The 72,089-nt window shown below is 35.4% G+C and overlaps 5 protein-coding genes, 2 non-coding genes and 1 pseudogene across 8 annotated transcripts in view; 6 read left to right on the forward strand and 2 right to left on the reverse strand.

The window, feature by feature from the left end:
• LOC105951171 (protein INVOLVED IN DE NOVO 2) overlaps nucleotides 1–2,207 on the reverse strand; it is a 6,202-nt gene extending 3,995 nt beyond the window's left edge. For both annotated transcript variants that reach the window (XR_016031838.1, XM_012974562.2), the window contains exon 1: nucleotides 18–2,207. Coding sequence is in view for 1 of the 2 variants with exons in the window: in XM_012974562.2 (XP_012830016.1) it covers nucleotides 18–1,596 (1,579 nt within the window). In the remaining variant the exon portion in view is untranslated. The remainder of the gene's footprint in view (nucleotides 1–17) is intronic.
• Nucleotides 2,208–20,788: 18,581 nt separating this feature from the next.
• TRNAK-UUU (transfer RNA lysine (anticodon UUU)) lies at nucleotides 20,789–20,861 on the forward strand. Its single transcript has one exon. It is a non-coding gene; the product is annotated as a tRNA-Lys (tRNA).
• Nucleotides 20,862–26,046: 5,185 nt separating this feature from the next.
• Nucleotides 26,047–26,116, forward strand: TRNAK-UUU (transfer RNA lysine (anticodon UUU)). The gene has a single exon. It is a non-coding gene; the product is annotated as a tRNA-Lys (tRNA).
• Nucleotides 26,117–31,400: 5,284 nt separating this feature from the next.
• LOC105951206 (serpin-ZX-like) lies at nucleotides 31,401–43,900 on the forward strand (annotated as a pseudogene).
• Nucleotides 36,205–38,512, reverse strand: LOC148770175 (uncharacterized). The gene is made up of 5 exons (XM_088819864.1): nucleotides 38,382–38,512; nucleotides 37,455–37,888; nucleotides 37,244–37,349; nucleotides 36,993–37,140; nucleotides 36,205–36,436 (listed from the first exon to the last, which is right to left on the reverse strand). The coding sequence occupies exons 2-5, from the start codon at nucleotides 37,525–37,527 to the stop codon at nucleotides 36,434–36,436; spliced, it is 330 nt and encodes a 109-aa protein (XP_088675990.1). The 5' UTR covers nucleotides 37,528–37,888; nucleotides 38,382–38,512; the 3' UTR covers nucleotides 36,205–36,433.
• A 2,390-nt stretch (nucleotides 43,901–46,290) lies between the features above and the next one.
• LOC105951207 (serpin-ZX) lies at nucleotides 46,291–48,579 on the forward strand. Its single transcript, XM_012974595.2, has 2 exons — nucleotides 46,291–46,747; nucleotides 47,671–48,579. Exons 1-2 carry the CDS (start codon nucleotides 46,355–46,357, stop codon nucleotides 48,457–48,459), a joined length of 1,182 nt encoding a protein of 393 aa, XP_012830049.1. The 5' UTR covers nucleotides 46,291–46,354; the 3' UTR covers nucleotides 48,460–48,579.
• A 9,871-nt stretch (nucleotides 48,580–58,450) lies between these two features.
• On the forward strand, nucleotides 58,451–59,662 carry LOC105951208 (serpin-ZX-like). Its single transcript, XM_012974596.1, has 3 exons — nucleotides 58,451–58,639; nucleotides 58,965–58,977; nucleotides 59,499–59,662. Exons 1-3 carry the CDS (start codon nucleotides 58,451–58,453, stop codon nucleotides 59,660–59,662), a joined length of 366 nt encoding a protein of 121 aa, XP_012830050.1.
• Nucleotides 59,663–61,375: 1,713 nt separating this feature from the next.
• LOC105951221 (serpin-ZX) lies at nucleotides 61,376–66,883 on the forward strand. The gene is made up of 2 exons (XM_012974606.2): nucleotides 61,376–62,107; nucleotides 65,865–66,883. The coding sequence occupies exons 1-2, from the start codon at nucleotides 61,715–61,717 to the stop codon at nucleotides 66,654–66,656; spliced, it is 1,185 nt and encodes a 394-aa protein (XP_012830060.1). The 5' UTR covers nucleotides 61,376–61,714; the 3' UTR covers nucleotides 66,657–66,883.
• Nucleotides 66,884–72,089: the final 5,206 nt, after the last annotated feature.

Raw genomic sequence — 72,089 nt, forward strand, 5'->3', positions numbered from 1 at the left:
TACGCACGAAAAAAAACCTTCATTGTAAACTCGACGAATATTATCCCTTTCCACGATCAATTGGCTTAAAGAGCTTTCAGTCTCCTTCACTTTACTCTCCATCTCAAGCAAGCACCTTTTTTTCGACTCGAAAGTATTCGTTAAACTAATTACAAGCTTGTTAGTCTTTCGAGCTTCCTCTTCCATGATATCCAACACAGTTCTTGGATCTCCGAATCTACGAAGAGTTTCTCCAATAACGTCGTTAGCATTATAGTCATCTACACGAGCAATCCACGCATAGAGATCCGAACTCTTGTCGGTCTTTGCCAACCAATTTGTCTTTCCATGATTGTTAACCTCGTAATCTTTGTCGAAAAACATAGCATCGGCAAATCCAGACCAATCCTTACGAAACTCAACAATAGCAGTACCCGAATGCCATTTGTCAATCCACAAAGTCCGAACCCTAATCGGATTAAACCCTCTCCTCGACAACCGATCCCTCAATTTACTACCACTCTCCCCCACATAGCGACCATCTATCAACTCAACAGGAATATTTACAACAACGCCACTCCATGGCCAGACAAGCATTTCACTAGGGTCGTAATCCGTAACAGCTTCCACTACAACAGAAGAAGAAGGCGGCTTTGTGGAACTGCCGGCACAAGCAACAGCAAAGTCGATTTGCAAGTACTTTGCCAGAGAAAGATGGTTCGCCTTGTCCTTTGCGGTTCTTTTCTTCGAACTACAAGTGGCAATCGCACTCGCGTGCTGCAACAGATCCTTATACTGGAAATTTATCGTCCTTCTCCAGGGGCAATATGGGCATATGTTAGTCTTTCGAGCTTCCTCTTCCAATATATCCGATATGGGTCTAAGGTAACCAATCTTGCGAAGATCTTCTCCAATAATACTATTAGATTTATAGTCGTCCACTCGAGCAATCCATGCATAGACGTCGTCCGAACTTTTGTCCGTCTTCGCCAACCAATTCCTCTTTCCATGATTAGTGGAGTCGTAAGCTTTCTCAAACGACATGGCGTCGGTTAATCCAGACCAATCTTTATGAAACTCAACTATAGCAGTTCCCGAATGGCCTTGGTAACTCCACAAAGGCCGAACTCTGATCGGATTAAATTTTCTCTTCGCCAACTGATTCCTTAATTTAATACCACCCTTCCCCACGTAATGACCATTCTTTAAATCGGTGGGAATGTTGACCATGACGCCGGTCCATGGCCAGACAAAAACCTCGTCACGGCCTTGTAACCCTTGTTCTAAAACGGCGGCAGCATGGCTCTTAGCGGAAGGCGGCTTCGAACCACCACCTGCGGGAAGAACAGCTATGTCGGTTTGCAAGTACTTTGTCAGCGCGACGTGATTCGCCTTGTCTCGTTCGGTTCTCTTCACATTCTGCGAACTACAACTGCCGATTGCAGTTGCATGCTGCAACAAATCCTCGTACCGGAAATCTCGGGTTCGTTTCTCCGGGCAGTAGGGACATGCGTAAGATTTGTTAGATATCTTAACCTGGTACTTACCATTCTTCAGCTCCTCGTACATCTTCTTCTCGTAATCATTTTCTGGACTATGCTCCCAAATAATTTCCATCACTCTCACATTCTCAATCAGTGAAAATAGAGAAATAAATTGAATTAAATTATTTCCATTTCACCGAATTAAATTGAATCTATTAGGGATTCACCCATCCATAAGGTAATCAGAAAAGGGGAAAAGAACAAACTCTGAAAATCTGCATTGACGTCTGAATTAAGCATAGTCGCCCTCTGGTTTCTTCGTTTTCCTGTGAATTTCACAAATTTTTGGAAGAATTTTACCAAAATTGCAGCATCTGAGCTGAATTTGCTAAAATCCAACCACATTCAACTAAATCATAAAAATGATTAATTCGAAAATTCTCAAAAATTTGTGTTGAAATTGAAAAAGTAAGCTAATTGGGAGCCGAAGCAATGACCAGTAGATACAGCCCCAGCAGCGATTACTGGAGAGCACTTACGCATCGTTTCTGTAATTACGATCCCACCATGGGACTTAATACAATTTGGTTTCTTGGAAGGGTTTTGGTGGGATTGGATTATTTTGGTCGGTTTACGCTGTTTCGAAAAGGTGAATTGGTACGTAGCTCAAGTTTGGTATCTTGGATTCGAACATTTGGATTGTGGCATCATAGCTTATCAATCTTGCATTAGTTTTATTTGATTGATTCCGAACATTGTGACATTGTGTGAAATTATAAAAGTGCCCCCTCGGGGCCATCTAAAATATTCTAAAATATCTTTATGTTTGCAGGGGACACTTCTTTAAAAAGATGCATATATTTTGATTTTTCCCCAAGTTAATTTTTTTTTTGCCCTAACTCATCATCTTTTATCAATTGTATGGCATACGATTTGCTCATCTAAAAATCATATCGATTGTTTGTTCCAATAGTTCATATTGACCGTATTGTTCACCATCTCACCATGAGTGGCATCAATTCTTTGGGTGCGAGGGCACGTGGAGGCGGTTCTACACGTTGTGGTTGTCATTTTGATGAAGCAGTGCCGCTATTTTGCTACTGTGGGTTGAAGTTACAGTAAAGACGTCGTCGACGAGTGCCGATCCAGGTTGTCGGTTTGTTTCATGTCCGGAACGAAGGAGGGTAATTTAGTTGGTCAATTTTCCATATTCGTTGTTAATTAATTATTTATATCAGTTATTCATTTAAAAGTAAAAGCCAAATTTGAATTGCTCAAGATTTTTTTATAAAATTATAATATCCAACATGATTTAAAATGCAAGTTCTTCGGTTGACGACGAATTTTATGAAAATTCCAGTAGCGTTATTTATGTATTGAAGGAAAAAATTGAAGGGTTGAAATTCCAGCTGGATCTTGAAGCTAGCAAAACGAAATTCTACAGAACGGTTGTTATATGTTCACCACTTGCTCTGGTCTTACTTTTCCTTAAGTTGGTGGTGTTGTATACATTGTAGTATAACTAATTATTGTGTAGTTGTAATGGTCTTCTTCTTTTTAGTTATGATCTACTACTCATTTATCTATGGTGTAGTAAAACAATAAAAAGTTGTATTTTGCTTATTGTATGTTTCTATTATTGACAGTAAATAAATTATTATCTATTTTTTATGATTATTCTTTTAATTTGGCAAATTTCAAATGAATATTATCATCTAGTTTAGCAGATTCTATAATTACAGTGGTTGTGTAGAGAATATTGTGTTTTTTCTGCACCACAATATTCTTTTTTGCTGTCAAATGATATATTCCTACGCAAAGTAACATAATTCATGAAAATCATCATTGTTATAGGGAAGAAAATGTAGTACAGTACCCCGTTCCTGCCTATACATAGATGAACTTCAAATGACTTTCCCAAGCCACAAACATATGCAAAATTTGCTTCTGCATTCTTCATCCCAATATCATTATATGGCTGCCAAAACATCCATCATCTTCTCCCAAGTTGATTTCATGTATGAGTTAGATTGGGATGAGAAGGTGGATGATACCTTCATTCAAGTTTTTGTTCTACCAAGCTCGTCTGGGGAATTTCGTTGTTGGAAAAAAAATAAGAGATTCCATCCGAATGGCAAAAAACGTTATCCAAAAAAAACATGGCAAACACTTCTCTTCAAAATATTTTCTTAGGAACTTATCCATTCTCGAAATGAGGTACGATACATTTACTTGGATGTTAACTCTACCGGGGGTGGAGTGGGATCAACCAACTAACGCTGTAACCGCGGGATGATGTATGGAAACAAATTTTGAAGGTATTAATTCTCATTTTTTTCAGAAATGTGTCCAAACGAAATAATATGGTTTTTTTGTTGTTCACTCACCCAAAATTTTTTTTGGAAAATGTAGGATCACACGTTTGCTTGGGCTTATCGTACATACGGTGACTCCAAATGGGAAGATCTACAAACCATTTTCGCCTCGCCCGCTATTCAAGCTAACCCGCAAGTTGAAGAGGTTATCGCGTTGTCATCGGAAGACGATGAAGAGGTGACGCCCGTAACTGGACCTCCTGTGGTATCATGCCCGAAAAGACAGTTGTAGACATTTCTTCAGATGAGAGTACATTAAACTTCAATGTGTGGGACTACCTTGTTAGAGTAGGTGACCGAAGAGCCAACTAATTGTTGTGTTTTCTCACGATACTCGTAAATAATCTATTTCATATTAATGATAAATTCTATAAAATGTTTGGCATTTTATATCTTTGTCCCTTGCATAAGCATAGATACAGTCCTTACAGTTACTTAATTACTATAAATAGATCTAGTAGAATTGTGAGATTATTTAGTTAAGTATAGTAACTGTCAAACATAGTTCCTAGTCAACGGGTTACGCCACTAATGAGGATATCGGCCTTTCCCATTTGAGACTAGCACTTAGTGTATGTGTATTGTGTCTCATCAGTCAATGGTGTTGTGACATCGACATACATAAGTGGGTGCTCATAAGTTGATGAGTTCACTGAACTCCCTCAATCTAGAGATCTCTAAGTGGTGCCTAATAATCGAGTAGAGGTTTCTATAATATAGTTGTACACCATTAATCCTTAAGACCTAGACTTCACCGTGACTTCACTAGAGGACCAGCTGTATCGTGACATGTCTCTGAGTTCCTCCGAGAACCGCCCCAAGGGCCAGTGTTCGTGGAGTCCAAAATCTAGTTGGAGGTATGTGCATTGTAGTAGGGGATTCGATCGATTGATGAGTCATGGATATCCTGTGTGTTCTTGCAATTTATAATCCATGAATTCTATGGCCACAGTTGAAAGTGTCGTGCTTAGAGAAATATGTTTCTCTAAGTCAAACAAGAACGTCCACACAGCTATTGAACTCATAAAGAGATCTCGATGAACCAATGTCTCTAGTTCAATCGTGATATATGTATCAAAGGGATCGTACTGTACGTTAACTATATCACACGGTTCTTGCAGGCACTTCATTTGTATCTAGGGAATCACGATGCGTAGTTGCTAGACGCCAATCTTGATTCGTTGGGTAGTGAAGTTGAAACTAGCTTCAACTTTATTATAACTCTAGGGACGAGTTTAAACCACAATGTGTTGTGGACCTACGACTAGCTTACACCTGAACCATCGAGGGTCACACTGGTCGTGTACTTGAGATCCTTAATGCAACGAGCTAAAATTAATTAGTTAATCTTAGTGTAGTTGGAAGTCAATGTGATTGAGTCCAACATTCGTAATTTTTAATTACAGATGAGAATAAGTAGAGGAAAAGAATCCGATGAAAAGTTAGTGAACTTTCTATATTGGGAAGTTTCCTGATTTGGCGAGTCCTAAATTAGGGTTTCCAATTTCGAAAATTGGAAAATTGCAAAGTGGTACTCGTATCGACGAGAATTTTGTGCTCGTCATCAAAATATAATTTTTATACTTTTGCGAGCATTCGTTTGATATAAACGAGCCGAGAAAGAGAGTGGGCTCATGTTGTTGGACTTAGCCCAACTTAAGCGTGTTAGGGTTTTCACAAGGAGCATATAAATAGGATTTATATGTCTTGTGAAAGACACGACAACAACACATCACAAGCTTGAAACCCTAGCCTCTCTCCCTCAATCAGCTGTCCACCTTGCAGCCGAAACCCTACCTCCGCCACCAACCGCTGCCAGTCGCCGCTGCATCGGCATCTTCATTTTCCTCTCGTTCTTCTTCGTTGTACTTAGCCTATCACGTATCTAATGCTGCGTGGATTGAATATACGAGTTTAAACCTAAGAGGTGGAAGATTCTTCTACCGCCAACGCCGGCATCAGGGTCGTCTTCACGCGCCTTCACGCTCCGCCACAAGCCGGTGATGTGAAAAGGCAATTCTGAAAAACTGCTCTTGGATTTTCTGCGCAGTCCAGCGAGAAACAATTCTCCACAAATCAACCAGTGATCAGATGGACCTGAAATTTTGGCAGTAGCTTCCGGACTTATGGATATACAATACTACGGAAGAGATTGGCAATCCAACCAATAAATATGGAGATATTGAAGTCAGAGCAGGCCTGTAATTTCAAATCAACAAACAGGTTGGATCACTAGGAGTGGGAAGAGTAGCTAGCCATCTTCCCGAACAACAATATTACTAATAATAATAATATGAATATGAATATTACTTTCCCGAACAACAATATTACTAATATTACTGTCACAAACAGTAATATAATTGCACGAGACATTAATATTACGGTCGGAGGCAGTAATATTACGGTCGTAGACAGTAGTATTACGATCGAAGACAGCAATATTGAAGGCCAAGACAATAAAGTTACTTAATACATTAAAATTACTGTCTCGGGTAATTAAATTACTGTCTCAGTCAGTTAAATTACTGTTGCCAACAGTAAATCAGTAATATAGTAGGCAAAGACAGTAATTAAAATATTTTTTTTAAAGAAAAACCAGTTTTCAGAAAAGAAAAAAAAAATTTAAAAGTCAATGCCGGAGACACCAGCGTTTGACTTGCCGTTTTTTAGAAAAACAGAAGTTTTCAAAAAAAAAAAGTCAACGGCGGGTGACTGGCGGTGGCGGTCAAAATTGGAATAAGGCTTAAAATTGGTTAATTGATGAAATTGTGCAAAATAAATTGGGGTGTAAATCATAAAATTGGAGTTGAATTAGGGTTTCAAGGAGTTTGGGGTAATTTTGGTATATATAAAAGGATTTTCTTTATTTACAAATAAGTTTGAATGATGTGGATTTATTTGGAAGACAAAAGTGGGATGTCCCCCTTTTAATTAAGTGTTTTTGTCATGGAACTATGTGTCATTTGCCCATATAAATTTCACTATTCGATGCATATTATTATTTCCAAGTGTTTGAACAATTCGATTAACAATGTCGATGCCGTCCAAATTGGAATGCGTTAGCAAACGAAAAATCCACAAACATCGTCATCGTTGTCTATTCGGGTCTTACTAGGCTTGGTTGCATCCGGGTGGAACGGGATGTATCGCACAAGGTACTACTAGTATATCAAAATGTATGGCGCGGGTTTCACTATTTATCCCCTTTTTAAGGGGTTTTTGTGCATAAGTCCCCAACCAAACATCTTTATTATTCTAGGTTTGTGAGCTTTATATCTTTCACCATAATCCCATCCCTTTAATATTTATTATAAATAAATGAAACATTCATGTATATGCCAATATTGCCCCCAACCCTATATACCTCATTCTTAATTGTAACCCCAATTTAACAAATTTTGTCCATAAAAATCCAATTTTGACCACAAAAATTCAATTTTAATTTTTTTTTCAAACACTTTTTTTTTCAAAATTTTTTTTTTTTGCCGGCGTTGACTTTTCGATTTATTGTTTTATTTTTTTATTTTTTTTTTCTTCCGGATTTTTTCGCCGGTTTCCGGCGTTGACTTTTTTTTAGTGTTTTTTACGTTGTTTATTTTTCTTTTTTTTTTTATTTTTTTTACGTCCCCGCTAAACATTGACCGTAATTGTGCTGTCACTGACAGTAAATTAACGTAATTATACTGTCAATGACAATTAATTAACGTAATTGTACTGCAGTTGACAATGCATTTATGTAATTATTCTACCGTTGATTGTAAATTAATGTAATATTATTATTTTTTATTTTTTGTTATTTTTTTATTTTGATTAATTTGTTGACAACTCAACGTAATTATATTACTGTCGTTGACAGTAAAATAACTTTAAACACAATAATATTACTGTCAACAATATTATTTTTTTTTTTTGGTTTTTTGTTTTGTTAGAGTTATTCACGGAGTAACGTAATAATATTACTGTCTATTATTGTAATATTACTATAAACACAATAATATTATTGTGGTTGACGGTAATATTACTATTGTTATAGTAATATTGCTGTCAACCACATCAATATTATTATTTTGTTTGGATTTTTTAGTTTGAGTTATTCACGGAGTAACGTAATAATATTACTGTCTATTATTATAATATTACTGTGGTTGACGGTAATATTACTGTTGTTATATTAATATTACTGTCACTCGCAATAATATTAATTATGTTGGCTTTTTATTATGTTTACATTTGTTGAACGGTCAACATAGTTATATTACTCTATTACACAATAATAATGATTTTTGTTGTGTTAATATTACTGTGCTAGAGATTAATATAGTGATATTACTGTGTTAAACTGTAGTTTAGTTAATTTTACTGTGTTTAACAGTATTATAGTTAATACAACTGTCAATCACTGCAATATTGTTATTTAAACGAAAAAAAATGTTACAGAAAGAAAGAAAAAAAAATCGAAAAAGTCAACACCGGAGACCGGTGAAAAAATCCGGAAGAAAAACAAAAAAAATGAAAAGTCAACGCCGGAGACCGGCGTTGACCGCCGGAATCCGGCGGCAAAATTTTTTTTATGAAGAATAAATAAAAAAAAAGTTTTGGGTCAAAATTGAATAATTGGAGCATATTAAAGTATGAGGGGCTATTTTAGTCTTTTACAAAAATCTGGACCATGTGTGGACTTATTGGTAAATGAGTTTTTTGTCTGATCTCTTTATGAATAAGTACCCATTGATGGGTTGAATTGTAATGACACCTTTTTTTTTATTGCGTAAAACTTGTGTTTCATTTTTTCTTCCATAAATCACTTCCGTTAATATTTAACATCATTAGCTATAGAGAATATTTTATACAAGTTTTTTATAATATATGGGGATTTCATCATGCATGGATTTGCAAAACAAAGGAGATTTATGCAAAATTAATTAATTTATTTAAAATTTCAATTATTTTCTTGAAATTAGTCGAATACATCTATTAACTTAAAATATGAAAAATAAAAGAATAATATTTTCGAGATGGAAGTTGGAGCGAATTCCCAAATTATTTATGTTCTTTTCACATATAATTAATCCAAAATAAATTATAACACATAAAAAATTCTAATAAAAAATTATATATTTTAAAACATCAAAAATTTAAATACATTAATAAATTAAATCATATAAAAATTGATTAAAAAAACATTCACTACACCTCTTTAATTTCTATTATTCATATCGTAAGTGAATAAATGTGTACCACTTAGTTTAAGAAAATAATATGAATTGTAAATGAATAAATTAGTTTTGCATAAAATCCCCCCGTCACCAAATCTTCATGTGTTATTAAAACAATTGCATAATATCGCCTCTATAGTTAACGACATTAAATTTTAATGAAAAAGGAGATTCCCTCTAAAGTAAAATAAAACACAAAAGTATTTTACGCAAGAAAAAAAAACACGCAGATTTTCCTTAACACGTAGGGTTTTATGCTCTTGACCCATACTATAATTTTGGCCCGTGTGATGCACGGGATTGAAGTAATTAATACAAAGTAAAGTTCAATTTAAACGACAAAATTGAAGTTTCAATACATTTTGTGTTTTGTTGTATGTATTGATGATAATCCCCCATCCGTAAGTCATATTTATTAATTTAACTTTATGTCTTTTATGTCATATGGTTGTATATATATATTATCTTAGTTAATATAGAAGTTTGAGGAATCTTCTTCTCTATCACCCATAAGAGGCCCCAACAAATTTACTATAAATCAATGATACGATTAAATCTCAAAAGTTTATCAAGAGCTACCTTACTTTTATTAATAAAATAAGAACTAAGGCCTCGTTCGGTTACCGCTATAAGGTTCTACTGGCTAAATAGTAGGGGCTAATAACATGTCCAGTTGGCAAGATTCACATTTTTTCAAACCCGCTATTAAAATCAAAATCCGCTATTAAATGCTACTATTTCATTAATTTAGTAGCACCCCTCCTCCCTGAGATTAATTTTATAGGGGGTGACTAAAAAGGAAAATACAATTTTATCCTTAAAATCATATATTATTAGTGTAAACTAAATGGTTTTATAGATAATTATATGTAATAACTGATTTTAACAAATTTAATAGAAAATCTAATCTAAGAAACCGAACATACTACTAACTAAATAATTGATTAGTCAGTAGGGAGTTAATCCAATCTAATCCAATATAGGTAACCGTACGAGCCCTAAATGTATTTCTAAACAATTAAATAGTTTTTCCATAAAATTAATATTAAGTAAAATGACAATTTTAGTGGGAAAACATACGTAAATTTGGGGTCAAAAAGTCTGGATACTTAACGTGATTTATTAAACTTTGATTATATTAAATAAAATAAAACAATAAAATAAATGACAATTATCACTATCGAATGAGCGGATAAAATTTCATACGTGGATCTGGGGTAAAAAAATCAGGATATTTAATTTATTTATTAAACTTGATTATATTAAATAAAATGAAATAATAAAAACAATTAAATAAATAAATGACAATTATAACTATTATTTATCAGAAGCAACCTTACTTTTATTAGTAAGATTATTAAAATTGATTATATTAAATAAAATGAATTAATAAAAAAAATAAAAAAAATAAATGACATTAATAACAATGAAATGAGTGGGAAAAAAATTCCTATTGTTTACCGGAAGCAACCTTACTTTTATTAATAAGATACGTGGATTTTGGGTCAAAAAAACCGGATACTTAATGGCTTTATTAAACATGATTATATTAAATGAAATAAAATAATAAAAATAAATAATTAAATAAATGATAATATCGTATAAGCTAAAAGTTTCCTATTGTTTACGAGAAGCAACCTCCCTAGGAAATTTTTCCCACCCATTCAATAGTTATAATTGTCATTTATTTTATTTATTTTATTATTTTATTATATTTAATATAATCAAGTTTAATAAATCCGTTAATTATCCAGACTTTTTGGCCTAAAATCGCACGAGCCAAAAATCTAGTAAAAAGTAATAACTAACTATTAAAAAATAATAAAATTAAAATTAAAATTTTACGGTCATTACAACCTACTCTCCTTCAAGAAATTTCGTCCTCGAAATTTCATTGGTCATTATACCTGAGGGTTTCAGATAAGCATTTGGATAAAGATATCAAGTCATTTCGTATGGCAAAACTTATGGGTTTATGTTTTCGAAATGTTTCATCATTCTCTGATGAGCTGTAAACTTTCATGAAAATTTTTAGGAATTCAGCCCATGACGAGATAGAGTGGGGGTTTGGGACATCAACCACCAGCGAGCTCTTCCTTGCATAGAGTGTTTGAAGAGAATTAATTGGAGCGCCTTTTGGTAAATGTATCGAGAAAATTGACAATGTGAAGATGCGGATCTTTACCAGCCAATCCACTAAACAACGCGTTATTTTGGAGTATCGTCAAAAGTCCTTGCTTGATCTCGAATTTATGAGACTCAATGGGTGGATACTGGTTGCTTGGGCAGATACAAAAAATTAAATAAATAAATGACAATTATAAATATCAAATGAGTGGGAAAAATTTTCTATTGTTTACGAGAAGCAACCTTATTTTTTTAATAAGATACGTGGATTTTGGGTCAAAAAAACCGGATACTGACTGGCTTTATTAATTAAATTAAATGAAATAAAATAAAATAAATAAATAATTAAATAAATGATAATATCATGTGAGCGGTAAAATTTTCATATGGTTTATCTGGACCAACCTTACTTTTATTAAAAGCAACTCCAATAGAGGAACTAAATGAAGTATCAAACTAAAAACTACCATTTTGATACTCCAACATTAAAAAAATCCTCCTCCAGCGGAGGCATTAAAGTGAGAATTATTTTGATATCCAACCACCCCGAGGTGCAAAAATACTACCTAAAAAATGAGGTATAAAAAATATAGCCACTCCATTAAAAAAAATGAATTAATAAAAAAATTTAAATAAATAAATGACGATTATAACTATCAAATGGGCGGGAATAATTTTCTATTGTTTATCAGAAGCAACCTTACTTTTATTAATAAAATACGTGGATTTGTGTCAAAAAAACTGGATTCCTAAATGACTTTATTAAACTTAATTATATTAAATGAAATAAAATAATAAAAATAAATAATTAAATAAATGATAATATCATATGAACGGTAAAAGTTTCATAGGGTTTATCAGAACCAACCTTAGTTTTATTAATAAGATAAGAACCAAATGTATTTCTAAACAATTAAATAGTTTTCTAATAAAATTAATGTTAAGTAAAATGACAATTTTAGTAGGAAAACATACGTAATTTATGGCCAAAAGTCTGGTTATTTAACGGGATTTATTAAACTTGATTTTATTAAATAAAATAAATAACAATTAGAGCGGGTAAAATTTCATAGGGTTTACCACGGGCTACCATACTTTCATTAATAAAATACGTGGTTATGGGGTCAAAAAATCCGGATATTTAATGTATTTATTAAACTTGATTATATTAAATACAATGAAATAATAAAAAAAATTAAATAAATAAATGACAATTATAACTATCAAATGAGCGGAAAAAATGTCCTATTGTTTACCAGAAGCAACCTCCCTATGAAAATTTTCCCTCCCATTTAATAGCTATAATTGTCATTTATTTTATTGTTTTATTATATTTAACTAGCATATTTTCCCCATGCAATGCATGGCCATGGGATAGCATTTTACAAGTGAAAATGATACAAATCTAATAATACAAAAGTATATAAAAACTTAATTGTCATAGTATGAAATTGATCATTAAATAAATGAAGCAAAGAAGAATTAGAGAAAATAGACTGAATAATAGGAGATCAAAATAATAATAATAATTATAAAAATATAGTGTTGTGGATCAGAACTATGCTAGCCGAGATTTGGTGTGAAGTAATTAAAAAAATGACTGAGATATATATATATATATATATATATATATATATATATATATATATATATAAATATATATATATATATATATAATATTATTATTGTTTACAAATATGCCATTAGGATTTCTTAGGTTGCCCTAGCGTTTCTTTGTTTTATATATAAGATATAATCAAGTTTAATAAATCCGTTAATTATCCAGATTTTCTGACCCAAAATCGCACGAGCCAAAAATCTAGTAAAAAGTAATAACTAACTATTAAAATATAATAAAATTAAAATTAAAACTTTACAGTCATTACTACCTACTCTCCTTAAAAAAAATTTGTCCTCGAAATTTTTGCTGGTCATTACATCTGAGGTCTTAGGTCATAGAGCAATTGAAGACCGTGTCAGATAAGCATTTGGATAAAGATATCAAGTCTCGTATGGCGAAACTTTATGGGTTTATGTTTTGGAAATGTTTCATCCTTCTCTGGTGAGCCGTAAACTTTCATGAAAAAATTTAGGAATTCAGCCCAAGACGAGTTAGAGTGGGGGGCTTGGGACCTCAACCACCGACAAGCTCTTCCTTGCAGAAAATGTTTGAAGATAATTACTTGGAGCGCCTTTTGGAAAATGTTGTTTTGACGATGCGAATTACAGGTATCGAGAAAATTGACAATGTGAAGATACGGATCTTTACCAGCCAATCCACTAAACAACCCGTTATTTTGGAGTCTCGTCAAAAGTCCTTGCATGATCTCGAATTTATGAGACTAAATGGGTGGATATTAGATGCTTGGGAAGAAAAAAAAATTAAATGAATAAATGACAATTATAACTATCAAATGAGCGGGAAAAAAATCATATTGTTTACTAGAAGCAACCTTATTTTTATTAATAAGATACGTGGATTTTGGGTCAAAAAAACAGGATACTTAATGCCTTTATTAAACTTGATTATATTAAATGAAATAAAATAATAAAAATAAATTATAATATCATAAGAGCGGTAAAAGTTTCAAAAGATTTATCTGGACCAACCTTACTTTTATTAATAAGATATCATATGAGCGGTAAAAGTTTCATAAGATTTATCTGGATCAACCTTACTCTTATTAATAAGATATTAATACCATTGTAGAAGTATGTTAGTCATTTAAAATCATTTTTAGGAATGATCTTATGAATTCAAGTTCAATAAATTTAACTATTAGGAAATCCAAACAAATATTATTTTTGTAAGAAATAAATTAAACAATTATCAACACGTAAAATATTATTATCTGGGGATTTGGGATTAATATTAGTTGCCTCTATCAATTAAGGGCTCTTTTGGTTTGTTTTATTAGCAAGGATGGCACTAGTTGTACCATCTAATAAATACTTTGGTTGACATTATTTTGTGTCCTTGATAGATGGCCCCACTCCTTTTTGTCATCCATTTCGATGACTGCTAGTCAGCCCAAAGTTGGGCTGATTCTTTGTCAAGGCTATTATCCCTTCTTTTTTGTAGTGTGTAAAGACATGGAAGTCCTTGGCATATTAACTAAATTACCATAAAACATAATATTAGCCCATAAGAGGCCCCAACAAATTTACTATAAATCAATGATACGATTAAATCTCAAAAGTTTATCAAGAGCTACCTTACTTTTATTAATAAAATAAGAACTAAGGCCTCGTTCGGTTACCGCTATAAGGTTCTACTGGCTAAATAGTAGGGGCTAATAACATGTCCAGTTGGCAAGATTCACATTTTTTCAAACCCGCTATTAAAATCAAAATCCGCTATTAAATGCTACTATTTCATTAATTTAGTAGCACCCCTCCTCCCTGAGATTAATTTTATAGGGGGTGACTAAAAAGGAAAATACAATTTTATCCTTAAAATCATATATTATTAGTGTAAACTAAATGGTTTTATAGATAATTATATGTAATAACTGATTTTAACAAATTTAATAGAAAATCTAATCTAAGAAACCGAACATACTACTAACTAAATAATTGATTAGTCAGTAGGGAGTTAATCCAATCTAATCCAATATAGGTAACCGTACGAGCCCTAAATGTATTTCTAAACAATTAAATAGTTTTTCCATAAAATTAATATTAAGTAAAATGACAATTTTAGTGGGAAAACATACGTAAATTTGGGGTCAAAAAGTCTGGATACTTAACGTGATTTATTAAACTTTGATTATATTAAATAAAATAAAACAATAAAATAAATGACAATTATCACTATCGAATGAGCGGATAAAATTTCATACGTGGATCTGGGGTAAAAAAATCAGGATATTTAATTTATTTATTAAACTTGATTATATTAAATAAAATGAAATAATAAAAACAATTAAATAAATAAATGACAATTATAACTATTATTTATCAGAAGCAACCTTACTTTTATTAGTAAGATTATTAAAATTGATTATATTAAATAAAATGAATTAATAAAAAAAATAAAAAAAATAAATGACATTAATAACAATGAAATGAGTGGGAAAAAAATTCCTATTGTTTACCGGAAGCAACCTTACTTTTATTAATAAGATACGTGGATTTTGGGTCAAAAAAACCGGATACTTAATGGCTTTATTAAACATGATTATATTAAATGAAATAAAATAATAAAAATAAATAATTAAATAAATGATAATATCGTATAAGCTAAAAGTTTCCTATTGTTTACGAGAAGCAACCTCCCTAGGAAATTTTTCCCACCCATTCAATAGTTATAATTGTCATTTATTTTATTTATTTTATTATTTTATTATATTTAATATAATCAAGTTTAATAAATCCGTTAATTATCCAGACTTTTTGGCCTAAAATCGCACGAGCCAAAAATCTAGTAAAAAGTAATAACTAACTATTAAAAAATAATAAAATTAAAATTAAAATTTTACGGTCATTACAACCTACTCTCCTTCAAGAAATTTCGTCCTCGAAATTTCATTGGTCATTATACCTGAGGGTTTCAGATAAGCATTTGGATAAAGATATCAAGTCATTTCGTATGGCAAAACTTATGGGTTTATGTTTTCGAAATGTTTCATCATTCTCTGATGAGCTGTAAACTTTCATGAAAATTTTTAGGAATTCAGCCCATGACGAGATAGAGTGGGGGTTTGGGACATCAACCACCAGCGAGCTCTTCCTTGCATAGAGTGTTTGAAGAGAATTAATTGGAGCGCCTTTTGGTAAATGTATCGAGAAAATTGACAATGTGAAGATGCGGATCTTTACCAGCCAATCCACTAAACAACGCGTTATTTTGGAGTATCGTCAAAAGTCCTTGCTTGATCTCGAATTTATGAGACTCAATGGGTGGATACTGGTTGCTTGGGCAGATACAAAAAATTAAATAAATAAATGACAATTATAAATATCAAATGAGTGGGAAAAATTTTCTATTGTTTACGAGAAGCAACCTTATTTTTTTAATAAGATACGTGGATTTTGGGTCAAAAAAACCGGATACTGACTGGCTTTATTAATTAAATTAAATGAAATAAAATAAAATAAATAAATAATTAAATAAATGATAATATCATGTGAGCGGTAAAATTTTCATATGGTTTATCTGGACCAACCTTACTTTTATTAAAAGCAACTCCAATAGAGGAACTAAATGAAGTATCAAACTAAAAACTACCATTTTGATACTCCAACATTAAAAAAATCCTCCTCCAGCGGAGGCATTAAAGTGAGAATTATTTTGATATCCAACCACCCCGAGGTGCAAAAATACTACCTAAAAAATGAGGTATAAAAAATATAGCCACTCCATTAAAAAAAATGAATTAATAAAAAAATTTAAATAAATAAATGACGATTATAACTATCAAATGGGCGGGAATAATTTTCTATTGTTTATCAGAAGCAACCTTACTTTTATTAATAAAATACGTGGATTTGTGTCAAAAAAACTGGATTCCTAAATGACTTTATTAAACTTAATTATATTAAATGAAATAAAATAATAAAAATAAATAATTAAATAAATGATAATATCATATGAACGGTAAAAGTTTCATAGGGTTTATCAGAACCAACCTTAGTTTTATTAATAAGATAAGAACCAAATGTATTTCTAAACAATTAAATAGTTTTCTAATAAAATTAATGTTAAGTAAAATGACAATTTTAGTAGGAAAACATACGTAATTTATGGCCAAAAGTCTGGTTATTTAACGGGATTTATTAAACTTGATTTTATTAAATAAAATAAATAACAATTAGAGCGGGTAAAATTTCATAGGGTTTACCACGGGCTACCATACTTTCATTAATAAAATACGTGGTTATGGGGTCAAAAAATCCGGATATTTAATGTATTTATTAAACTTGATTATATTAAATACAATGAAATAATAAAAAAAATTAAATAAATAAATGACAATTATAACTATCAAATGAGCGGAAAAAATGTCCTATTGTTTACCAGAAGCAACCTCCCTATGAAAATTTTCCCTCCCATTTAATAGCTATAATTGTCATTTATTTTATTGTTTTATTATATTTAACTAGCATATTTTCCCCATGCAATGCATGGCCATGGGATAGCATTTTACAAGTGAAAATGATACAAATCTAATAATACAAAAGTATATAAAAACTTAATTGTCATAATATGAAATTGATCATTAAATAAATGAAGCAAAGAAGAATTAGAGAAAATAGACTGAATAATAGGAGATCAAAATAATAATAACAATTATAAAAATATAGTGTTGTGGATCAGAACTATGCTAGCCGAGATTTGGTGTGAAGTAATTAAAAAAATGACTGAGATATATATATATATATATATATATATATATATATATATATATATATATATATATATATATATATATATATATATATATATATATATATAATATATATATATATATATAATATTATTATTGTTTACAAATATGCCATTAGGATTTCTTAGGTTGCCCTAGCGTTTCTTTGTTTTATATATAAGATATAATCAAGTTTAATAAATCCGTTAATTATCCAGATTTTCTGACCCAAAATCGCACGAGCCAAAAATCTAGTAAAAAGTAATAACTAACTATTAAAATATAATAAAATTAAAATTAAAACTTTACAGTCATTACTACCTACTCTCCTTAAAAAAAATTTGTCCTCGAAATTTTTGCTGGTCATTACATCTGAGGTCTTAGGTCATAGAGCAATTGAAGACCGTGTCAGATAAGCATTTGGATAAAGATATCAAGTCTCGTATGGCGAAACTTTATGGGTTTATGTTTTGGAAATGTTTCATCCTTCTCTGGTGAGCCGTAAACTTTCATGAAAAAATTTAGGAATTCAGCCCAAGACGAGTTAGAGTGGGGGGCTTGGGACCTCAACCACCGACAAGCTCTTCCTTGCAGAAAATGTTTGAAGATAATTACTTGGAGCGCCTTTTGGAAAATGTTGTTTTGACGATGCGAATTACAGGTATCGAGAAAATTGACAATGTGAAGATACGGATCTTTACCAGCCAATCCACTAAACAACCCGTTATTTTGGAGTCTCGTCAAAAGTCCTTGCATGATCTCGAATTTATGAGACTAAATGGGTGGATATTAGATGCTTGGGAAGAAAAAAAAATTAAATGAATAAATGACAATTATAACTATCAAATGAGCGGGAAAAAAATCATATTGTTTACTAGAAGCAACCTTATTTTTATTAATAAGATACGTGGATTTTGGGTCAAAAAAACAGGATACTTAATGCCTTTATTAAACTTGATTATATTAAATGAAATAAAATAATAAAAATAAATTATAATATCATAAGAGCGGTAAAAGTTTCAAAAGATTTATCTGGACCAACCTTACTTTTATTAATAAGATATCATATGAGCGGTAAAAGTTTCATAAGATTTATCTGGATCAACCTTACTCTTATTAATAAGATATTAATACCATTGTAGAAGTATGTTAGTCATTTAAAATCATTTTTAGGAATGATCTTATGAATTCAAGTTCAATAAATTTAACTATTAGGAAATCCAAACAAATATTATTTTTGTAAGAAATAAATTAAACAATTATCAACACGTAAAATATTATTATCTGGGGATTTGGGATTAATATTAGTTGCCTCTATCAATTAAGGGCTCTTTTGGTTTGTTTTATTAGCAAGGATGGCACTAGTTGTACCATCTAATAAATACTTTGGTTGACATTATTTTGTGTCCTTGATAGATGGCCCCACTCCTTTTTGTCATCCATTTCGATGACTGCTAGTCAGCCCAAAGTTGGGCTGATTCTTTGTCAAGGCTATTATCCCTTCTTTTTTGTAGTGTGTAAAGACATGGAAGTCCTTGGCATATTATTTGATAAAATAATATTGTCTTTAATGTGGAGACAAGAATCAATTCCTTACTTGGATACATTTCCATTTTTAAGAAAATAAATCGAGTTATTACCTAAACGTACTATGTCAATATATTCTAATATAACAAATAGATTTAAGTTTTATTTTATTCAATAATCATACAAAAGCAACATTTATTTTGAATCATAATCATATAACATAAATATAACATACGCTATTTCAGATATCAGGTTAATTATTTAATAAGAACAATTAGGTCGCTTGCTCTTTAAAAGTAGCACACTTGTTCGATATATTTTTTTAATATTGTAACCCACATGTCAAAAGAGAGTGTATTGACAGAGTTTTTTTCATATTTTTTTCTCTTTTTAAAATTCGAGATACATCTTTCAAAATGGTGGGTCTTTCTTTTTGCGGCAATTAAGCATCAGTCCAGCTATGCGTTAAAATTTGTACTTTTTATAACTATTGATGTGTTTTTTTTTTTCATTTTGTATGGTAATGTTGAGCTACAGGTATTCCGGCATAATTTAAAAATTATTATTTTATTTTTTAAAAAATAATTTAAGTAAAATCAATCATAAACCAAAAATAATTGAAGTAAAATCAATCATAAACCGTATATGTTTAAAAAATAGTTTTAGTCAAATACACAAAATCACGAATAAAAATGGATGCTAGTTCCACATATTTGATTCATTCTAATTCTATGCACTCTACCTACTTATTTGTACACTTTTTGTTTCATGATGACTCGATAAATCTGTGGAATTAGACATGTTGGTTTCATAGGGAATATGTGTCATATGACGAGGCACATGTGTTGAAGATAGCATAGGTAGTGCAAATCTTAACTCATGATCTAAAAATGGACCCCTAGAATAGAAATCCATACTAGAATGATAATATGGTGTAAATGGGAAGATTCACTGATAATCAGAATTGTAGTAAGAAGGTTGACATCATCAGAAGAAAATATATGCTCGGCTTTATATGTTTATGATAAACGAGTTGTATGAAATTGTACGTCGGCCTCCTAACGTTTGTGCCTGATTGTCCTACATCCCTGAATATATTTGAGTGTTTGAGGACATCTCTGGCCTTTAAGAAATGTCCAACATCGGTACGCGTTGAAGTCTATATCGCAACATATCAACAAACCAATCCAACCCCGATAAATATAAGCAATACCTACAACCGGGTGTGATTTAATTGAGATGACCATGGATTCAAGTCGTGCAACTTGGAATAAAAAAGATATTATAAGCTCGGCTTGTATATTCGATACAACAAATATTAAAAAGTATAATAAGTTTGTTTGTGTACAAACCATTGTGTCCATACAAATATGACCATGAACCAGAAAACACACTTGGTCAACTGCACCAACCAACCAATACCTCCCAAGAATCAAAAAAGTGCGTAGCCTAACACACCTGTCCAGAAGATGTGTTTACGTAAAATGAAGTAAAATTAACTAGTGTAATATCGATTAATGAATTTTCGATAACTGAAATAAAAATATATCATTATGATTTAATTTTCAATAATATAAAATTTGGCGTTGGATTGTAAGTTTCTTCGAGAGCAAGTATGATATAACTTATTTTCATTTATAAAGAAATTTATTAGCAGGAAGCCGTCTTAGCTCAGCTAGTAAAGCGCATGGCTTTTAACCATGTAGCAGGAAGCCGTCTTAGCTCAGCTAGTAGAGCGCATGACTTTTAACCATGTGGTAGTGGGTTCGATTCCCACAGATGGCGAATATTAATTTTATATATTATAAAAATATTGTTCTCTTATTCAATTTGATAAATTAATATTGTCTTTTCATTAATTCCTTAATTTGACACATATCCATTTTTAAGAAAATATAAGTTATTACCAAAATTTACTATCTCAACATATTTTGATAACAAATTGATTATGTTTTATCTTATTCACTAATCATATAAAAAGCAACATTTATTTTAAATCACAATCACATAATATAATTATAACATAGGCTATTTGAGATGTTAAATCAATTATTTAATAAGCACAATCTGCTCGCTTGTTCTTTTAAAAATAGCACACTTGTTCGATGTATTTTTTTAATTTTGTAACCCACTTGCCAAAAAAGAGTGTCTTGACTGAGTTTTTTCATGTTTTATTTTTTGTTTTCTAATTCAAGATACATCTTAAAAAATGGAGGGTCTTTCTTTTTGCGGGACTTGAGCATCAGTGCATGCATGTGTTAAAATTTGTATTTCTTTTTAACTATTGATGTGTTTTTTTTTTGGTTTGGTAATGTTAAGTTAAAGGTATTCCGACATGATTAAACAATTATTATTTTATGTTTTAAAATAATAATTTAACTAGAATAGAACGTATATGTTCAAAAAATAGTTTTAGTCAAATACACAAAATCACGAATAAAAAAAATGTCGGTCCCACATATTTGATTCATTTTAATTCTATGCACTCTACCTACTTGTTGGTACACATTTGCTTCAAGATGACTCGATAAATATGTGGAATGAGACATGTTGGTATCATAGGGAATATGTTTCATATGACGAGGCACATGTGTTAAAGATAGCATAGGTAGTGCAAATCTTAACTTAGGATCTAAAAGTGGACTACTAGAATAGATGTCCTTACTAGGATGATAATATGGTGTAAATGTGAAGATCCACTGATAATCAGAATTGTTTTAAGAAAGTTGACATCATCGGAAGAAAATATATGATCGGCTTTCTAAGATTTTCGGTTATCTAGCTCGTTTTATCTTTGGAATTTATTGCAATGCTTTGACCAATCCGGCAACTTTGTGGTGGTGTTGTCTGAAAACCCCACGAGAGATAACTCGTCCTTTGGGGGTACCTGGGGATTCAAAGGGAGTCAGTTAGCATTTATGCTTCGGGAGAACACGGTTGATAGAAGATAAGTTATAAATAAATGTCTCTTGTATGGAATAGTAAGAGAAAAATAATAGTGGTCCATTATGATTCCTAGAGTTAAGAAAACATTGATTTGTATCAATGTTGGATTCTTAAAGGAAGATCATGTTTTGGACAACATAGCCTAATGACGATTTTTTAAGGAAGTTTGACCGTCTTAATCTTCTAGTATACCCTAAATACGTTTAGAGTTTCACTTGTATTCTAGTATAGAAATTCCAGTGCCACATTCCATTGGGAGGAAATTAAGTTACTAGTGTTACATTTAGGGTGATTTATCCTAGGGGATGATTCATAATGAAACCGTAAGATTGTAGGTTTATAGAATGTTAGTGATAACAATATTCTTGATGAACATATAATTCCTTCAACTATGAATGAACGCCCATTTCTATAGATGCAAAAAATTGGCTTAGTGCTATAAGAATTCAAAGTGGAAATGATTAGATAGAGAAAAGTGAAAACCTTTTAAAAGGTTAGGCTTAAAGTAAGAAGGTTCTATCCGAAAGAAATGGATTGACTACGAGGAAACTTTCTAGCTAGTAGCCACATTTTAGTCTATTCAAGTTACTAAAATCTATCAGTACCATGTTTTAAATTTGGTAGATGGATGTCAAGATTTCGTATCTCTTGACGAGTGCATTTCACGATGCAAATTAAATGGATTTTAGCTTATAGCCATATGCATTGTAATGCAAACTAATAAATTCATTTATGAATTTAGCAAAGTGCGCATATCATGTGATATTTAGATTGATCATAGAATCAATGTATTGATTTTGATTAGGAATCTAGACATATCACATTTTGTAACGAAAGCGTGGTTAAAGTCTTAAAAGACTTATTAGATAATAATTTTCTTTTAGAAAATGATTTTGAAATTATTTAGGTAAGAGTATTATTTCTCGAGTCAAATCAATATAGATAACTTGAGTGAAGCTAGTTATGTCGTATGGATCATTTTGTACGATCTATGAAATAGGACATTAAGTTGTCACGGACAAGATATATTGATTTAAATACTTGCCAAATTTAGCATGTACAAATTCTAAAGAAAGAATCGTTTCATTCATGAACGGAGTCACTCTATCGAGAAATCAGTGTTTTTGAACACGTGATGCGATAGAGATGTTGAAGGCAGTTCTTATTGTAAAGGAAGCCTTGCATATGCTATAGTAAATAATTAAATTCAAATCTTGCTTTGCATCTTGCATAGTTAGCAAATGTAAATTTATTTTTAGGCTAGTATGTTAGACTGCGGTAAAGTATATTCTTAAGTATTCAAGGATACAAGATTATATCCTAGTTTACTAGACGGATAGTCTTGATACTACTCAATAATTAATGGTCGAGTATAGCAATTTTTCTTTAGCATGTTATCACGTTGGGAGATTTATTTTCCTAAGAAAGTGAAACAGTATAATGGGAGGTTTATGCAATCCTGGGATTGCATATTCTGCTAGATATACGATGTATGCTTTTACATCGGATGATAGCCGCATAGATTTGTTCTATGGATGGGTTATAGATGTTAAGTTGCGAGTCTTTGAGTCTAAGTGGGAGATTGTTATGATAGTAGATTAAAATTCTTGCTTTTAGCTACATAATTTTATTATTGAATTAATAAAATAATATAATATCATTTTATGAGAAGTTGCACTCGGGTATTCAATGCATTTAATTGATTGTTTGTCAATTAATTAAAAGCATAAGTCCAATATTCTAAAAGTATTCGAATGGTGTGCTACAGCGCACAGAAAGATCATTTCGAAAGTTCGTTTAGAATATAAAGATAATTTTTCACAATCTAGATGGAAATGGACTAACCATTGGTAAAAGATTCAAGCACAATATTTAAGTGATTGGTCTTGATCACAGTAAACGGAGATTAACTTTTGTAGTTATTGTTTTGACTTATTGTGCTAGCACACCTGGCATGTGTTGAACCGGACAAAGTGAAATAATTGTTTCATCACTGTTCATAAATGAAACTGTATTATTTCTAGTTGACAATAAATTACTTACTCTCTTAATCCCTAGATTATTAACGTACACATTTAATTGATGATCTCTACTTTGATGTCACAATGGGAGAATGGCCCCCGGTGCGTTAGGTAGAGACATTAAGAATTAACGGGTGGAAATTAATTATCGAAATAAATCCACATCTCTCAAATATGAGATTAATAATAACCCTTGAGTAGCTTATAAGATTTGTTTATGCCAAGTCCTGGCCAGGTGGATTTCGTATCCGGCATAATCAAATAAGTTAAGCGAGTGAGACTCATGAAAAGAAACCATTTAATTTATTTAGCAGTGAATAAATTATATGGTGGTTATAACATATCTTAATGTGGGGAAAATTTAAGTAATGATCGACCGGAGCTCGAATGCAATATTTGAGAATATAAACGTGAGTACAATAAATTTGGTAGTGGAAAATAAATAATTATTTAATGATTAATTAAATGAATTCTTTTAAGAGTTTGGATTTAATTAATTATTAGTTGTCCGATTTATATTTTCTCCTTTAGTCCCTATTGTAGCCCAATGTCTTTTCTAATTAATCGAGAAAATAAAGTTCAACCAATATTATATATTAGAATTAATATAGCCGGAAATTAAGTCCCCATTGGACAACAATTTTCGACTATATAGAGTTATAGAAGGAGTGAGATTTGTTTCCATGTAATCCTCTCTATGTGTGTCTCTAATTCTTTGTCTATATATAATAGAGATTGGATTGATGAGAGAGAATAATAATACACGTCTATTTCACATTGGAGAGAAAATATTTTTCTCTTCTTCTTTTCTCTCTAAGTTTCTCGATTATAGGTTTAGATTTCTTCAAGTACAAGTCCACCCTTGTAGAAGAATTATTCCTACAAAGAAATTCACCATAAATCAACCATTAATCGGATAGGCTTGAAATTTATACAGTAGCTTCCTAACCCATAGTAATATAATCCATCTGAAGGGTTTCTCAATTAGATCAACCACCTCAGAGATATCGGTGAAGGAAGAGGGCTGTAAATTTTTGGACATCAGTTTTTCGAGAATTGAAGGCTTGGTATGGATCCTCGTTCATGCACCGAAGATAGAAACGAATCTGCTTGCGAAAATTGTAAGTTCCTAGATTAGATTTATTCCTCTTTAAATGAATCTAATCAAAGAATGTTAATAAAATTAAAGCGACTAATCTAGAACCTCTTGCGAATTTTCATTGGTTCCTGGGCTTCACATCCCAACATGTTCTACAAAACGCGATACTGTACATTGACGATTTTTCATACGTAGGCTTTACGCATATCACATCATCAGAAGAAAGTATATGCTCGGCTTTATATGTTTATGATAAACGAGTTGTATTGTCCTCAAATATGGGATGAAATTGTACTTCGGCCTCCTAAACGTTTGTGCATGATTGTCTTACATCTCTGAATATATTTGAGTGTTTGAGGACATCTCTGGGCTTTAAGAAATGTCCAACATCGATACGCTTTGAAGTCTATATCGCAACATATTAACAACCCAATCAAGCCCCAATAAATATAAGCAATACCTACAGCCGAGTGTGATTTAATATACATGACCATGAATTCATGTCGTGCAACTTGAAATAAAAAAATATTTTAAGCTTGGCTTGTATATTCGATACAACAAATATTAAAAAATATAATAAGTTTGTTTGTGTACAAACCATTGTGTCCATACCAATATGACCTCGAACAAGGGAACACACTTGCGTAGCCTAACACACCTGCTAAGAAGATGTGTTTACGCAAAACAAACTAAAATTAACTAGTGTGGGTAGTGGGCCATCAAGTATCGATTAATGAATTTTCAATAGTGCGCTGAGATCTATGATCCTATGTAGTAACTGAAATAAAAATATATCATTATGATTTTTTTTTATTAATATAAAATTTGGCATCGGATTGTAAGTTTCTTCGAGAGTAAGTATGATATAAGTTATTTTCAATGATAAAGAAATTATTAGTAGGAAGCCGTCTTAGCTCAGCTGGAGTGCATGGCTTTTAACCATGTGGTCATGGGTTCGATTCCCACAGACGGCGATTATAAATTTTACATATTATGAAAATAATGTTCGCTCATTCAATTTGATAAAATATTATTGTCTTTACATTAATTCATAATTGCATACTTATTCATTTTTAAGAAAATAAAATCAACTTATTACCAAAATGTACTATGTCAACATATTCTAATAACAAATCGATTAAAGTTTTATCTTATTCACTAATATTATAAAAAGAAACATTTATTTTAAATCATAATCACATAATATAATTATAACATAGGCTATTTGAGATATCAAATTAATTATTTAATAAGAACAATCTGTTCGCTTGTTCTTTTAAAAATATCACACTTGTTCGATGTATTTTTGTAATATTGTAATCCACTTGTCAAAAAGAGTGTCTTAACTGAGTTTTTTCATATTTTATTTTTATTTTTGTAAGTCAAGATACATATATAAATATGGTGGGTCTTTCTTTTTGTGGGACTTGAGCATCAATGCATGCATGCGTTAAAATTGTTATTTCTTTATAACTATTGATGTGTTTTTTTTTTTTCATTTTGTATGGTAATGTTGAGCTAAAGGTATTGAGACATAATTACACAATTATTATTTTATGTTTAAAAAAATAATTTAACTAGAATCAATAATAGAATGTATATGTTTAAAAAAAAGTTTTAGTCAAAAACATAAAATCACGAATAAAAAAAATGTCGGTTCTACATATTTGATTCATTTTAATTCTATGCACTCTACCTAATTGTTTGTACACATTTGCTTCATGATGACTCGATAAATATGTGGAATGAGACATGTTGGTATCATAGGGAATATGTGTCATATGACGAGGCACATGTGTTGAAGATAGCATAGACAGTGGAAATCTTAACTTAGAATCTAAAAGTGGACCACTAGAATAGATATCCATACCATGATGATAATATAGTGTAAATAAGAAGATCCACTGATAATCGGAATTGTTGTAAGAAGGTTGACATCATCATAATGCCGTCGTGATTCTCTACGTTAGTGGCCTAGATTTAGTTTGTTGTTTTTGTTCTTTTTTTGTTGTAGTTTTGTTTTGATTTACTCGGGACGAGTAAAAATCTAAGTTTGAGGGTGTGATAAGTGTTTGTTTTGCACAATTTTTACTTATCGAATCTTCGAGTTTTGTTCTTCGTTCGTCCGAGTTTTGGCTTTATTTGTACATATTATTGCGTTTCTTGTTTTATTTCTATTTTTAGGTTTTGTTAGCTATTTTTGCCATGTCGAAGCCATTTGAAAGTGAAACTGATTTTTCAAGCCAAATTAGGTGGCCAAGAAGACCCTGATCGCGATACAGGGTTTGCGTATCGCGATCTGGGGTTGTCACAAAAGGCTTCCAGATCCAGACCCAGATCGCGATCCAGCAACTCCATATTGCGATTTGGGAGTTTTCACAGTAGGCTTCGCTCAAGATCCAGATCGCGATCCACCAATCCGTATCGCGATCTGGAGGGTCTCACAATGCAGTTTTTTTCAGACCCAGATCGCAATACACCACTCCGGTTTGCGATCAGACAAGGCGGTGGGCAGTTCCCCGAGGCCGCCAGATCGTGATCCAGCAACTCCGTATCGCGATCTCGGCACGATTTTCGAGGGCAGATATTTGTTAATGCAAAGTTTCTTGAGGAAGCTTTGCATTAACTATAAATAGGAAGGCCTTTTCATTCTTCGTTGCTTCTTCGACCATTCAGGGTTTTCGACAGTTCTTTGGGGGAATCTTTGACGGAGGTTTCGACGTGGGTTTTTCTTACGCAATTTCTTTACGTTTTGTACTTCATTTAAAATGTACATTCTTATGACACTATGTTTATTATGAACTAAGAACATTTTCTTCTAGAGTAATGAAACCTTGTATATATTGATTTCAATCTCCATTTATGTTATCTATTTGTCGTGTTTTGATTTCGTTTATGTTTTCCTGTATTAAATGCAACTGATTGATTGATCATCTCTTGGATTGATATTAATTAGGAATGAACTCGAGAGAGGATTTCTTGTTTAAAGTTAGGAAAACATAGCTCGGGTTATGGAAACGGAGACGTGATGCACCTCGGGTAGCCCTTAAGGACTTGACCTAAATGCTCTCTTAATATCAGGTTTTGAACGAAGATGTCGGACCTGTGGTAGACTCTAACTACACTGGAGACGGGGGTTAGAGTATTTTAGCGTCTGGTTTAACGAATAGGAATTTGACCTTAGATAGCGGATTTGTAGATCGTTGTTGATTATACATTGGTGGATTTTTCCCTAAAAGTCCCTTTCCCGTTAAGAGTTTTTGCTATTCTATTTAAGTATATTCTTTATATTTGCATGTTCACAACCTTGTTTGTTGTTAATCTAGGGTTTATCACCATTTCAACCATTTACGATCGGCTAGATAATATATGGATAATATAATTACATTACTCAGCATGTGAATCTATAGGTCCTTGTGGATCGATATCTAGAACCACTGTTCTACAAAATGCGATACTGCACACTTGCGGTAATTTATACGTGAGGAAAACACGTATCATCGATCCTTGCAATTAAGACTCACATTTCTCCAACGGTTGATGTAGTCGATAACAGGTTCCTTCTTCCATTGGCGGGAATTGGTGAGCTCAATAATGTTGATTGTTCTTCGAGTGTTGTAAAAAAGGTTGAGGAATTCTTCATCTAAGTGCTTCCAACTATCAATGGAGTTTGCCCCCAAATCAATGTACCAATCAAACACATTGTCTTTGAGCGATCAGACGAATTGCTTGACGAGGTAATCTCCGTACATCCGGCATCATTGCAAGTCTCAACGCAATGTACCACATGTTGTTTGGGTTTGCATTTACCATCAAATTGTTGAACCTTTAGAGGTATATAGCCCATTGGCATGTTTAGATCATCAATCCTTTGCGTGTATTGCTTGACATAGGTTGATGGCGACTTCGAGCTTCCTTCCAACTTGTCTTTGATAGTTCCACTGATCAGTGTGATCACTTGATCTACATGAATCATCCCTTCAGGAGAAACTTGAAGTTGTTGAGCTGGCCGAGCCTTCTCGTTTTGAACTGGCTGTTGCTTTGTGGATGTCTCGACTTCGTTTGAGCCTCTATCTGATTCTCCACAGCTTGACTAGCATCAGCTTTGTGCATCTTGTTGATCAACTTGGCAATTTGAGAATCTCGATGTTGAACATGCTTTGCGAGTCCCTCAATGGCCTTTGTTAAAGTTGCAATTTGCTATTCCATGGTTGTAGCGTTTGTTGTCATGACAGATGCCACCTCTGAGTAGCTTGATGTTAATCGAGGCGTGGGTTGTGAAGTCTCTCGTTTTGAACCTTCCACGTCTGCACTTGTGTTGACAAGAGGTGGTAAGCTTTTCTCAATGGTTTAGAGCATCGAGCTAGTCTCGGAGGATGCTTGCAGCTTCTTAGCCATACTCCTTATAACTACGCCCACACTTGATGAATCCGAAGTAGCAGTCTCCATTGCGAACGTTGAGTAGTAACTACAACACTTTGAGGATCTTCGAGAGACAGAAGAGATGAGAGGTAGAGATGTCCCACCGGGCGCGCCAAAATTTGTAGCAATAAATTCTTATCTGCGATTTAAACAAACAAGAAAAACTTGCACAAATATAATGTATTAAATTAAAATAAAAATATTGCGGGTTACAAACTCTAATTTAATCCTCTGATTTTTCCCTAAAAACAATATATGTTTGACTTTCAATTTTGGAGTCGGGTCGTTGACTTGACCTTCTCCGGATTTGATTTTGAACTTGAATAACATTTTCCGAGGGTATTGCGACTTGAATCTCGGATCGAACGCTGAACTTTCACAGACTTTGACTTGAAGATCTTGGAGTTCTTATTGATTTTGCCCTTCAATCTTCCTTCGATCTTGATTTGTTTTAACGCCTTGATTTGATGAAGAACACATTCGATTTGATGAAGATTGCTTTAACACCTTGATTTGATTAAGAACACCTTCGATTTGATGAAGAATGCCTTGAATTTGATGGACATGACTTGAATGTTGTAGAGAGAATTTTCTCCTACGGTTTTTCTTCTTCTTGAGTTGTGTTTTGAATTGTGTAAGGAGGGTCCCTATTTATAGTGGTAGAATAAGAGTCCTACATAAAGTATTCTTGATGACGTGGCTCGATTTGATTGGCATTTATTAAATTGATATTTATCTCTTATAACTCTAAAGAGAAGAAATAATCATATTGGCTAATAATTAATTGATGTTTATCTACACGACTTGTCTTGCAAGGTAAACCAAACCGCCAATGAATCTTCACCCCAAGCACCTCCTACCAAAACCCTAACCGCCGCCAACCAACCAAGGTTCCGCACTCGCAATGAAAAAAATTATTGACACAAATCTGACAATAAAAAATTGAACAAAGTTTCCATAAAAAATAGATCTCGAAGACAAGAATCCAACGATGGGTAGCCCGTCAAATTCCGACTGTCGAACACAAATTACTCCTCCGGCAAGACCCACCGTCGTCGAAATACATTCTGATTGTGAAACGATTGCAGAAACATATTGAATGCTCCAAACTAAATGAAATTACCACCGAAAGAAAGAGCTCGACAAGAGGAATCCAACGGTAGTTAAACCATGGAATTCCGACTACCCGAGAGAGAGTTATGACTTCATGAAGCAACAACGTCGGTTGGAGATCTATGGGGGCGGGATTTGAATCTGAGAGTGATAGAGGAAGAGAAAGACGGATGTGAGTTGACTATGGTTTAAAATTGATTTTAAAAGGGCATTTTAGGTACTTCAGGGTGAGCGAGGGGGTCTGTCAATTAATTTCAAAATGGAGGGGGTTTGTACCAGGGTGTAATCCCTTGGTTGTTAGTTATATATATTTTCGAGCTAATTGCATATAAACCCCTGTGTAATTTCAAATTGTCGAAAAAATCCTCGTGTTAAAAATATTAGCAAGGAGCCCCCCTATGTTGTGTTTTACGAAGCACACCGCCCCTTACTTCAAAATTGATGGTATTAGCTAGGAGCCCCCCTTTGTTGTGTTTTACGAAGCACACCGCCCCTTACTTCAAAATTGATGGTTGACTTGTATGCAATGACTAAACTACCCCTAATAAGTTGTTTGTAATTTTCAATTTAAAAAAAAAAATGAAAGAAAAATATCACACACGCATAGAAAACCAGCTTCTTTCCCCTTCATTGCACGTCTAGGAAAAATGAGAAGAATGGTTGGTAACTATTGTGGGCGGGGAATATATTTTTTTTTTCAGATTAGAAGAAAAAAGTGTCGCGATGGAAATTGTGGATTCAGAAGCTATAGTAGCGGTGGTGGCATTCAAAGGCAACGACGGCAGCGTGGTGGAATTGAAGAGTCAGCTTCGAGTTTGGCGGGGTAACTGTGTAGTGACGGGAAATGATTCTTCGAGTTTGACATTCTTCTTCTTCTTCCTTAGGATACGAACTAAGTTTCACAAATTGGAAGAAAATGTTATGGAAATTGGAAGAAAGTGCTTTGATGAGTTTTTGTATATTTGTTTTTTGTTTGGGCAGGTATGTGCTCAAAAGTTTGAGGCCTCGTTATTCTTCCCTTTTGTTTTCTTGGATTTGGAATAGAAATGGACTTCTTGCTCAGATCTGAGTTTGGTTGATGGTTTTTGCTAGAAAAAACCACGGTGAAAAAGTGGAGGGGCTACTCTTGAGGTTGAAGAAGAGGGCTTAATTAAAAATATAAAGGACTCAATTGAAAATCTTAAAAACTTCAATTTGGTACTTATGAATCCTGGTTGCATTTTGGTATTTTCGTGTCAAAAAATGAACCCCCACTCGCATTCATGGCGAGTAAAGTGCACGGTTAGCTCTCAAGGGCCTTATTGCCTTTAACTAATTTTATAGGGGGGTATTTGCTAATTATTTTAGCTCGAGGTCTTTTTCAGCAATTAGAGATTACACAGGGGTGGTTTTGCAAAAAAAAAACCATATATTTTCTATATGAGGGGATCCCTAAAATAATCCTGTCAATCAACGTCGTCTTGGGCATGCTTGCGGCCGGGTCAAACGGCTGTTAAGTGTATATTTTTACACTTAATCATATCTTTTAATTAGAGCTTTTGGTGTATTTTATTGATAATTAGTGCTTAAAGTGTTGATTTATTGTGCTTTAGGTACAAATTGAAGAATTGGTTAAATAGAGGGTCAAAACTGCAATTTCAAGAGCAAAGAAGCAATAACGAAGACGAAGGATTCGAAGACTCCAAGCATAGATTTATCATCTATGATTTATTTTACTTGTGATTTTACTTTAATCATGAGTATCTAATTCATTTATTTTAGGATTTTATTTCGAACCCTATGTGGGATTTATGAACCCAATTATATGATTTTATGCAAGTTTTAATTACGGATTATTTTTTCTACTTGTGTTATTAAGTTCATAAAACTGGCTACTTTATGTGCTTTTATGCTATTGTTAATCGGATGAATTGGAAGATCGGGTTAACAATTAGAACTGTGGTAGAAGAGCCTTTGTGGTATTAACATATGAATGTTAAACTCTTAGGTAACCATTATTGAGATTTGTGCTTAATGTTGTGTTCTAGAATTGATTGCGTAGGAATACAGTAATTGAATCTAGAGTATTAGAATCGGAATACACGCGGAAGCGGGTTATGATTAATTTAGCATCTCGGGTTAATAATCCGAGTTAATTACTTGCATAATTGAAGGAATTGGGGGAATTAATTATCACATAGGGGGGAGAATAAAATCTTAGACTTGCTATCTCTGATTAAATCTTCGTTTTTAATTGCTTTCGTGCTCTGGTCCGTTTGATTTGCTTTAATTTAGTTTAGTTAATTTAGTATAATTGTTCATCTTTCGACTGTGTAGGGTGGGTTTGATAGCAATTGGTAGGATTTAGCGTCTATAATTAAATAATTAAATATTCTCTGTGGGATCGATACTTGGGACTTAAAAATCCATTATATTACTTGTACGATACATGCACTTGCGTGTAGGTATTACAACCAACAACGGCCCGACCCGTGACCAGATTCTGGGCTTTCTCAAAACCAGTTCCATCGAAGAGATCAATTCATTCTCGTCCAAGATCGCCACTCACGTGTTCGCCGACGGAGGGCCGCTTGGTGGGCCCCATTTGTCCACCGCCAACGGCGTTTGGAATTATCAGAGCCTCCGGATAAAGTCCGCTTTTAAAGAAATTATCAAGAGTTCGTACAAGGCTGCTTCTAATCATGTCGATTTTCAGACTAAGGTTTGTTTTTTCAAGATTTCTTGATCAACAGGAATTAGATTATCTTGTTGGTATTGTCTTGTCTTGTCTTGTGTGTGTGTGTGTGTGTGTGTGTGTGTGTGTGTGTGTTTATCTAACCTTGTCGGTATTGTGAAAGGTGCAAAAAATTGTATCTAACTTTGCTAGTAATACTGACAACAACAATTTACATTAGAAGCTTGATGAATTAATATAGTAGAACATAGAAAAATTAATAACTTGTCTTAAACAATAAACTTTTTGGTTCTGACTCGGTAAAAATGTACTAAATTATTAGTTCGATAATTTAATATTTCGCTATATTAATAGAATTTTGTTTGTTTCAACTGTATCAATTTATAGAGGTTTAAGTACTGTACATGCAAATTATTACATCTTTTTACGTTGACGATTTTCAAAAGTGGAGGAAGTAAGGAAAGAAGTGAACAAATGGGCTGAAAAAGAACGAATGGCCTCATCAAAGATGTACTCGGACCTGGTTCGGTGAATGCTTGGACTAGCTAGGCTTATCTTTGCGAACGCAATGTATTTTAAAGGAGCTTAGGAAGACGAATTTGATGCATCAATGACTAAAGACCACAAGTTTTTCCTCTTAAATGGAAGCTCGATTCAAGTACCCTTCATGACGAGCACGAACAATCAATACATTAGTGAATTTGGTGCATTTAAAGTACCTTTTATGACGAGCTACGAGGATGCCAAAGATCGTTAACGTAAATTCTCAATGTATTTCTGTCTCCCGGACGCCAAAGATGGGCTGCCTGCTTTGCTAGAGAAATTCGGGTCCGAATCCCGATTCATCAAAAACCACGTCCAACAAAGTCTAGTGGAAGTCGGCGAATTTCGAATTCCGAAGTTTAAAATAAGTTTCAATTTTGAGGCTTGGGGGGGTTATTCAAAGACAGGGAGTGGTGCTTCCTTTTTGTCAGGGTGGTCTAATGGAGATATATGGTGGAGTCGACTATTGATGGGAAGATTCTATGCATTTTCGGGATCATCCACAAGGCTTTCATCGAAGTGAACGAGCGAGGCACGGAAGCTGCGGCAGTTACCGTTAGTGACATGTTTGGTGGTTGTTGTTGTAGAAGATAATAATATGAATAATGTTTTTCATATTTTTCATCAACCAACACTACATTCTTATATATACATACATGCATGATCAAAAAGGATCAAGCAAATATTCTTTAATAAATGTATATAAAATCAAATCAAATATCCTAATGATATTTACAATTAAATCAAATATTGCATATAATCAAATCAAATATCTTTGGGATTATCTCTAATATGCCCCCTCAAGATGGAGCTCCGTGAGGAGAGTCCAATCTTGTCTCTTAGATAAAGAAATCGAGCTCGAGGTAGTAGTTTGGTGAGAGCATCGGCTAATTGATCGGTGGATGAGACATGAGCAACTCGTAGATCTCCATTTTGAACTTGAACTCTAATAAAGTTAAAGTCAATGGCAACATGCTTCATACGAGAATGGAATACTGGATTATAACACAATTGTGTAGCTCCAATATTATCACAGTAGATAACGGGTGACTGAGGTAGTTGGATATGGAGATCGGTGAGAAGAGAACTTATCCAAGATAATTCAGCAGCTGTAGCAGCAACAGACCGATATTCGGCTTCAGTAGAAGAGCGAGCAATTGTACGTTGCTTCTTGGAACTCCACGAAATAGGATTGCGACCGAGATAAACAATATAAGCACTGGTAGAAGAGAAATCGTCATTATTTCCCGCCCAATCCGCATCGGAAAAGGCATGGAGTGACAGTGGAGAATCACGATAGAGACATATGCCATAATCAGAAGTACCAGAAAGATAGCGTAAGAGGCGCTTAACTGAAGTCCAATGGTCGGTGGTTGGACGATGCATGTATTGAGATAGCTTGTTTACTGTAAAAGCTATTTCTGGCCGAGTAAGAGACAAGTACTGTAAGCTACCCACGAGGGCTCTGTATTCCGTAGGATCAGTAAGAGTAGTGCCCGAGTGAAGCGTAAGTGTTGGACTAGTGGGGAGAGGGGTGAGTACTGATTTGCTATCAATCATATTGGTACGAGAAAGAAGATCGAGAATGTACCAGCGTTGAGAAAGAATAACTCCATGTTCGTGCGGAGTGACTTCCACACCAATGAAGTAGGCAAGCGGTCCAAGATCTTTAATGGAAAATCGATGAGAGAGAGATGTAACAATCTGGTTGACTGTAGCATTACTGTCACCTGTGATTATAATATCATCCACATAGACAAGAAGATATACACATTGATTACCATTGTGGAGAATAAAAAGAGATGTATCTGCATGTGAGTTTCAAAATCCAATTGCAATAAGAAATTGACGAAGCTCATTGTACCATGCACGCGGAGCTTGTTTAAGGTCATACTACAACAAAAATGTCTTTTAGGGACACTGAAAAATGTCCTAAAACATACCATTTAGAGGCACTTGCAGCTATAAGGGCAAATAAAACAAATGTCGCGTAGTTGTGTGTCGCAATAGCTCATGAGGCACTTATTACATGTCCCGATACAATTTTCTTTTCCAGACACTCCTATATGTCCCGATATAATATTTTGAGGCATTTATATGTGTCTTCTAAAAATCGTACTATTTTTTACTAAGAAACTTTTTGAGACACTTTCATCAACTTTGAGCCATTTGCATTTGTCACAAAAATATATGTTAGGACATTATAAATTTCCATATATATATATATATATATATATATATATATATATATATATAATTACTCGTTATTGAAATAATTATTTCTACATTGACATTGAATAAGAAAAAATATAAAATAAAAATTTACAATAACTATCAATCATCGAAATTTCATTTACATTTGCTCGCGAAAGTTTACAAATATTACAATCAATTTCAATATCTGGTGATTTTACAACTGTTGTACCAAAAACTATGCCTATGTTTTCTACAGAATTATAGAGAACATCATATTTAACTAATCATTCTAATATTCTAACACTAAAAACTCAAAATGCATGATTTAGCTCCACCATATGCTTCACTGCATCAACAATAAAACACATTAATTAATAACAATAAAATAAGTCACAAATTCCAAAATGAATAGCAAACTTGTATCCCTGTCACAGTAGGTATATTGGTTGATGCAAAAATCGAATGAATACACCATGACAGAATTGTACGCAAAACAAAATTGAATTTAGATACAACTTACTCAATACTACCACTATCAATCATCTACTATTAGCTCCTAATACTTGGAACATGTTTTCATTTATGTAATAGGAGTAGTAAGAACAAATAGCTATCACTAACAGTTTCGAGGCACATTACAGAAATGAATAACACGAGATGCATAAAGTACACTTTGGGCACTAACATGACTTTGTTATATGTTTTAGAACAACTATTTACTCAAAAGAAAATAGAACAACTATTGGTGCTCCTTCTAAATGATATTATTAGATTTAGCTCTCATTTCTATATTAAACTATAGACAGTTGATGTGCATAAGCTTCTAACATTAGGACTCGAGATAGTTCAAGGAAAAACACATTCGGTTGTAAAAAATGAAAAAAATGAAAAAATGAGATTACCTTCCATTCCCCTACACAAACCCAATATACCATATGAAGATTCCGAGCATTGGGAAGACCAGTCTTGCCACCGGTAGAAGCAAGGTTCAGCTCAAGCTCGATGCAATTTTTGTATATAGCCAATCCTGGATGGGGGAAAGCGAGAAATCTGGGCTCGAGAGAAATAATAATAATCATATATCAGGAACCATAATATATAATGCCGAGTGAAAAAGAAAGGAAGAAATAAAACAAAAAACCCAGTGCTTTACATCTTATCATGAACTATCACTTTCACCATCTCCGGCAAATGACGAAAAGGAAGCTTCCACAAGCTTGTCAAAATGATGTCGATGATTTGTGAAATATTTAAGCCCCCTACAACAAAAGTTGCATATCAATGCCATAATTAAGACCGTGATTTGAAAATTTCTTACAGTAGAAGAAATCGAGTAGTCAATACGCATATAAATTTCCACATACCATAATCCACAGGTTTTTTCGCTTCTGAAACACTAACTTTCGTCAAATATTTCTGAGAAGTAAAAAGATACATAGTAGATCAACCTTGCTCGTTGAAAGATATTTATTCGGAATGAATCTCATTTTTATGGAGAGACAGAGTCCACAGATATACTGCATCTGAAAAATTCCATGAGCAAAGCTTTTTTTAATAACATCATCTTAGCAAAAGGCCTTGAGACATCACAATTAACCATTAACGTTAGCCGAAAAATCAAACTTTCTCATTAAGCTAGTTGACTAGACAAATAATGTGTAATCTACAAATTCTATTCCTATAATTTGGCACAAAATAAATTTGAAAACAAAATACAAATCTTTATTTAGATGCAAACCTATAGCCATTTTCATTGATTTGTTTATTGGTTACAACTCATTTCTTCGATATTTTGCTTCTGTAGGAAAAAAATGTCACCAATAACATTATTAATTTGGCAACGACATAATTAAAAATACCCTCGACTATACAACACAAACAAGGGAATGATTTGAGTTGATACCAAGAAAAAATGAAAACTTATAGTTGCAAATAACAAGAAAAAAAGTAAATATAACTATCAGCAATAACAACTAAAATAAAAGATGCAAAAAGCCCTTAACAATAGTAATATATCAAAATCAAAATCAAAATCATAGACAATAATTAAAAATAAAAGATGCAAAATGTCCTGCAACCACTGAAACAACAAAAATTAGAAGTATCAATTAGATGCCCAGATATAACTACTTTCGTTGCCTCTTTCAATTTAAAATAAGGGTTTCAAATAAGCAAAGAAAAATAAATTGCTAGGGATTAGGAGAAGGTAGAAAAATATAGATTGGGGGAAGAGCTGACGAGACAGGAATCAAGAGAAGACGAGAAATACAATCAGGGAAGGATGCGATTACCTTTGAATATGGAGATATGGAGTCGCTCTCTCCTTGAGGAGAAGCCTCGGCCTCTGGATATTGTCGATGAAAGGGTTAACTCGAGCGAGTAGAAAACCACTTAAATTATGAAAATTATTATTTTTAAAATATATCTAGTAAATTATATTTAAATTTTAAAGTGTCCCTAAAAATTAGATGTTGCGATACATCGGAAAAAGTATCCTAAAAAAATTACACTTGAGGCACTTATAAACATGTGTCGCCAAATTATAAATGTCCGAATAGGTCCTAAAATTAGAAAATTTCATAAGTGCCCCCAACAAGTTATATTCGAGACATTTATAAAAAAATGCCTCAAAACAAATGTCGCAATATCTACATTTTGTTGTAGATATATATTGCCTTGTGAAGCTTACACACGTGTGTTGGGTAGTCGGGATCAACAAAACCTTGTGGTTGAGCCATATATACATCTTCGCTGAGATGCCCTTGTAAAAAGGCATTATTCACATCGAGTTGTCGGAGAGACCATCCACGACTTATAGCTATACTAAGGACAATCCAAACTGTGGTAGGCTTAATGACTGGGCTAAATGTATCATTGTAATCTACACCAGGTCGTTGCTGAAATCCTTTAGCGACCAACCGAGCCTTGTACCTATCAATTGAACCATCAGAGTGACGTTTAGTTCGGAAAATCCATTTGCAACCAACAATATTTTGGGAAGGTACATATGGAACTAACTCCCATGTCCCATTTCGAACAAGAGCATCATATTCTTCAGACATGGCTTGACGCCATTTAGGATCTTTGATGGCTTGGGTTGCAGTTGTGGGTTCTAACTCAGTGTTATTGGAAAGTTGGGCAGTGAGGTTCAATTTTTTGGTAGGTTTGTGGATTGAATTTTTAGCCCGTGTAGTCATACGGTGTGAGTTATGGTTTTCAGGTACATGTATGGCTTGTTGGATGTTTGATGCAGGAGGGTTTGTGCGATTAGGTGATTGAGTCGGTGCTAAGGTTACAGTTGGTGGGTTTAGAGGTGATGGAGTGTTTGAGGATATGGGTTGGATGTTTGGTTCAGGAGGGTTTGCGAGATTAGGTGATTGGGTCGGTGCTAAGGTTATTGTCGGTGGAGTATTTGAGAGTGCTGATGGATTGGGTGGTGTCGGGACTTCACTCGAGAGCATAGAAGGAGACCGCTCGTTAGATGGCGTGGAGAGTGGCCGGAGGTGAGTTTCTTGTGACGAAATTTGTAGAGGTGGCGCGATCCATGTGGAGATGTTGTGTGGTTCAGGGCGAGGTAAATGGGTATTAAGGGAAGAGAACGGGAAAACCGATTCAACAAACTTGACGTGACGAGATATAAACATTTTATTGTTAGAAGGATCATAACAAAAATATGCACTTTGTGTGAGAGAGTACCCAAGGAAGACACAAGGTGTAGAGCGAGATTCTAGTTTATGGGAAGAATATGGTAGAAGCCAAGGGTAACATAGGCAACCAAAGATCTTGAGTTTAGAATAGTTAGGAGAAGTACCAAAAATCTTTTCAAAAGGTGACAAGAGATTTAATGTTAGAGTCGGCATACGATTTATTAGATAAACAACATTGATGAATGCATGCGACCAAAAAGTTAAAGGAAGTGAAGCATGAGAGAGAAGTGTGAGACCAGTTTCGACTATGTGACGGTGACGTCTTTCAGAAAAACCATTATTTTCCGGTGTGTGAGATGGTGTTTTAAGGTGAGAAATACCGTGAATGGCTAAATAGGAAGTTAGGCTAATATATTCGCCACCATTGTCAGAATAAAGAGTTTTAATTTTTCTGTCAAAGTAGTTTTCGACAATTGTTTTGAATCGTTGGAAGACATCGTAAACATCTGATTTGTGCTTGAGTGTATAAAACCATGTATATTTTGTAAAATGATCAACAATAATAACATAATATTTAAAACCATCATGGGAAACTACGGAAGAAGTCCACACGTCGGAAAACATAGTTTGAAGAGGTTGAGTTGAAACAAGTGATGTGGTAGAAAAAGGGTGTAATGCCCAATCAATCCATACATGGCCAATAATATTGCATCAATGCATATTGTTAGAATTCATTATTCATGATGCATGACCGCGACTACTAGCTTCACATGTGGCTTAATTGTGTTTTAATACGTGATCGAATACTTTTCTTAAAATGTGCTAATACATGATACATGTTATTGAACTTCTACTTTATGATTTAACATGAACTTAAGTGATTTATTGTAGTGAGAATCTCAGTTTCTCGGTTAAGAAGGGATCAATGTGCTAAACGGTGATATATTTGTCTTAATTGCATATCTGCATTTTAATATGATTAATTACATATATAATTACTTGAAGTAACTCGTATTAGACTAAAACCAAAAGTATGCAAAAGGGTGCAATTTGATTGGTTGGTTGACTAGGTTGCACAAGACCATTCTGAAATTGTTTACACTTGATTATAATGAGTAAGCATCAGCCCCCTATCTCATGTCAAGCTAAAAAAACGTGGAGGAACCACAAGAATGCAGCAAAAGTGTGTTTTAATGTGACTTTTGCTACGTGTTCTTCATGATGTTTGAATGATTGATGATTCATAGCGATATGAAAGAATATGTTTTCAAAATGGGAGTATGGTACTTGATTGATGGTCGAGTAGGCAAGGGACGCGGGAGGAACCGGCGGACCCAATACATGGTGGCAAATACCTGAGGTCGAAAGACCAGTATGGAAAACCCACGATTAAAGAAATGAAATACGGCTAATACCTGAGGTCGAAAGGCCGGTATGGAAACCCCCGTATTATCTATTGGCCAAATATGATGAACAGGTTCCGAAAATCAAAGTCTATTGCTATCAGTCAAGTACCACACTTCAAGGGTACCCGATAAAGAGAAGGATTTCAAAGAAAAGGATCATGAATGAAGTTATATGTGATATTGTGCATATTGAATGAATAACGTGTTATGTGATATATTGCTATTACATCTGTTTCAACTTGCTGAGCTATTAGCTCATTAGGTTCTTATGATGCAGGTAATGATGTACATGTTTAGAAGTTGACCTAGCCAAGAGCGGCAAGTCAGATATTTGTTCATATGCCATGCTTCGAGCCATTTTGTGGCCGAGCTAGAAACTCTGATTTCATTTTGTTAGCCGCTCTATTATGGTTTTTGTACAATGTAATTTTGTAAACCATGAATATATATATATATATATATATATATATATATATATATATATATATATATATATATATATATATATATATATATATATATATATATATATATATATATATATACACTTTGAGAAAGTACAAAGTTTGATTTCTTTTCAAAGCATATAACGTATTTTTGTATTAAAACCATAATGTTTAAGTATATATATAAAAGGTTAGCATCCCTAACTTAATGGTGGTGATCCGATTGGATTCAGCTGTTAGGTTGTGGGGCGTTACAAAGGGAGTTTGTGACTTTTATTGCAGTGGCATGCATTACATGAATTAGGCAGAATTGAAGACGACAAATCTAAGTTATAATGAGACGCAAGATGTTTTAGAATACAGAAAGACGGATGACCTAATCTATGATGCCACTCAGACGAAGTGGTTTTGGCATTAGAAAAGGCAATTAGAGGTGGTTTCAGGGATGAGGAAGTGGGCCACTCATACACTCCATCCTTCGTTTGGCCCTTTTGTAGAATTGCCCCCGTGCGAAGTTCCTTCACAAGAAAATGAAATGGTAAGAATTCAATGGATACATTATTAGTGAGGTAGAATTGTGAAATAGATATTAAATTATTTTTCATGCTGGGAACACATAAAACATTAGATAAATTGAACGAAGCGGTCGGGGTAATGAGGGAAGTGGAACCAGTATGTGTTATCGATAGACCCGAGCCATCGCCAATCATAACATCGTATGTGCCTGTGTATGGTGCATGAAGAGATAAGTTGCTCAGGTCGGCAGTGACATGATGAGAGGCACCACTGTCAAGGAGCCACGGTGGAGTTGCAGATGCAGAGGTGGCAGCAAAATGAGCCCTAGGTTGCCATGGTGTTGTAGAACGACCAATCGGAATTTGAGTTGAGGACGATGAGTCATTCGGTACAAGACGAAATGAAGAACATCGTTTGGCAGTATGACCTTGAATACCACAAATTTGACAGTGGCCAAGATATGGTCGTGATAGTGAACGATCACCTTGAGATTGACTTTGACCCGAAGAAGGTCGCCAATTGAAGGAAGGACGTCATTTGGTGTTGGCCGATGGTGGACGCCACCCAGAGGTACGCAGATCTGCATGGGTGCGTTGTGCGGGATTGGCAGTGGCTGGCATATAAGATTGATCGGGTTTCTTCTCTTGCAAATGCGCTTCAAAAGTGAGTAGTTTTTCATGAAGCTCATCAAATGTGATCGGTGTGTCACGAGCGTTGACAGCATTGACAAGATCTTTGTAATCATTGCCGAGACCGTCAAGATTTTTTCCACTAGATCATCATCATCCATAGGGACACCCAATAACGCAAGTTCATCTGCACGAGCTTTGACAGATTGTAGAAATTCTGTTATGCTTTGAGCGCCTTTAGTAGGGTTTTTGAGGTGGCTTTTAACTTTTTTGATCCGCCCTCGAGATGCTTTGGCATAAGTATTAGCGAGAATAGTCCAAGCTTCACGAGATGTTGTTGCACGGGCAATGAAAGGAATGATGGTAGGAGAAAGTGAGCCAATAATAGCGTTGAGTATAAGTTGATCCTGACGAATCCAAAAGGTATGAGCAGGGTTCGGTTGTGTTGTTTGGTTTGTAGTGATGGTAGCGGGTGGGCAAGGTTTGGTTCCATCAATATAACCAATGAGATCATAACCAAGAAAAAGGGTTTGAAATTGGAATTTCCATGAGGTGTAATTAGTAGAGGAAAGTTTAAGAGGGGCCTGAGCAAATACATTGATGGTAATAAGTGTTTGGCTTGTATCAATAGTGGTAGTTGGAGGAGTAGCAGTATTGGCCATGGTGTAATTTGAGGTGTAGAGATATTAGAAGAATGAGAGAGAGGGGTTTGTAAAAAAAATGTTGCTCTGTATACCATGTAGAAGATAATAATATGAATAATGTTTTTCATATTTTTCATTAACCAACACTACATTCTTATATATACATACATGCATGATAAAAAAGGATCAAGCAAATATTCTTTAATAAATGTATATAAAATCAAATCAAATATCCTATATTTACAATTAAATCAAATATTGCATATAATCAAATCAAATATCTTTGGGATTATCTCTAATAGTTGTTGGGAGAAGAAGAAGAGATTGGATTTTGTGGCTGACCATCCTTTCCTATTTGTTATAAGAGAATATGTGGGTGGTGTGCTGCTTTTCGTTGGCCAACTACTTATTCCTCTTGACGGTTAATATGAGTTGAAGGAGAAGCTTGAGACGTGTTAATTTAATAACCCTAAAATAATTAACCTTAATATCTACCTTATTTTTTAATTTTTTAAATCATTTTTCAAGTAATTAAATGTATATCAATTTCAATATATTTATTTAAGGGGTTTGTATGCATAAGTTTATTATTCTAGGTTCAGGGGCTATATCTCTTTCACCAATAAGTTGATCCTTTTAATATTTATTATAAATAAATGAAACATTCATGTATATCCCAATATTAGCCTCAACCATTTATACCTAATTTTTAATTTTAACCCCAATTTAATCAATTTTGTCCACAAGAATCCAATTTTGTCACAAAAATTCAATTTTGACTTTTTTTGGAGCATACTTTAATATGCTCCAATTTCATCCTTAACTAAATTTAATCTCAATTTGACCCGAAATTTCACAAATTACTCAATTTTGACCCAAAACCTTTTTTTTTTCAAATTTTGTTTTTTTTTCAAAAAAAAAAAAATTGCCGCCGGTTTCCGGCGTTGAACGCCGGTCTCCGGCGGTGACTTTTCAATTTTTCTTTTCTTTTTTTTTTCTTCTTTCTTTCGGATTTTTTCGCCGGTTTCCGGCGTTGACTTTTTTTTTTTTCTTTTCTTTTCTTCCGGATTTTTAGCCGGTTTTCGGCGTTGATTTTTTTTAGTGTTTTTTTAAGTTTTTTCTTTTTGTTGTTTTCTTTTTTACGTCCGCCGCTAAACGTTGACCGTAATTGTGCTGCCACTGATAGTAAATTAAGGTAATTATACTGTCAATGACAGTTAATTAACGTAATTGTACTGCCGTTGACAATACATTTATGTAATTGTTCTATCGTTGACAGTAAATTAACGTAATATTATTATTTTTTATTTTTTGTTATTTTTTTAATTTTGTTTGATTTGTTGACAAGTCAACGTAATTATATTACTGTCGTTGACAGTAAAATAACTGTAAACACAATAATATTACTGTCAACAACATCAATATTATTATTTTTTTGGGTTTTTTTGTTTTGTTTGAGTTATTCACGGAGTAACGTAATAATATTACTGTCTATTATTGTATTATTACTGTAAACACAATAATATTACTGTGGTTAACGGTAATATTACTGTTGTTATAGTAATATTGCTGTCAACCACATCAATATTATTATTTTGTTTGGAATTTTTTGTTTGTTTGAGTTATTCACGGAGTAACGTAATAATATTACTGTCTATTATTGTAAAATTAGTGTGGTTGACGGTAATATTAATGTTGTTATAGCAATATTACTGTCACTCACAGTAATATTAACTATTTTGGCTTTTTATTATGTTTACATTTGTTGAACGGTCAACATAGTAATATTACTTTATTACACAATAATAATGAGTTTTGTTGTGCTAATATTACTGTGCTAGAGATTAATATAGCAATATTATTGTGTTAAACTATAGTGTAGTTAATTTTACTGTGTTTAACAGTAGTATAGTTAATATTACTGTCAATCACAACAATATTGTTGTTTAAACGGAAAAAAAAATAAGTTACAGAAAGAAAGAAAAGAAGAAAAAAAAATAATCAAAAAAGTCAACGCCGGAATCCGGCAAAAAAATCCAAAAAAAAAATTGAAAAGTCAACGTCGGAGACCGGCGTTGACCGTCGCCGGTCAGTGCCGGAATCCGGCGGAAATTTTTTTTTTGAAAAACAAATTTTTTTTGAAAAAAAAAATTTGGGTCAAAATTGAATAATGTGTGAAATTTGGGGTCAAATTGAAGTTAAATTAAGTTAAGGATGAAATTGGATCATATTAAAGTCTGAGGGGTTATTTTAGTCCTTTACAAAAATCTGGACCATGTGTGGACTTATTGGTAAAGGTGTTTTTTGTCTGGATCTCTTTATGAATAAGTACCCATTAATGAGCTTATTTGTAAAGACCCTTTTATTTAATTACTACTCTATATGTTCCATAATAATTGTTGCTTTAAACAAATATTTTTATGTCATATTAACGATCACTTTACAATTCCAGTATTGTATTAACTATTAATTACATATTTCCAATCTCCATGCATTAATTACTAAATAAGAATATTTTGGTCTAACACTATCTATTTTCTTAAAATCAAAATGCATTTACTAAGATTCTTAAGACTTATGCAAATGTGAAAAAAAAAATTAGGAAAAACCTCATCTAAACATTAAATAATAGAGTCTAGGCCCAAATTATTTTTCCGGCCTATATTAGAAAATCCAAACATGACATTTTAGTTACATGGACCAAATTACTTTTCGGTCTTTACCAAGTGGAATATCATTGTATTAAAAATACAACCAAACTACAGGGGTTTAAATGCAATTTACCCATAATACAATTAGTGATACTTCTTATTTCACACGACTTTTTTTTCAGTGGACCAATTCTTTCTCCACAATTGTTAACTGTGTCCTAGTCATTCTTCTTTAATACTAAAAACAAAAGTTAATATATTTGCCCAAAGTCCTTTTAAATACCAGATCAAATATTTCATCTCCATCATAATAGACATATGAAAAATGGAACTCCACAGAGAATCCATCCTAAACCAGACCTATGTTTCCTTCTCACTGGCAAAGCAACTCATCTCCACCGATTACAAGGACAAAAACGTAATTTTCTCGCCTTTGTCGATCCACATCTTGTTGGGCATGATTGCATCCGGGTCGAAAGGCCCAACCCGAGATCAGATGCTGGGCTTTTTTAAGTCCAATTCCATTCAAGAACTGAACTCGCTCTTGGCGCACCACGTGACCAAGGTGTTCGCCGATGGTGAGCCGCTTGGTGGGCCCTGTTTGTCCTTGGTCAACGGCGTTTGGGTTGACCAGAGTCTCAGCTTTAAGCCCCATTACAAAGAAATTATCCAGAATGGTTACAGGGCTGCTGCTTATCGTGTTGATTTTCTGACTAAGGTTAGTTTTTTTGTTCTTTTAGTTAGTCCACGTATAGACAAAGGTTAGTTTTTTTGTTCTTCTAGTTAGTCCACGTATTTGTCTATGCCTCTATTATATATATTTGGGTTAATTACATTTTGCCACCTGTACTTTGCTTGTTTTTCCACTTTGCCCCTAAACTAAAAACTTTCATATGGGCACACCCAAAACTACTTTTTTGACGCACATAACACCTATGGCGAATATTCCGACGAATCTTTTCACTTACCAGCGCACGCACATGCTTAATGTAAGCTCTTTGTGGTCTTTACTCTTTTCAACTCAAATAATTTGTGGGCCCTGTTTTTTTCTCTTCTTCTCCTTCTCTCTCGCACACGCACACACATACAGACATTCCCACGTCATCATCTTCTTCTTCTCTTCCTCATTTCATGCATTTTTTGTTTGTATTTCATGCATTTTTTCTTGATCGTCTTGATTACAAGAAGAATATCTCATGGCTTTTTATCTTTTCCTTCTCTAGCTATTTGCTTCGTCTCTTGAATGGGTTTTGTAGTTCTTTTCAATATTTTGTTTGGATTTTGAGTTTTCTGCATTTTTACATATACACAAAATTGAGGGGTAAAAATGTCCGAAAAGTGAAACTTTGAACAAATCATATAAATGAGAATCCCAATATCCCACATCATCATCCACTAATAGATTGTAAAATGTAAACAAAATGACAACTTTGTTACATTTTGTAGTTCAAGGGTATTTTGTACGACCACATAGTTTAGGGGTGTAAATCTAATATAGCTGGGATACGTAAAAATCAACTGTGGATTTGTAAAGTGCCTTTCATTGACAAAATTGATAACCGTAAGTATAGCTTTTCAAAGTTTACGTGTGTTGCAGTTTTATTTTAATTATTGTATTTCTTATCTTGATGTTTTTTGAAGGCTGCTGAGGTAATAGAAGAAGTGAATAAATGGGTTGAGAACGAAACAAATGGCCTCATCGAAGAAATATTGCCACCTGATTCAGTTGATGCTAGCACTAGGCTTATCCTTGCTAATGCAGTGTATTTTAAAGGAATGTGGGAGGAACAATTTGATTCGTCGGTAACTAAAGACGATGATTTTTTCATCTTAAACGGAAGCTCAATTAAAGTACCTTTCATGACAAGTTGGGAGAGGCAATATATCCGTTATTTTGAGGGTTTTAAGGTTTTAAGGCTGCCGTATAAACAAGGTGAAGATAAACGCAAATTCTCAATGTATATATTTCTTCCAGATGCAAAAGATGGACTACCATCCTTGATAGAAAAAGCCGGCTCTGAATCTGGATTTATCGAGAAACACCTCCCTCTCTGGGACGTCAAAGTTGGTAATTTCCGAATTCCAAAGTTTAAGATAGAATTCGAATTTCGAGCGGGAGAAGTTCTGAGGGAGCTCGGAATGGTGCTTCCTTTTTCTTGCGGTGATTTTACTGAAATGGTGTACTCAACTATAACCACCCCGACGGAGAAATTGTTCGTCTCAGAAATTTTCCACAAGGCGTTCGTTGAAGTGAACGAGGAAGGCACGAAAGCTGCAGCAGTTTCGGTTGGTGTATTTCAACTTCAATGTTTGAGAATTGAGACGAAATTTGATTTTGTGGCTGATCATCCTTTCATGTTTGTTATAAGAGAAGATATGAGTGGGATGGTTCTCTTCGTTGGGCAGCTACTTGAACCCTCCACTACTTAATTATCGGCACATGTTAATTTTGTGACATCTTTTGGTTTTGTGGTTGGAATTGATAAAAATATTGAGTGATTAATATATTTTCGTCGATATGATTGTGTAATATAATATGTGTGTCATGTGTACATTTTTTTTTGATTGATTTGAGTAATAACTGGACGGAGAATCCTCTATCTTGTATGGATGATGTAAGATGTTTCACTGTGAAAATGTCGAAAACACCCTTCTCATTCTGTTGGTTTTAGTTTTTAAAAACTGTTTATTTGCCCAATTTTGGTTGGAATAATTTCTTTAGGACAAACTCCATGTAATTATATTCTACTACAATAGGATAACAATTAATTGTAAGCACAAGTCGTAGCAATGGTTGCTTGCTGCAGAAAGTTAACTGAAACAACTAAATCTTGTCCATATATAAGATAAGAAGAAAGTCCTTAATAACATCATATGAAATGTCGTCAATAATTACCCACATAAGAAGAAATAGAATTCAAAAATAGATTAATACGAACTTACGTACATGGTAGATCTGTAAACAATACTTTCTTCTTATTAGCGTATATATTATATATATTACGTATATTATTATTATTCTTATTTATTATAGTTACCTTGTATAATAGCTTACCTTGTGTAGTAGGTTAGGGTTTCCTACATGTAAATATATATATGATTAATATACGTGAGATATATTATTCTCTCTTTTCCTCCAAATCTATTTCTCCTATATGGTAAGGTTAACCTAGCCGTCACCACCCCTTCTTCTCCATAGCCGTCGCCCCCCCTTCTTCTCAATGGCCGGCGACGCTTCTTCTCCCTCCACCGCCTCTCTCAATCCTTTTCACCTTGCTCATGCCATCTCTAATATCAAATCTCTTATCCCCGTTACTCTAGATCTGAAAAATCCCAATTATCAAAAGTGGAGCCACTTTTCCACAATTACCGTCGGTCGTTTCTGCCTCTCCGATCTTCTACATGGAAAACCCCGACCGAATTCGATTTCCGCCGATGAATGGCAGCGCGCCGACTATCTCCTCCAATCTTGGATATACGGCACCATCTCCGATGATTTGTCCAGTATGGTTCTCTCAAAAACCTCCACCGCCAGTGATCTATGGACCGCCATCTCTTCTCTCTTCACCGATAACAAAGATTATCGAGCCATTCAACTTGAAGAAAAATTCAAGTCCCTCAAGAAAGGCACTCTCTCCATTCATGATTATTGCCAAATAATCAAAACCACGGCGGACAACTTGGCCGATGTCGGAAATCCAATCTCCGACAAACAACTCGTCTTATAAACCCTACACGACCTTCCGAAAAATTACGGGACCGTCGCCAACCTCATCTTCTTTCAGAATCCCCTTCCCACCTTTCTACAGACTCGATCGCTTCTTCAGATGGAAGAAACAAGAATTGCTGAACCGGAGCAGACCGCTGCTGTTTTCTACGCTTCCAACGCGAACTGTCCTGCAACAGTTCCCGCGGAGGTAGTTCTTCGCGCTATCAGCGCGAGGGTGGCCGATCCAACTGTCGCGGAGGTCGCAACACTAACCGTCACCCCATGCAGCACTACGGCTACCATAGTGCTCATGGCGCATCTCAACTCTGGCGCGCACCATACCGACAACCGTCAATTCTGGGATCCGCTCCAAATACATCGGGCCACCCATCCACTCCAGCGGCTCAAGCCTACTTTACAGGACCACCTGAACCCTACACCGGCCACTCGGCTCCTACTCAGGTTCATCCGCACCAGTGTTAAGTTTATATTTTTACACTTTATCGTACATTTTTATTTGAGTTTTTGGTGTGTTTTAACAATAATTGGTGCATAAAAAGTTGATTTATTGTATTTTAGGTACAAATTGAAAATTGGAAAAGTATGGGGTCAAAACTGCAATTTTAGAGAAAATATGGGCCAAAAGTGAAAAAATCAAAAAATTGAAGATATATAGCATGGGACGGCCGTCCCAGATTTACACTTAAAACTGGGACGGCCGTCGGAGAAGCAGAAACAACCTCTTGTTTTGGGACGGTCGTCCGAGTTTTAGTACAAAATGCGGGACGACCGTCCGAGATGACGAAAAGGCGCAGTAAAGGAATCCTAATTGCACAAGAAAACTACCTTCTTCTCCATGTTTTCCACCCTATATAAGACCAAGACAAGCACACAATTGGGGATCGATCTTTTACGCAATTTTCAAGAGCAACAAAACAATAACGAAGACGAAGAATTCGAAGACTCCAAGCATAGACTTATCGTTTATGATTAATTTTATTTGCGTTTTTCCTTTAATCATGAGTAGCTAATTTTCTTATTTTTAGGATTTTATTTGGAACCCTATGTGGGATTTATGAACCCAATTCTATGATTTTATGCAAGTTTTAATTCCAGATTATTTCTCCTACTTGTTTTATTAAGTGCATGAATTTGATCACCTTATGTGCTTTTATGTTATTGTTAATCGCATGAATCGGAAGATCGGGTTAATAATTAGAACTGTGGTAGAAGAGCCTTTGTGGTATTAACATAGGAATATAGTTAATCTCTTAGGTAGCCATTATTGAGATTTGTGCTTAATGATGTGTTCTAGAATTAATTGCATAGGAATATAGTAATTAAATCTAGAGTATTAGAATCGTAATACACGCGGAAGCGGGTTATGATTATTTTAGCATCTCAGGTTAATAATCCGGGTTAATTGCTTGCAAAATTGAAGGAATTGGGGGAGTAATAATCACATAGGGGGGAGAATAAAATCTTAGGCTTGTTTACTCTGATTAAACCTTCGTTTTTAATTGCTTTCGTGCTCTTGTTTTTTTAATTTGCTTTTTAATTTAGCTATTTCTCTCAAAATTCGACTGTGTAGGGTGGGCTTGATAATAATTGGTAGGATTTAGCATCTAGGATTAAATAATTAAATATTCTCGGTGGGTTCGATATCCAGACTTTTAGTCCACTATATTACTTGTACGATACGTGCACTTGCGTGTAGGTTATCAACCAACAAGTTTTTGGCGCCGTTGCCGGGGAGTATTTTAATTATTTATTTTATTCTAGCTCTAGATTTGAACAATTTTCACGATTCACCCATTTAATTTTTGTTTTATTTTACTTTTCTTTTTAGGTACTGTATGCGCAGGAGACTCGATCTTGCTAGAGAACCGTTTGATCCCGAAATCGAACGTACTTTTCGAGCCGCTAGGAGACTACAACGCAAAAACAATATAATGGAGGACGAATAACGCAGGGCAGCGGGCAATTTACTCAATGCCAACGGAAACCAAATCCAAGACCCACCCCCTCAACTCTCATTACAGCCAGCAGCTAGGCCACGGGCATTTCAAGACTACATAATCCCCACTCTCGACGGGTTCCGGCCGAGCATCCAATATCCACCTATTGAGGCGCAAAATTTTGAGATCAATCAAGGTCTATTGACGATGCTCCAAAATAACAGGCTATTTAGTGGATTGGCGGGTGAAGATCCCCATCTTCACATTGTCAATTTTCTAGATACCTGTAATTCCCAACGTCAAAACGGCGTTTCTCAAGAGGCGCTTCAATTAATTCTCTTCAAACACTCCTTACAAGGAAGAGCTCGCCAGTGGTTGATGTCCCAAGCCCCCCACTCTATCTCGTCGTGGTCTCAACTCCTCAACCTTTTCATGAAAGTTTATAGCTCACCCGAGAAGGACGAGAGAATCCGACGAGAAATTCATAATTTCGTCCAAGAGCAAGGTGAGCAATTATACGAGGCATGTGAGAGATTTAAAAATCTTTTGCGGCAGTGTCCAACACATGGAGTCCAACAATGGCGGCAAATCAACATCTTCTACCAAGGGATTAACGAGAATGCACGAACCGTCTTAGATGCATCAACCGGGGGAAATTTCATGAGTCAATCGATACCGGATGCATTTATCATGTTGGATCAAATTGCACAAAATCGGTTTGCCAAGTCAAGCGAGAGGACGATTAGTGGAGCCTCTCATATGGACAGCGGGGCGACCTCTCATATGGCACCACACTCAGGTAATTTCAATTTTGTTTTTAATCCTGGCAGTAATTTCCCAAAACATGTCGTCGTCGGTAATGGTTCCACCCTCCCCATAACCGACATAGGCCACACAATTCTTCTCACTACTCCTTTCCGCCTCACAAATGTCTATGTCACACCCAATATCGTCAAACACCTTATCTTTGTTCGAAAGTTCACCCGCGACAACTCATGTTCGGTTGAATTTGACCCGCAAGTCGAGTCGAGATTTTCAGGTGCAATAGCCCCACCTCGCCTCCCACTGCTTTCCTCACTGTCGCAACACCTTCGTCTCGCACTCTTTGGCATCGGCGTCTAGGCCATCCCGGTAAACACGTCATGTCCCGTTTATTTTCAAGCACTTTTCTTTCCCATAATAAAGACCCTATGGAGTCTCTTTGTAATGCCTGTCAATTAGGCAAACATTTTCGTCTACCATTTTTTTCTCAAAAATCTACTACTGTTGCTCCATTTCAAATTATTCATGCTGATTTATGGACTTCTCCTGTTTCTAGTCTTACGAGTTTCAAATATTATCTTGCGTTAGTTGATGATTTTACCTATTATTTATGGACTTTTCCTCTTCGAAATAAATCTGACGTTTTTACAACCTTTGTCAATTTTCATACACTTCTCAAAACTCAATTCCAACATCCCTTGAAAGCCTTACAAAGTGATAATGGTCGTGAATTCAAAAATGCGGATTTTCAAAACTACTTCACTAAACACGGCATCCTAAATCGTTTGTCGTGTCCCCACACCTCCCCTCAAAACGGACATGCATAACGAATGATCCGCACTATAACTAACATGATTCGATCCCTCATCTTTCAAGCTCATCTTCCTCCTACTTATTGGGTCGAAGCCCTTCATATGGCCACACACCTACTCAATATCTTACCTACCAAAACAACACAAAACCGGACTCCTCACGAAACTCTTTACCTCATCAAACCTACATACTCTCATCTTCGAGTATTCGGCTGTCTCTGTTATCCCAACCTCACTGCCACCACACCACATAAACTCACCCCCCCCCCCGTTCTACTCCTTGTGTCTATCTCGGTCACCTTTCCTCTCACAAAGGCTATCGTTGCCTTGATAGATCCACTGGCCGAGTCATAATTTCTCGTCATGTTACCTTCGACGAAACTCACTTTTCTTTTGCTGAGTCAACTCCCCCCAGAAACACACTTCATACCTCTGCCTTGGACGAAAACACACCCTCCCTGTTCCTCCTTCCTCAGACTTCGTCTGACTATTGCAACAGTTCCTCCAACTGTTCCAACAGTGAACCACCCTGTTCCAATAGTTCGTCCAATAGTTCGTCCAACAGTCCTATAACACAACCAACACCTGTTTCACCTGCAGCACCACCTCTCGACCACGACGAGCTCACAACCCCTTCTCCTACTTCCACATCTCCTTCTCCTACTCCCACACCTCCCCCCACTTCCCCCTGCTCACCCTATGGTGACTCGCAGTAAAGCGGGCATCCACAAACCCAAAGTCCCTTTCTCTCTCGTTGCGTCCTCTACCTCTTCCATTCCCACCAACTATCGCCAAGCTCTTCTTGATCAAAATTGGCGAAACACCATGATTGAGGAATATACTGCTTTAATTAAAAACAATACTTGGAATGTTGTGCCCCGCCCCCGTTCACTAATGTTATTTCTGGTAAGTGGATATACAAACAGAAACTCAAGTCTGATGGCTCCCTTGAGCGATACAAAGCACGGTGGGTTGTTCGTGGGTTTCACCAGCAGGCTGGCATCGATTTTGACAAGACTTTTAGCCCAGTTGTCAAACAAGCCACTGTTCGAACAGTTCTCAGTATTGCTCTCTCGCGATCATGGCCAATCCACCAGATTGATGTGAAAAATGCCTTCTTACATGGCAATCTCTCTGAAACTGTCTACTGCGAGCAACCTCCCGGATTCGTCGATCTATCTCGCCCCACTCACGTGTGTCGTCTCAACTAAGCACTCTACGGTCTCAAGCAGGCACCACGTGCTTGGTACAAGCGTTTTGCATCTCACATTACTACCATGGGGTTCAGAGAATGCAAGTCTGACACTTCACTCTTTGTGTACTGTCGCAACAGTTCACGCGACTGTCGCAACAGTTCACGCGACTGTCGCAACAGTTCATGCGCCTACCTTCTGCTGTATGTCGATGACATTGTACTTACGGCCTCCACACCTGAATTGCTCCGCTCTATCATCGATGCCCTTAATCAAGAGTTCGCAATGAAGGATCTTGGTGATCTTCACTACTTTCTCGGAATCTCAGTTACTCGCTCGTCGAATGAGCTATTTCTCTCTCAACGCAAGTACGCCGACGAGATACTGGAGCGTGCACACATGGCTTCCTGCAACCCTTGTCTTACGCCGGCTGGCACAAAGAGCAAGTTGTGATCGACCACTGGACCCCCCGTTGCTGACCCTACTCTTTATCGCAGCCTTGCCGGTGCACTGCAATACCTCACGTTTACTCGTCCCGACATATGCTATGTTGTGCAACAAATATGTCTATTCATGCATGATCCGAAGGAACCTCATATGGTTGCTCTCAAGCATATCCTTCGCTACATTCGTGGCACTCTCGATCACGGCCTTCAGCACTCCCCCAATCCGGACCTCTCCCTTATCGCTTACTCCGACGCCGATTGGGGTGGCTGCCCTGACACTCGTCGTTCGACATCGGGCTATTGTGTTTTCCTCGGCAACAACCTCATCTCTTGGTCCTCCAAACGACAGGTCACTACTTCTCGATCGAGTGCGGAGGCCGAATGTCGAGCTGTCGCAAATGCCGTCGCCGAAACGACTTGGTTACGCAACCTACTTTCTGAGTTGCTCTGCCCACTTTCGAAAGCCACTATTGTCTACTGTGACAACGTCAGTGCTGTCTACCTATCCAGCAATCCTATTCAACACTCTCGTACGAAACATGTGGAGATCGATATCCACTTTGTCCGAGACAAAGTTGCTTTGGGACACGTTCGAGTTCTTCACGTCCCATCCGCCTACCAGTTTGCCGATATCTTCACGAGAGGACTCTCTACTCAACTGTTCCAATAGTTTTTATCCAGTCTCCACGTCCTCTCCTTTCCCGTTTCGACTGCGGGGGTGTATTAGCGTATATATTATATATATTACGTATATTATTATTATTCTTATTTATTATAGTTACCTTGTATAATAGGTTACCTTGTGTAGTAGGTTAGGGTTTCATACATGTACCTATATATATGATTAATATACGTGAGAGATATTATTCTCTTTTTTCCTCCAAATCTATTTCTCCTATACTTCTGTTCATCGGGTTCTCTGATTTAGCTTTCACAATAAAAATTTAAAGAAACGACGCATAAATAAAAATAAGCACACCAATATCAAAAATCCAACAAACAGAAAATTACTCTCAAATTTCATAGGTATATCCTACATGTTTATACACGTGTACTTGACTTTCTTATCTTAGAATATTTCTGGGCAACTTACGTTTTTCAAATATCATCAAGTGGAGATATTACAATGATGGTGGAATCCAAGTATCCAACACAATGCAAGTGAGAAAATTTTAAGGTTTTGTTTGGAAATTATGTATCTTTTTCACCTTTTTTTTATTATTTAGTTTATATCTTTTTTCACTTTTTGTTTTTAAAATTAAAAATTATTATTAAAAACTTATTAGATGTAAAATTCAACAGCCAGTTTAAAAGAAATGGACAATGTACTTTGTAAAACAAAGATAGAGGGTTTTAACCTTTTTTTTTTAAGATGCGAATTTATTTGACAATTTGAAATTACACAGAGAGTTTTGTGCGATTAACTCGATCTTAAAATTGTTAATATTAAAAAGGATATGATCAAAAATCCAACAAACAGAAAAGTACTCTCAAATTTCATAGGTATATCCTACATGTTTATACACGTGTACTTGACTTTCTTAGTTGATTAGAATTGACAACCTTGCGTAGGCTGGATAAAAATCATAATTGTCAAAATTTGGTACTTAAGATTAGGTAATTTGAGTATTCCTTGTGGGATCGACATCCGACTCTCACGATTCCACTTTTACTACTTGTTTGCGATACGTGCACTTAGACATGGCCACGGGGCGGGTCGGGTCCGGGTCCGGGTCCGGGTCCGCCCGGGGCGCTCCGTGTCGGGGTCGGGTCCGGGTCCACCCATTTTTCAATTATTATTATTTTCTTTTTTATTTTTTTACAACAAAGAATAAAAAAACTTATATTGAAACTTGAAAAAACATAAGATTAACTTTAAATTCAAAATTAAAAAAATAATTGAATATAAACATTAAACAATTTTAGAAAAAAAATGAAAGATTAGCACTTTGAGACATAAACTAAATAAAATGAAAGTTGTGAAGATTGAATTATGGGTATTTATAAGTGAAAGTAATAATTGAGAAATTTTTCAAAATTTCAAAATTCAAAAAATATCAAAATTGAATCTTTCTTTTAAATTAAATCATATTTTTTTATATTTTTGAAAATTAAATATACATGCATTTGTTATTAGTCGAGATTTTTTATATTAATAATAGTCAACATGACAATTAATAATTTATAAAACATTTGTTATACAATTATTATAATCATTTACAATGTTATTTATATTTATATATTTATAATTAGGATCATTAATAACAAGGAATATATATATAACATAAACAAAAGGTGTAAAATGATTACAATAAATAATGTTAAATAGATTATTAATTATCATATTCATTATTATTAAATAATTTTAATTAAATTATTAACAAATATAATATAATAAAAAAAATAAAAAAAATTGAAAGGACTTGTGCTTAATTCATTTAAATCTTACGATTCGATTCTAATATTTGAATAAAATGTAAATGTAAAAAAAAATGATAAAATCATATGACCTACGATTTAATTCTTACGATTTTTACAAATTAAACCAATTATTAAAAGCGAAATCACATCATAATATTTTGATTGTACTCGTCATATATAGTTTTATTTTTAAAGTAATGAAATTTATTAGAATGCGATATAATCTATTTTTGTTAAAATAAACATCATCTATATTTTTAAATAATTATCTTATGATAAAATAATCAATAATTTTAATAAGTTCTTGTCAACAATTGAGGTAAATCAATTTAAATTAATTGAAATAAGTTATAATTTAATTTTTTAAATAAACATCTTATTTTATGTTTCCTTCAAAATTTTAACACTATCAATTTTAATAACATAAGTGAGTTTGTATTAAGTCAACACGTTTGTTTATATATTGAATTGATTCAATACTTTATATTTTTCAATAGTGGAGATTATATTGATATAGTAATTAATAATAGATGTTTTGAAGTATTGAACCGTGATTCTTCATATATTTTGAAAAGTTTCTTATATTGCATTTGTTAATAATTAAATTAAAATTATTTAATAATAATTAATATGAAATTAATAATTTATTTAACATATTTATCATTTTACACTAGCGTTTTATATTATATATATTTAATGTGTAGAGTTGTCCAAATTCGGCCCATTTACCCGAGTTCGAATCCCCCTAACCCCAATTCTTGGACAAAAAAAACCTGAAATCCGAGTTGATCCGACAGGTCCTCGGCTCATGGTCCTCGGGCCCCCCCCGCTAGGTAGACCTGTCGGTGCACTTGCGTGTTAGGTATTTAGTCCAACAATATGATCTTTTAATATAGGGTATTACAACCACCCCAAATTATGAAAAAAAAACCCTCATGTTTGGATAATTACAATTACCCCAAGTATGAAACTTCTTACACGTCCACCCACCCTTGTCGTATCAAATTCAACATAATCTTCTAAATTTCGTGGAATGTTATCTAATTTGTACACATTTTGTGCAAAAATGCATTTTTTGATGCACCACAATCTAATACATACAAGCAAAAAGATACATCTTATGGTCAATTCCTTTTCGTCAAAGCTCGTGACTCACGTGCTGTCCGAAGGTGGGCCGCTTGGCGGGCACAGTTTGTCCGCTGCCAACGGGGTTTGGGTTGATCAGAGTCACCGCTTCAAGCCCACTTTCAGAGAAATTATCCATAATTCTTACAAGGCTGCTTTCAATCATGTTGATTTTCAATCTAAGGTTAGTTCCTTTAACCCGTACGTTTGTTGTTTCTTTTGAGTTCATAAGCTTTTGAATTTTAGTTTTCACATCATTTGCAATTTTAGATATGCAAATTTCATTCGGTTACATGTTGTGGGGAGGAGTATTTATGTAATTAGGTGCAATGATAAACTTTACTAGTTGTTTTTCTTAGTAAATATACTGACAACAATTTGTATACTAATATTATCAGTGTTCTAAAAATCGATTGAGGCGGCCGATTAATCGGTCTGCAAGGTGGAGGCAGTCTAAAATCTTTATGAGTTTAGTGTAAATGTTTGAAAAATCGTTATTGGTTGTGAAGCGGTCTGAGGGAGGTTGAGGCGGTCAAACTTTGGAGGCGGGTCAAACTTTGTTGGCATAATTCGGGAGAATACACTTTTTGTCCCTCATGGTTGGCCCGATTCCACTTTTGGTCCCTGTTGTTCAAAAGTGAACAAAGTTCACCTACAAGGTTCAATTTTAAACATTTTTTGTTCCCGCCGTTACATGTCGGTTTACATGTAACGGAAAAGACTATTTTGGGGCCAAAATTGAAATTTTAAATCTTTTTGGGGCTGGAAAATAATAGAAATTTAAAATATACTACTTATAATTAAAAGTGGAAAAGTGGATAAAAGAAACGCACGTCTGCAGGTAGAATTCACATTTTTTGGGATATTACATGGAATAAAAAAGATTCCGTAAAAAATTACACCATAAGGGGGTCGTGTATGCATAAATAATGGTATTGCTAGTGCATTTGGATGTATTGAAAGAAAGTACTGGAAGTACTGGTAGTGGAACTTTATAATACGTTGTATTTGTTATAATTGTACTTATGTGTATGTAATTGCAGGAATTGATGTAAAAGAAGATAGCACCAAGCTAGCAATATGTTGCAGGTGCTCACCGAGCGCTTTTCAAGGAACTATGGAAGGTGTAAAGAAGCTGATGAAGAAACAATATAATGAAGAACTGAAGAAAAATCTCTTCTATCACTACATGGACATATATGCCTAAAATAAACCACATCTTGCAGAGGATTGCGACTCTCATGCAAGCGTACAATGTAAAAGATCGGGTCTTCTGGTTAACAATACTATTGGTTAGCTCTACTCGTACTTTTACATTGAATACATCGTATTATATGTTTCGATGAATTCTTATCTTTTGAACACTTCTTTTGCGATGAATTGAGTTTGTATTAATAATATAAGTGTACCATAGTAATGAACAACAAATACTTTCTAGTGTATTCAAAGATACTTTGTCAATACTAGACATGTGCTTCACATGTGTATTCACTGTACTTACTTGAGAAACAAAGCGTACTATATTTTGTGATGAATTGAGTTGTACCAATTTCATTGACACTTTAATGATAAATAATTGTGGGAGATGCATAAATTATGTTTTGGATGAGTATTTTAAGGTAGGTGAGCATTATTGTTGCGTTTGGAGTACAAGATGCCATAAATATATTGAATTTTCAAACATGATACTCATATGAATATACAAAATACTCATATAAGTGTATAATGCTCGTGCGTAAAACTAATATTTTCCTCAAATGTTACTATAATCTATGTTGATCGACTCCCACATTGTCTCATTTCATTTTTAATAGCCTTAGAATGAAGAATTGTATCTTAAAATGCGGTTATATGGATGTATTGGCCCCACAATAATATATACAATGTAACAATACAATATGAATGACAAACATTATACTTTGTGAATGAACAAAGCGCACTACAAGAGGTCATATATATTAGAAAACCCAAACATGACATTTTATTTTGACGGATCAAATTACTTTTCCGTCTTTACCAAGTGGAATATCATAAAGGGAATATGAGCTTATATTAAAAATATAAGAGAGCATATGTATAAAGTTCAAACCACAGGGGTTTAAGTTCAATTTACCGGTAATACAATTAGTGATAGTTCTTTTAAACATTGTATATTTCACACGACTTTTCTTCAGTGGACCAATTCTCTCCACAATTGTCAACTGTGTCCCAATTAGTGATAGTTCTTTTAAATATATTATGTTGCAAATTTTGTTATATTATGGGATTTTTTACCAATCAATCAAGATTTTCTACTTGATATACCTGTAATTTGATCTTAATATAAAAAAAAATGTGAAACATGTACAAAATTAAACTACTCGAGCTCTCAATTAACATTCATCTCTATTAAAGCTCATTTGAGCTTCATTTGGTTGTTATGAAACATACAAGCTCAAATAAAACTTTGCTAACCAAATAAAAATTCAATAAATTTGAAAGAACAAGCATTTAACTCGACATAATTTGTTCACACGTAAATTTATATATAAAGAAACTCATTATGAAAAGAATCACGCCATCTATATACGTAACGTTATTAATTAAAGATCCAAAGAAGGTCAAAACGTTCGCTTTCTAGACTTTTAATTTTTATTTATTTGTTATAATGTAAGTAAGTGCATATGTGTGGTTTGTATAATAAAAAATAAGCTTTCTAGAGGGAAAATGTAGAATAAAAAAAAAAAAAAAAGAAATCGTGTTTGTGCTTCCCATGAAAAAACCAAATCAACAGAGCATTAAATCGTGAGCCGTCGAAAAAAGAAAGAAATGGTTGAATGTTTAGAAACAAATAGCGGTCACGTTAGATACCTGTAAACGCCGGGTTGATGTCACGTTGCCGTCAAAATTAACTATTCCGGGCGGTCACATCAAACAGATCAGACGTGCTTCCCGGTACATATATATAATATATTTGTATTGCATGCCACTCTCTTTTCTTTATTGACCGGAAATATATATCATATATTAGCTACTGTGTATTCAATTTAATTTCTTTTGATGCGCTAAAGTTAGTGCGTCTTCAGCTTAATTATATTCAACAATAATTGCCTCATTAATGAATGATTAAATTTATTAAAAAAAAAAAAAACCTGCAACTATGAAATAAAAGGTTTTTAAATTTTATTTTTAATACTAAAACAAAGTTGATATATTTGCCCAAAGTCCTTTTAAATACCAGATTAAATATTTCATCTCCATCATAATAGACATATCAAAAATGGAACTCCACAGACAATCCATCCTAAACCAGACCGATGTTTCCTTCTCACTGGCAAAGCAACTCATCTCCACTAATTACAAGGACAAAAACGTCATTTTCTCGCCTTTGTCGATCCACATTTTGTTGGGCATGATTGCGGCCGGGTCGAAAGGCCCGACCCGAGATCAGATGCTGGGCTTTTTTAAGTCCAGTTCTATTGAAGAACTGAACTCGCTCTTGGCGCAGCACGTGACCAAGGTGTTCGCCGACGGTGAGCCGCTTGGTGGACCCTGTTTGTCCTTGGTCAACGGCGTTTGGGTTGACCAGAGTCTCAGCTTTAAGCCCCATTACAAAGAAATTATCCAGAATGGTTACAGGGCTGCTTCTTATCGTGTTGATTTTCTGACTAAGGTTAGTTTTTTTTGTTCTTTTAGTTAGTCCACGTATTTGTCTATGCCTCTTTTATATATAGGGTTATTTTACATGGGGTTATTTTACATATCCCTGCTAACCAAATAAATTAGGGATAAACTCAAGTCCACATCATTCTTTGATATACTCCTAAAAAAATGAAAGTACTATACTACCCTTATATGCAATTTTCGGCTAAACTGCATTCAGCATTTCTGGTCCTTCATTTATCATTTTCGCTGATTTTTTTGTTTAATAAACATGTTTGTTAAATATATGTATGTATATATATATTTATTTATTTATTTATTTATTTATTGAATTTTTTTATTAATTTTTTTTTTTTTTTATTATTTTCATTTTTTATTTTCAAATCATTAGGTTTACTGTACTTAAAATAACTACATGTAACTGCAGTAAACTATAATACTGCGTAGTTATGTTCTTTTTCTTTTACCCCATATTTTTCGTCCATCAATTATATTCACACACGAATACTGACTTATACAAAAGAAAGAAATTTAGAAATCCCAACAACAAAAAATTACAAATTTTAATATTTATATTATAAATCACCTCATAACCAATAAAATACAAATCGAAATTACACAAATATATGCTTATGTAACTACATGTTACTATAGTAATGTATAGTACTGTATACAGTCTGTTGAACAAAGCAGTTGTAAGTTCAACAAAAAAATTTGACACCTTCAAGGAAAGGATCAATGGCCTTCATTAAGCTGCAGTTGCAAAATCAAAACAAAAAATATATTTTAGTGTAAATCAAAAAAAAAATAAAGAAACAATAAAACATTCAAAAAAACAACAAACACTAAGAGATCGAGAGATAGAGAGAGAGGCCATAGCTGCGAATTTTAGATCAAACCGTCAATGACTCTTCACCCCAAGCGCCTCATAACAAAACCCTTGCCGCTGCTAACCACCAATGATTCCGCGCTCATAAATGCAAACAAATATAGAAATAAATATGAAAATATAAAAATGAATGAAATTTACATCAAAATATAGATCCCGACGAGAGAAATCCAACGGTGGGTAGCCCGTCAAATTCCGACTGGCGAAAAACAAACTACACCTTTGGTAAGACAAACGTCGTCGAAATACGCCGACTAATTAAAAAAATTGCAGAAACAGATCCAACATTCCAAACTGAATGAAATAACCACAAAAAGAAAAAGCTCGATGAGAGAAATCCAACGATAGTTGAACCATCGAATTATGACCACGGGAGAGAGAGTTATGACTCTGGGAAGCAATATCGCCGGTTAGAGACCTTGGGAGGGCGGGATTTGGATCTGGGAATTGAGAGAGGAAAGTAGAGACCGATATGGGTTGGCTAGGGTTTAAAACTGATTTAAAAGGGTATTCTGGGTATTTTAGGGTGGGCTAGGGCGTATGTCAAATTATTATCCAAATGGAGGAGGTTTGCACTAGGGTGTAAACAACATGGTAGTTAATTATATATATTTTCAAAATGAGGGGTCTCTAAAATAATCCCTTTATTTATATTTGGGTTAATTGTATATTGCCACCTGTACTTTGCCCGTTTTTCCACTTTGTCCCCTAAACTAAATAAATTCGTACGCGCACACCCAAATCCACTTTTTTCACGCATATAACCACTTATGGCGAATATTGGGACGAATCTTTTATTTTACCGGCGCACGCACGATACACATGTTTAATGTAAGTGTTTTTTGGTCTTTTCGACTCAAATAATTTGTGGGCCCTGTTTTTTTCACTTCTTCTCCTTCCCTCTCTCTCGCACACGCACACACATACAGACATTCCCACATTGTCATCTTCTTCTTCTCTTCCTTTTTTTTGTGCTTTTTTTTTTTTTTTATCAAGAATCAATCTTTTTGAAGAAACTCCGCGTTTGAGGCTTTGTGAATGTGGCCATGGAAAATCCGTCTGGATGATGTGAAATAGGTACTGAATTTGATGGATCGTTGGATGAAGAAAGAAGTCGTTTTGGGATTTTATTGGTGTTTTTGGAGATGGGTAAAAATAGTGCTTATTTTTGGGATTTTGTTGGTAAGAAGATTTGGGAATTTGGGTAAAAATAGTGCTTACTTCTGTGATTTTTTTCATACTGTATTGTCCAAATGGCAAAGAAAATGCTTGTCGATGGAAAGGTGGACAAACCCAACAAGAGTGAAGAGGAGAGTCACTATGATTTTGATTAGTTTGTAATTGGGAAGGTGGACAAACCCAGTGAAATTAATTGAAATTAGGTCCGGGTTTTCTTTAAATTAATTGAGGGGGAAAAACTCCTATGGAAGAAGAAGAACTAAAGTTTTATTTTAGTTCATTTCGAACTTTAACAAGTTTCAAATTAAGTTCAATCGAGTCCTTGGAACTTTCAATTTCACCCAAATGATATTTTCAGTTGAAAAGACGAAAAAAACCCATGTACTTTGTCATGTGCTTTGCGTGTGCGCCGGAATTGTGAAGATTCGCTAGAATATTCCCTCTGGGTGATTAAATGAGTCAAAATAACGTGTTTGGGTGTGTCCCTGTGATTTTTTTTAATTAATGTGGCAAAGTGGAAAAACAGGTAAAGTCCAGGTGGCAAAATGCTATTAACCCTATATATTTCATGCATTGTTTGTCCGGGTTTCATGCATTTTTTCTTGATCGTCTTGATTACAAGAAGAATATCTCATGGGGTTTTATCTTTTCCTGCTCCAGCTATTTGCTTTGTCTCTTGGAATGGGTTTTGTAGTTCCTTTCAATATTTTGCTTGGATTTTGAGTTTTCTGCGTTTTTATATATACACAAAACTGAGGGGTAAAAACGTCCGAAAAAGTGAAACATTGAAAAAATCATATAAATGAGATACCCAATATGCCACATCATCGTCCACTAATAGATTGTAAAATGTAAACAAAATGAAAACTTTGTAACATGTTGCAATTCAAGGGTATTTTGTACGACCACGTAGTTTAGGGGTGTAAATCTAATATAGCTGGGATACAACTGTATCCGACATGGGTATTCAGATTATTCAATTAACGAAAACTCCCTATTTGTATTGACGTCATTCTTGTAGACCACGTTCGCTGAAGCAAAATGAAAACAACGACACAAATATTTTCTCTGAACAATTTTCTCCATAGAAGCCCAAAAAAACTTGATCACATGTTGCTCTCTTATTGTTGTTCTCTTATTCATAGTCGTGTGTATGTGTTCTTAGTGGATGGTTATTTAATCAAATTTAGGGTTAAAATCGTCCTAGTGTAAATAACCACGTGTAGCATCTAACTCTCCACAAAAATTCCGAAAGAAGAAAAATCCTTTCTATGTACACGTCAGACTTCTCCCAATTTTCGAAGGGAATATAATCGAGTTGGATTCTAACACACTTTATTTAAGAAAATAATTCAACGTTCACATGGACCAATTAACTATGCATAAACTCCGTTCGTGTCGTACAAAATCTGCACCAAATAAATCTCAGTTAGGAAAATAAATTGAATGCTTTAATTAATCTCTTGAAATTAACCACATTAATTATTAACAAAAAATGAGATTCCGTGCAAGAAAAATGAAAACGTATAGACTTTTCCGCAATAAAATGAAATTAAGCGAATTGGGTGTATGTTTCTCTTAACACTATGGGGAACTTTAATGAAAACATATCGACTTTTACCTATAGCTTTTCAAAGTTTACGTGTGTTGCAGTTTTATTTTAATTATTGTATTTTCTTATCTTGATGATTTTTTGAAGGCTGATGAGGTAATAAAAGAAGTGAATAAATGGGCTGAGAACGAAACAAATGGCCACATCGAAGAAATACTGCCACCTGATTCAGTTGATGCTAGCACTAGGCTTATCCTCGCTAATGCAGTGTATTTTAAAGGAAAATGGGAGGAACAATTTGATGCGTCAGTGACTAAAGACGACGAGTTTTTCCTCTTAAACGGAAGCTCAATTAAAGTACCTTTCATGACAAGTTGGGAGAGGCAATATATCCGTTATTTTGAGGGTTTCAAGGTTTTGAGGCTGCCGTATAAACAAGGTGACGATAAACGCAAATTCTCAATGTATATATTTCTTCCGGATGCAAAAGATGGACTACCATCCTTGATAGAAAAAGCCGGTCCTGAATCTGGATTTATCGAGAAACACCTCCCTCTCTGGGACGTCGAAGTTGGTGATTTCCGAATTCCAAAATTTAAGATAGAATTCGAATTTCGAGCGGGAGAAGTTCTGAAGGAGCTCGGAATGGTGCTTCCTTTTTCTTGCGGTGATTTTACTGAAATGGTGTACTCAACTATAACTACCCCGACAGAGAAATTGTTCGTCTCGGAAATTTTCCACAAGGCGTTCATTGATGTGAACGAGGAAGGCACGGAAGCCGCAGCGGTTTCGGTCGTCGGTGTATTTCAAATTACGTGTTTGAGAACTGAGACGAAATTTGATTTTGTGGCTGACCATCCTTTCATGTTTGTTATAAGAGAAGATGTAAGTGGGATGGTTCTCTTCATTGGGCAGCTACTTGAACCCTCCACTACTTAATTAACGGCACATGTTAATTTTATGACATCTTTTGGTTTTGTGGTTGGGATTGATAAAAATATTAAGTGATTAATATATATGATTGTGTAATATAATATGTGTGTCATATGTACTTTTTTTTTGTGAGGGATTGAGTAATAACTGGACAGAGAATCATCTGTCTTGTATGGATGATGAAAGAAGTTTGACTGTGAAAATGTCGGAAACACCCTTCTCATTGTCGAAAATACCCTTCTCATTCTGTTGGTTTTAGTTTTTAAATACTATTCATTTGCCCAATTTTGGTTGGAATAATTTCTTTAGGACAAAGTCCACGTAATTCTACTACATTTAATTGTAAGCAATGGTTGCTTGTTGCAGAGAGTTAACTTCAACAACTAAATCTTGTCCATAAGATAAGATGAAAGACCTAAATAACATCGTGATGTACCAAAATGGGCCGGCCCAATGGGCCCTCAAATATATCTACTAATTAGGCCCACTACACGAAAGCCCAAATACCTTCAAGGTTAGGCTTGGGCCCAACAAAGTAAGCCCAATCCAATCACCGAGATATAAATAGGTGTTTTACTCAATTGTAAAGGTACGTTCTGATTATTCACAATCAATCTCGAAGATTATTCTCTCAGCTATCTCTACGATCCGTACATCTGACTTGAGCGTCGGAGGGGTTTCCGCCGGATCAACCCCCGGCTTAGTTCACGTGTGCTCTTTTCGCAGGGACCTCAGGATCATCAAGTTATCAAGCTGTTGATCCGCTTTGCTCTCCCAACTCATTTTCTACACCACCCTAGGTGGGCTATATTTTAGCATCATCATTTTGGCGCCGTCTGTGGGAACGATGCAAACCAGATCACGTAGCCAACAAGATCCTCCTGAGGCGTCAGCTCGGAGAGAAAATGACACAGCTAATAACCTCCCAGTCCGTGGAGGATCAGGCATGCCACCTCCTCCACGCGCCGCGGAGCCACCTCCTCCACGTGCCGTGGAGCCACCTCCTCCACGTGCTGCAGATCCGCCTCGCGAGGTTCAGGTGATCCCTCCTCGAGACCCACCACTCGCCGATCCACCACTCCCTGCTCCTCGAACGGTTCAAATAACCGAGGACACACTCCAACGCATGATAGTAGAAGCCTCAACTCGCGCCGCTACGGAGGCCGTAACTCAATACATCGCCACGATGGGAGCAAACGCTCCCAATGCGATACCAGCGCCAGCTCCACCTATAGTGCCACCTGCGGCCCCACCGCCAATTCAGAATCAAATAAGTGTCTCCTCCTCTACCTCGGACCCACGGTCCCGAGTGCAGCTATCTACAAATCACAGAGGGGCACAGCCCAGACAGCAGCGTCAACGCTCACCCCCACGAGGGAATGCATCACCACAGAGAGTCCCTCTCTTTAATGAGGGAGAAGGCGAGGTAAACAGCAGAATGTCTCGTCAAAATCTCTTCCCCCAACCAAATAATCTAATGGGTGAAAGAATGCCTGTCCCAGCAAGACGCAGTCCCTTCACCATAGACATTCTCAACGAGGTATTACCTCAAGGAGTAAAGATCTTGGGGTTACCTCAATTTGAAGGGCCACCGACCTGCAGGAGCACATAGAGAAATTCAGCGCCATGGCAGATTTATATGGCCCAACGGATGCTGCGATGTGCAAAATGTTCCGCACCACTCTCTCCAAGAGGGCAATGAATTGGTTCAACTCTCTACCCATGGGGTCGATTGACACATTCGCCCGGTTGTCAACCCGGTTCACCAACCAATTCGCCATCAACAAACAATATGCCAAGACCCCAGCTCATCTTTTCTCTATAGTACAAAGAGATAACGAGACGCTTCGCAACTACATTAAGCGTTTCGTAGAGGCCGTCCACGAAGTCCCCAGTGTAGGGCAAGACATGCTCTCCGGGATTATACAGCAGAACTTGAAACCGGGTAGATTCAAAGAATCCATCGCCGGGAGACCTCCAGGCAACCTAGAGGATTTGCTGAATCGAGCCGAAAAATACGTCCGGATAGAGGAAGCCTCTACCCATGCTCCTCCTAAAAGGAAAAGGGAAGATGACCGTCAAGACAATATGAGGCGCGATGATCGACGTCCACGACTTCCACGTCAAGGCCAACCCTCTTCCTCCTACAATAGGTTCACTCCGCTAAACACCCGCCTCACGGAAATCCTTCACGTGATAGAACAGAAAGGTTTATCTCCGGAGGACCGGCGGGCGGCGACTCGCAAAATGCAAGACGCACTCTCGCTCGATCAGCGCGCATGAATCAAGAACGTGCTTCTCCATCCGCACGCATCTATCAAATACGAAGACCTGATCATAGCATAGTCTTCAACTCCTCCGACCTTGAAGGTCCAGATGAAGATCATGTCGATGCATTGGTAGTAACAACAACGGTGGCCAACTTCTTGGTCAAGAAGATATTAGTGGACGGTGGGAGCTCAGCTGACATCATGTACCTCCACGCTTTTAAGCAGCTGGGTATAGATAATGCCCGGTTTAATCCCATCTCCACACCCCTGAAAGGATTCACAGGAGAAGGCATTTTATCCATGGGAGAAGTAGAGATGCCCGTCTCCTTAGGGGAAGACCCTTGTCGAATCACCAAGCTAATCAAATTCCTCATCGTTGACAAGCCATCTCCCTACAACGTCATCTTAGGGAGGCCAGCCATCCATACATTCAAGTCTGTACCTTCTTCCTACCATCAAAAGTGGAAATTCCCGACCCCCTATGGAATGGGGGAAATACTTGGAGATAGACGTCTCGCCCGAGAGTGCTATGCAAGGGCCTTACGAGAACCTTCCAAGAAGCCTAAACCATCCGGAAGGGGAGACGACACCCAAAAATCCGACAAACAGAAGTGGGTCAATGCGATCATTGAGGACAATAAAGAAATCCTCATCAGTGTACCAGACGATAGCATCAAGCTAGCGGCTGTTGAAGAGCTTAAGCTCATAGAGCTCACACCTGGAGATGATTCCAAACTCTTACGCATCGGATCCGATTCAGATCCTGAGATGGAGAAGCAATTAGTCAAATTCTTACGGCACAATGGAGACGTGTTCGCTTGGAAAGCTCAAGATTTGTCAGGCATCCCCCCTCATGTAGCTCTACATCGGTTTAACGTCGACAAAAGGTTGAAGCCAATCAAGCAAAGGAAACGAACATTTGGACCCGAACGCAACAAGCACATCAAGGCAGAAGTGGCAAAACTCCTTGAAGCGGGCCACATACGACCAGTTCAGTATCCTGAATGGCTGTCGAACGTAGTACTCGTTCCCAAGCCGGGTGGCAAGTGGAGATTATGCGTAGACTTCACTGAACTCAACAAAGCCTGTCCTAAGGACCCATTTCCTCTACCCAGAATCGATCAGCTCATCGATTCGACCTCGGGGTGCGAACTCCTCAGCTTCCTCAATGCATACCAAGGGTATAACCAGATCTTACTTGCACCAGAAGATCAAGAGAGGGCTAGTTTCATCACTGACCAAGGCATCTACTGCTATCAAGTGATGCCCTTTGGGTTAAAAAACGCAGGAGCCACCTACCAGCGTCTAGTGAACAAAATGTTCGCAGATCAGATCGGTAAAAATATGGAGGTGTACATCGACGACATGCTCGTCAAAAGTGTCAAGGTCTCGGACCACCTAACTGATCCGGATCAGTGTTTTGCCACCCTGCGAAAATATAAGATGAAGCTCAACCCCTCAAATGTTCATTCGGAGTTAGGGGAGGCAAATTTTTGGGTTATATGATTTCGCAGCGAGGAATCGAAGCTAATCCCGTGAAAATCGAAGCAATCATCTCCATGGCTCCGCCAACATCGATCAAGAAAGTTCAACAACTCAACGGCTGTTTGGCATCCCTGAATAGATTCATTTCAAGATCAGCGGACAAGGCTCTCCCATTTTTCAAGATTTTAAAGGGAGGAAAAAAGTTCGAGTGGGATGAGGCATGTCAAAAAGCCTTCACTGAGCTAAAGTCATACCTCGCATCACCACCCTTGCTTACAAAACCTCAGCCAGGAGACACCCTCATGCTGTACTTAGCTACCTCGGCTGATGCCATCAGCGCGGTCCTCATCCGAGATGGAGGAAAAGGTCACCAACCCATATACTACATAAGTCGCGCTCTTCAAGGAGCCGAGCAACGCTATACCAATATGGAGAAGCTCGCTCTCGCCCTCATCAACGCAGCCCGGAAGCTTCGACCTTACTTCCAGTCACATCAAGTGGTGGTTCTCACCAATTATCCACTGAAGCAAATACTAAGGAGTCCCGAAATGTCCGGACGATTAGCAAAATGGGCAATAGAGCTAAGTGAATACGGAGTGGAATTCGAACCCCGCCCAGCTATCAAAGCGCAAATATTGGCTGACTTTCTAGTCGAAATGACCACAGTAGAAGAAAGCACCTCTCTACCTACTTGGTCCGTCAGCGTCGATGGATCTTCCACTGCCACAGGAGGTGGAGCGGGCATCGTACTAACGAACCCCGACGGAGACGAATTCGAGTATGCTCAACGCTTCGAATTCACAGCCTCGAACAACGTCGCTGAGTACGAAGCACTGATAGCGGGAATCCGCCTCGCCCTAGCAGCCGGAGCGCGCAAGCTCCTAATCCAAAGCGACTCTCAGCTCGTCGTCAACCAAGTACTTGGAGCTTACGAGGCTAAAGAAGACACCATGGCCAAATATTTAGCTCTCGCGCACACTCTCTTATCTAAATTCGAGAGCTACGAGATAAGACAAGTACCTCGCTCCAATAACGTCCATGCTGACAAATTAGCTAGGCTTGGAAGCTCCATGGCTGGCATCGGAAGTCGGAAGGTGACGCTGCTCACCTCACCTCAGCCAGAGATAACTTCACCCACTGAAGTGTAGTACACCGAGGAGGATGAACCATGCTGGTTCACTCCAATCCTGAAGCATCTCAAGAAGGGAGAACTTCCAGCGGATTCCACCGAAGCACGAAAGTTAAAAACGAGAGCCGCTCGCTTCGTCATACTGGAAGAAGAGTTATACAAACGAGGGTTCTCATTCCCTTACCTCAAGTGCCTCGACCCGACCACAGCGGATTACGTACTTAGAGAAGTACAAGAAGGCATCTGCGGAAATCATTTAAGCGGGAGAACTTTAGTTCTCAAACTACTGAGGCAAGGCTACTATTGGCCAACGATGCATGAAGACGCGAAGAAGTTAGTCCGGAAGTGTAAGCCCTGCCAAGAGCATGCAAATATCACTCACCTGCCAGCGGCATTAATGCAACCAATTGACAGCCCCATCCCTTTCGCCCAATGGGGGATGGATTTAGTTGGACCATTCCCGCCCGCCACATGAGGACGCAAATACCTCATTGTTGCAGTGGACTACTTCACCAAATGGGTGGAAGCTGAACCCTTAGCACGCATCCGAGAAGA

Source organism: Erythranthe guttata, chromosome 6 (assembly GCF_056151865.1).
Source record: "Erythranthe guttata isolate IM_541 chromosome 6, IM_541, whole genome shotgun sequence".
Classification (NCBI taxonomy): Eukaryota; Viridiplantae; Streptophyta; class Magnoliopsida; order Lamiales; family Phrymaceae; genus Erythranthe; species Erythranthe guttata.

Bases quoted from the DNA above. Each gene is read 5' to 3' on its own strand.
- LOC148770175 (XM_088819864.1), bottom strand. From the start codon at position 37,527: ATGTATCTTTTTACTTCTCAGAAATATTTGACGAAAGTTAGTGTTTCA. The intron at 37,350-37,454 runs GTATGTGGAAAT...CTTTTGTTGTAG, and splicing joins GAAAAAACCTGTGGATTATG to GGGGCTTAAATATTTCACAA. The intron at 37,141-37,243 runs GTAAAGCACTGG...TCTCGAGCCCAG, and splicing joins GTGATAGTTCATGATAAGAT to ATTTCTCGCTTTCCCCCATC.
- LOC105951207 (XM_012974595.2), top strand. From the start codon at position 46,355: ATGGAACTCCACAGAGAATCCATCCTAAACCAGACCTATGTTTCCTTC. The intron at 46,748-47,670 runs GTTAGTTTTTTT...TGTTTTTTGAAG, and splicing joins GTGTTGATTTTCTGACTAAG to GCTGCTGAGGTAATAGAAGA.
- LOC105951208 (XM_012974596.1), top strand. From the start codon at position 58,451: ATGGTCAATTCCTTTTCGTCAAAGCTCGTGACTCACGTGCTGTCCGAA.
- LOC105951221 (XM_012974606.2), top strand. From the start codon at position 61,715: ATGGAACTCCACAGACAATCCATCCTAAACCAGACCGATGTTTCCTTC. The intron at 62,108-65,864 runs GTTAGTTTTTTT...GATTTTTTGAAG, and splicing joins GTGTTGATTTTCTGACTAAG to GCTGATGAGGTAATAAAAGA.